The sequence below is a fragment of the Patiria miniata genome, unplaced genomic scaffold (assembly GCF_015706575.1).
Source record: "Patiria miniata isolate m_02_andy unplaced genomic scaffold, ASM1570657v1 HiC_scaffold_16, whole genome shotgun sequence".
NCBI classification, from domain to species: domain Eukaryota; kingdom Metazoa; phylum Echinodermata; class Asteroidea; order Valvatida; family Asterinidae; genus Patiria; species Patiria miniata.
Window position 1 is genome coordinate 2,918,919 of NW_024037054.1, and position 51,727 is coordinate 2,970,645.

At 39.8% G+C, this 51,727-nt stretch overlaps 3 protein-coding genes and 1 long non-coding RNA gene across 6 annotated transcripts; 3 read left to right on the forward strand and 1 right to left on the reverse strand.

The window, feature by feature from the left end:
• Positions 1 to 3,180: 3,180 nt before the first annotated feature.
• LOC119722670 lies at positions 3,181 to 21,172 on the reverse strand. Its single transcript, XM_038192912.1, has 12 exons — positions 21,067 to 21,172; positions 17,515 to 17,575; positions 16,540 to 16,595; positions 15,268 to 15,434; positions 13,786 to 14,097; positions 11,549 to 12,787; positions 10,376 to 10,531; positions 8,260 to 8,487; positions 6,706 to 6,863; positions 5,517 to 5,710; positions 5,061 to 5,174; positions 3,181 to 4,567 (listed from the first exon to the last, which is right to left on the reverse strand). Exons 1-12 carry the CDS (start codon positions 21,150 to 21,152, stop codon positions 3,787 to 3,789), a joined length of 3,552 nt encoding a protein of 1,183 aa, XP_038048840.1. The 5' UTR covers positions 21,153 to 21,172; the 3' UTR covers positions 3,181 to 3,786.
• Positions 21,173 to 21,200: 28 nt separating this feature from the next.
• Positions 21,201 to 32,554, forward strand: LOC119722669 (RWD domain-containing protein 3-like). 2 transcript variants are annotated; one of them, XM_038192910.1, is made up of 5 exons: positions 21,201 to 21,353; positions 28,597 to 28,920; positions 30,465 to 30,634; positions 31,576 to 31,697; positions 32,236 to 32,554. In XM_038192910.1, the coding sequence occupies exons 1-5, from the start codon at positions 21,278 to 21,280 to the stop codon at positions 32,390 to 32,392; spliced, it is 849 nt and encodes a 282-aa protein (XP_038048838.1). In that variant the 5' UTR covers positions 21,201 to 21,277; the 3' UTR covers positions 32,393 to 32,554. The 2 variants fall into 2 exon arrangements, with proteins under 2 accessions (XP_038048838.1, XP_038048839.1); XM_038192911.1 differs by having other exon boundaries at positions 32,239 to 32,512.
• Positions 21,965 to 26,397, forward strand: LOC119722672. Of its 2 annotated transcripts, none has more exons than XR_005270468.1 (4): positions 21,965 to 22,933; positions 25,182 to 25,356; positions 25,723 to 25,817; positions 26,200 to 26,397. It is a non-coding gene; the product is annotated as an uncharacterized LOC119722672 (long non-coding RNA). The 2 variants fall into 2 exon arrangements; XR_005270469.1 differs by lacking the exon at positions 21,965 to 22,933 and adding an exon at positions 24,703 to 24,964.
• Positions 32,555 to 40,548: 7,994 nt separating the features above from the next.
• LOC119722673 lies at positions 40,549 to 50,799 on the forward strand. Its single transcript, XM_038192913.1, has 6 exons — positions 40,549 to 40,732; positions 42,835 to 43,104; positions 45,534 to 45,673; positions 45,832 to 45,906; positions 47,723 to 47,844; positions 48,687 to 50,799. The coding sequence occupies exons 1-6, from the start codon at positions 40,630 to 40,632 to the stop codon at positions 48,883 to 48,885; spliced, it is 909 nt and encodes a 302-aa protein (XP_038048841.1). The 5' UTR covers positions 40,549 to 40,629; the 3' UTR covers positions 48,886 to 50,799.
• Positions 50,800 to 51,727: the final 928 nt, after the last annotated feature.

The window sequence follows — 51,727 nt, forward strand, 5'->3', positions numbered from 1 at the left end:
TCAAGAAAAATTCTATTTTTCCAACGCTGGTCGGACGACCAGTGTTGGAGAAAACTGGCTATTTTCAAAAAGTACTCCATATTTCTTATATTTAGTTATTCCACATTTTCTTTGCAAGTGATTACACACCTGTGAACGGGTACAAGCCAAATTGATACTCTGACCGTACAATTCCCCAAAGTCTATAAATTGCTCCATTTCATCTTAAGTGGGGTCAGGGAACCAGACTACAAGAACATAATTGGTTTTCTTGGTTTTTCCAGCATCTACAAGCCCAAAACGTGAAACAAGTCAGTTTAATAATATTTGCTAAAACATACTAATCATCCAAATCATCCATTTAGTTCTGAAAATTGCAGCAATGGCCAATGTTGTACATTCCCTTTAAAGGCACGTATTGGACCAACACATGAATGTTCAATGAAATCTAGCAAATGAATAACTTCTGCTTGTGGATAATCCACAATAAATCATGTAAACCACACACTGTCAATTTAAGTAGATTATTAATTACGGTCAAGAAAGTATCCGATTTTGAAATGAGTTTACCAGAAAAACTGACCTTTCCTGTAAAAAAAAATCACCAAAAATTCATTACATTTCTTAATTAAGTATTAAATATTTCATTCTTAGCATGGACATACAGTATACATCTTTACTGTTAATTATATTTAATAAATGTATCAAATACATTCACACACAGATTTGAGGGGGGGGGAATAGAAATTACTAGAACTTCGTGAATAACAAATAAAATCGGCAAGGCATGCAGGCTGCCTCACATCTCACACATACACTACAATTCAAGCACAAACATTAACAGTGATGTTATACAAATAATGAATGTTTATGAGTGCAATGGTAAGAATAATTTCACGAGGTGACAGATGAAATGTTCCATTCCACGAGATGAAGCCGAGTGGAATGGAACATTTCATCTGTCACCTCATGAAATTATTCTTTCCATTGCACGAATGTGAAACATTCATTATTTGTTTTATATAACACCTGAATAAATCCTCGTCATCTGGTTGGTTAACTTTTAAGAGCCAATTTATTCAGGTTAAAAACTGTAAAAAAAATTTAATTTGACAAGTTCATCATATTTAATCAATGCAAACTGTTAAACTGGTTGAGAGCCATCACATTCAATTTATCTCGATTTAAAACAGCGCCACCACCAGCAGCAGCGACACCATGCAATGGAAGTTCTATTCACAGTGCAATAGAACTTCCATTGCACTGTGCGCTGCGCGCTGCACGCGCGCCGTGCGTTGGGACGATTAATTGAATGACACGTGATCAACGATCCACCAATCAGATGACGGGGATTTATTCCGGTGTTGTATAAACTGTTATATCTTATACGACAGAAAAACACAATATTTTTAGACTGTACTGGCACTGTAACGAAAACCCACTGCAATCTGTTGCTTTCAACATCAGGGATAGTTGTCTCCCAAAATGCATGATTTTCAACATTGACATTAAATGCAAGTATACACACACATCAAGCAAACACACACCCAGGTATGCAAAACTCTACTTTGTCCATTGATAACTGCACACAGACAAAACAATGTAGCCAAAAGAACACATACAATTTAGCCAGTTGTACATGTACAACTGTATATTGGGGCAGAAACTCTATAAAAGTAAAATAATTTGAACACTACTTCATTATGCATGCAGGGTGACACCCCCCCCCCCCCCCAATGCAACCCTGAAACATTTGCCTTTTTTCAAAAACGTGCAGTGAATTTTTGGAGATCAAATATCTGAGAGTTTTTCTTAAATTCTCTCAGAAACTGAGAAAATTATGAAAACGACACATTGGGTTGCTGAGAAAATGCCAATTACGTGAACAAAGTTATTTTTCATCCTTTCCAATTTATGGTGCTTCAAACAGTGAAACATGTTACTGTAAGCCCACTGTGCAATCGATTCCATTTACTTCTGATGAAAAATTACTTGGATATTTTATTGTCTAAAAGTCTTGCTAACTTGAAAGAGTCACAATTCAAAATGCCACTTACATAAGTGTGAAAAGACTTAAAAGGTGTGTATATTGTTGCATAATACTTGACATGATGAAAGCATCTTAGACCGTGACACAGAAACATTTATTTCAATATGTCTTTCATTTGTGCAATTGCTTTCATATTTTGACATATTTATGATGCTGAAAAGGTTATGATCTTGTGAGAGTTTTGTGGGTGGAAATTAAGAAGATTTGAGTTGATTTTTCTTTTCTTTTTGCATGTTCTGAACTGTATTACAACCCTCCTATGGAAACATGCATTGTCAGCCTGCTTATTACTTGGGTCAATATTGGTCAAGACCCCCATTGGTTTGTACACAGTAGGCCAGGAGGTGAGGAAGAAAATTTTGACCATTGGTGACCTCTTAAGCAATTAAGTACCGTATGACTTTGCAAGCTTACATGTGCACGCAACTGGATTGGCTAAGACAATCCAAATTTTTGTGCAAGTCCGAACATCTTAAAATAACAAACTGCAAATTGGTAGGGTTCTAGAAGAATTGTTTTTATAGAAAAATCTTGTAAAGTTTGCTATGTGCTTCAAGTACTAAATAGCTTACTTTATGGTGAAGTACATTGGGGATACCAAGAAAATACCTAGCATAATATGATAAATTGTAAACAATACGAGACGGCATTTGAATGTAGTTTGTGCTGAAAATGTTCAAAATGGCAAGAATGGGCTAAGGGTAAAGGGTAAAGCAGGGCAGGTTAAAGGTGCTTGTTAGTTAGGGGTGTGAATTTACGGGTAGTGCAGGAACCGGGTACCCGATTGAAGACAAAAAAAGGTATCAGGGTATCTTTAAAAAAAAAACAATCCCAAAATTCAAATCTTGGAAGTTGCCGTTGAGATTGTTCATAAAGGTCCACACGATAATGTTACTGCATTGGTGCGTCAGTACAGCAAGATGCAAGTGTGTACAGTGAGCTTGATAGCTCGCATCACAAATGTGAAATACGTTTTGTTTTCCCACGTAGCCTGGTTTTGATTTCGAAAACTCCCCACAAATGACATTCAAACCTTTCTTTTTCATTGTTTGAGAAGTTACTAAGCAATATGAGAAGTTACTAAGTAATATGTAAAGATAGTTACGGGTACCCGATCCCGTAATCTGGAACCGGTTTCTGACATCAACGGTCGGGTACTCGGATATCCGGTTCCGATGCACAACCTTACTGTTAGTCAAGAGATTGCCGAAATCTAGTGTTCTAGATTGTTTACTTGTAAGCACATTACAAAGGTCTAGGTCAAAGGAAATTTCCACATACGTGTCTTTCAAATTTGAAGAAAATATTGAAAACCCTGCTTATTTATATCTGACACACGAGGTTTTTACCTTGCCCAATTTTAAAGCAGAAAATAAATTCATTGAACCATGAGCCGCCTATACTGAGACAAAGGTGCCATCATATGATAGAATGTCCATGAATTTCGAAGGTGAAAACTTTACATCTACCATACAAGAAGAGATCTCAAACAAACTGGAATTATGAGTAGCATTCCGATGACTTGATTTTTTAGGACAAACTTTTGTATCATGAAATTCCTTTGGATGCTGATAACACGAAAACCACAAATTTTCACAGTGTAGTTGTGTGAACCATTATATTCTGCCTTTTCATTATGTAGGCAACATGTTTAAGAGACCCACAGGGTGCATCCCAGATGAGAGGGCTGCTATAAGGGAGAGGACAGGAGAAGTATGCTCTAATGGACTGAAAGCCTACTTCATAATCGGATCAATTCATAATGGCTTGAATGCACTGTATTTCAGGCTAGCTTGCAACTTGCCGATCTCAGCGTCCAGGTCTCTGAGTCCACTCTGGAACTGTGCCTCGTACTCCGTGGTGATGGAAGACACTGTGGAATCTGAGATTACTGACGCTATCGCGGGTTTACTGGCGACATCCCAAGTTGCTCTGTACGAGTTTCCTTCTGTGCGGGGCTCTGGCATGGCTGGGTTAACGTCAATCACTGGTCTGGAGTCTTTTCCAAAAGCTGGCTCGGGGATATCTAGATCCAAATGGTACGGTGACATTCTGTTTTCAAATGTCATTTTGTCTCTGAATCTGTTTTCCCCGGCGTTTGTGGTATCTTGCCGAAGGGTGTCACTGATCAAATTCGGTGTCGTGGATCCTCGTGTTGGGGAAAAACTGGGCCTGTCCGGAGAAACTGAAACGTGAGCCCCGGAGGAATCATGTTTTGGAAAAGGTTTAATCCCCTCCACTTCAAAGCTTATCAAGTCACCGGGCAGTTCCTGCTGGTCTTTCCATAGCGTGTCGGTCCTGGCCCACTCACTGATGTCTTGGCCTCTCTGGTTGTGAGTGTGAGTGTCTAGGAACGTTACTCGCTGCTTGGGGCTCTTCGTGAGTGAGTTCCGAAAGCCCCTGGCGTGATTGTGAGACACGGAATTGGAGACTGACGGGTCATGAGACTTCTTGGCGGACTGGAGATGCTTCCTAGGGGTAGAGCCGGAGTGATACGATGAACTCTGGATATTTTCCTTGTTGGCTTTGTTTGGACTCCTAAAGGAAAAACAAGTCAATAACTACATGTAAATAAAATTTTCAATTTCCATTTGAACACAGAACAATGGGCTTCATGCACAAGTACCCCATCAACGGCCAGAAAAGGAGAGTTGAGGGTGACCTAGACTGGTTCCCGAACCATCCACTGCATATTTGGAATGTATCCAAAGTTATTGGAGGCGGGGATTAGTCTCGGAGACCATCGTAAGTTGAATTCGAACGTATTCGCGCTCCGACGACGACTGAAAGACGCAGTGGCTATAGCTGTTGCACATTCAGGAAGTTGTGCGCACTTCGCGGGCGAACCAGTACAGTACAGTACTCACACCCTGTGTGTCCCATCCACGGAGCTCTCAAAAGAGGTAAAAACATGCCCTCTGTTGTTGTCGCATGGAGCCCATAGATGCCCTTTATTACCATTCATGAGAACTCCAGTAGGAGAGACACAAGGTAGCCTCTCTCTGTTATGCTTGAGTAGACGGTTACCCACCTTTCCATAAGAAGTCGACTCATTCTCTGCAGGCCTATTCCTCCTGAGGTCTTGGGAGACGTGGGATCTTCACCCTGCTGACTCCTCAGCTTGCTGATCTGCTCCTGAAGACTCCTGGAGATTAGAAGAAGATGAAGACAAACGATTACAGTGAGAAGGGAGGTAAGGGACAATAATTTTGAGCAAGGCATTTTGAACTTTGATTTCAGTAATCGGTAGTTGGAAAGATTTACATGTATGAAGATTGTAAGGGCTCCGACAAAAAAGGCGCCCTTTTTCCTAGCAACGTCGTCCCATGGGCGGGACATTTCGCTGGTTGACGTGCACCGTTCCTTGTGTGTGACGCACGTACACTAAGTGATTTGTACTGTACACGCAGTGGCCGCGCTTTGCGCGGCAAATGAATTGCAGTCAGTAATTGCAGGCGGTTTAATGGATCAGTCTATTAACACTCACTGGTTGAAACTCTTCAGTCTTGCAATCTCGTTGTCCCTCTGCTCCAGGCTCAGTTGAAGTATCCGCGTCTCTTTGCTGGCGCCCTCAACCTGCAGTTCCAGATAGTCCACCTTGGACTGGAGCTCGCTGCGTGCCTCGCGCAGGTCCTGCAACTCGGCCAGGGTCTCCTGACGGGTTTTAAGCAAGTTGCTGTCCTGCAAAGAAAAGGGGAAACACAACACATTGACTGGCACATGATAAATTGAAATTCATAAATACCTAAGACAGTTTACCCATTCCTATTGGTCGAGAGCCCGTCACGTAGCCGGATTGAAATGGTTGATAAAGACTGGCTGGCTGGTCTTAAACATTTTTCCAGTGTCACATGAAATTTGGACTCCTATGAAATCCGGTACCAGTACCGTTTTATTGGTTGAACGTTCACAATCCTCACATAGGCATGCGCAATACTACAGATGAGCCAGTATTTCATAGTCCTAAATTCACACTACACTGGCACAGCTGCATTCTGCGCCACATCAATGAGCACCAATCTCCATATAAGGAGTTGTTTACCACTTCTCGAGACAGGGCCATACCATAATATAGCTAGAGGGGTGTTTCGAAAAACAAAATCGTTGGAAATTTATAACTGTTGACTTGTTTTGACTTTTGGACCTTAAAGTGGGAATAAGTATGTGCTTGGCCGGTATTAAACACTATGTTTAAGACCAGTTGGAGTCGGGATGCTGATAATTACCCTCTCCATCAGCATCCAGACTCCCCCCTGTCTTAAACATAGTGTTTACAACCGGCCAAGCACACATTTATTCCCTTATTAAAATTTGGATATCGATAAATCTGGCAACAGTATTAAAATGCTATGAGTGCCTGATTCAGTTCGCTGCAAGGTACCCCACAAATCAAGTGCATAGGCCACAAAATAAGAATTTCAGTCCCAATTTCTTGATCTATCAAAAATTGTGATAGCCATTGAGAAAGGACACTAGGAAGAAGTTGCGCCGTTGACCAGTAAATAAAGGTAAAAAGTTGGAACCCAAGCCTTTATGTCTTTTTTTTTACACTTTATGTATTTCTATCGTGCTTAACTTTGACAGGGGCACAGAATATACAACTTTGACAAGCTTGAATTTGAGTTCAAATCAAAGACTACGCTAAACTCCCCATTTTCTCTGGCCGTCTGTGGTACCTTATCATTCAATATCCTGAGCATGTTCTGATGTTGTTGCTCCTTCTCTTCTAAGCTTTGACTCATCTCCAGGTTGTTCTTCACCATCTGTTCTTTCTCCTGTCTCTCTTGACGAAGCTGCTTCTGAAGGTTGGAATTGAGAGCCTGAAGAGCCATGGCTGGATTTGAAAGGAGAAGACAAGTTGTTTTTATTCGCCTGAAATAGAAGTGATTTACAAATTATAGATGCCTTTTAAAGGTATAGTCCATCATTTGCAGCCATCCGAAAAGTAACTGGCGTAATTATTGTTGAAAAACAAACTTGGTTGAAAGATAGTAAGGGGACTAAACTCCCTGTGAAATTATTCTTTCTGGGAAGCTGTCATTTTGAAGTAATCAACGAAAGAAGGCATTTCCAACGGTGATTCTTAAGAAGCACCGTAGGAAAATTTAAATTAGTAGTTCGTTTTGTTATTCAGCGCAGCGCGCACAAGTATTGGAACGACGCACACGCGCGCGCGGTTGTTATAATTCGTCGGATCAAAATTCAAATTCAAAACATGATTCAGTAACTTTGGATTTGAAATTGAGATCTTAGAATGCTGTTTTTCTTGGAATGTACAGCTGAAGCTTAGCTGAAACTTCATCAGGTAAGTTGCTCAGTATCCTTCATTAGATTTTGAACTCTTTTGTTGCTTCAAACGAACAAAATGCACAAATTACAAATGATGGACTGTAGCTTTAAGGAAGAGATACATGTATAGGGCAATGTTTTTGGATTGCTTGAACGAGGAAAGCGTAAATAATTGTTTCATTGATTATTTCTCTCCCCGTGCTATTTTCAATTACTATGCCTCATACATATTCATGACAGAGAGCTGAATTCTCACTGGTCCATTCACCATCACGTGTCAGCTGCTATTTTTGCTGTTTACCAAGTGCACACAAGCATTCATGCGTAGGAATCGTGCAACTGTTGCACGGGTGTAGTGCGCATGCGCGATCATCGCCCTATCTGCGTGCAGCAGCTACACGAAAAGATGACTGCACATGTAACAATGTCAATCAGCGTTTTCACTATCTCAATGATGCCGAACTGGAGAATATTTTGGACAATAAAGATGCCTCCTATACTAAAAAAAAATTTCCACAATGCGGTAGAAACTGTTAGTGTATTGCAAAAGAATTAACTTAGTGTATTGCAAAAGAATTAACTTCTCTGAGGTGGAGCGATATTCTTCTGGTGAGCTGGACAAGTTTCTCCGAAGATTTTATGCTGAGGTTGCGTACTGCAACAGGAAAATTCGGCAACTGAATATGTAACTTGGTTTATTTCATGTGGATAGCCGATATTATCTCCCCCTTGGAAGTTGACAAACTTCCAATACCTCGAGCCTGTTTACAGGCGTACTATGGCAAGCCTGTTCACAGACGTACTATGGGGCTTAGGCCACGATCTGAAATTAGTTTTAAAGTTGAATTCTGTTAATTCTGGTCCGCAATCCAGGGAAACAGCAAATCGTACATGTACAAAACCTTTGTAGAAGAATAATCAATGGATTGTGCCTGACTTACCCTCTAGGCTCATAGACCCCTCGTCTTTCTTCTCAGCCATCTCTCTGCTCTGGAGCTGATGGTTGGCGATGCGTAGACGTCTGCGCAGCTGGCCGTTCTCTGACTGCAATGGTTGGAGGGCCAGCAGGACCTCGGTGTTCAGGTCCAGGAGCTGCTTCCGAGTGGTGTAAGGCAGCGTGTTGCACACTTCCTCTAGTTCATTCAGGAGCCTGGATACTTCAATGTCCTCTGTGTTTTTAACGGATGACAGCAAGTTCCATAAGGAATGTTACTTAATCCTTTCCTTACCATTGGCGACTTTTGTTGACAAGGAACTACCCCCCCCCCCCCCCCCCCCCCCCCCCCCCCCCCCCCCCCCCCCCCCCCCGCTGCTTTATAGGTGACTTTAGTTGACCAGAAAACCACACACAGAACACCCTCATACAACACAGATTTATACACTGCTTTTCAGCAAGCTGGCATATTGGTGTGTTTGGCCGCCCATACATCAACTACATTTGTATATAACAGCTAAAAGAGTGTTTTAGGATCGTTCCAATGGTGTAGTTTATTCATAGTGTTACCCTACCAAACGTTTAAGAAAAGTGCTTCAGAAGTATCCACGCACAATTTGAGTTATGAACTGTCATTTGGTTGTGTGGTGAAATGGCTTGCAGTTTGATAACTGGGACCAGATCAACAAACAGGCATAACTTTCTTATTTTTACAAATATGGTATTGATTTTTACACATAAAAGAGTAAAGCTCAAGGAACAAACATTACGCAACAATTTTGATTTTAATCACTCCTTGGCAGTAAATATCTGTGTAAAAAACAAAAGGTGAGTTTTCGACTTGTTGTCCATTTTTCATGCTCTAGTCATCTAGTGATTTCCGCATGACTGAGCAAACGATTTGGTTCTGGGAAGAGCCCAAGTCAATAAGCAATGTGGTAAGAAAAAGGTTACAGGAACATAGGATCATTTGCTCATTGTGCATATTTTTGTCATTGAAGCAACAGAATTGCTCAAAATCTTTACTAAGGTGCATACACGTAACTATCCCGTTGAAGTTTTACCTCAGTTGCTACTATATATATTGAGAAAAGCCAGAGAAAACACAGGCACAATTATTTGGATCTTGTAACTGGATTCAGTTGCTAATGCATAATGCAATGCAAAAGTGTGCATGCAGACACACTTTTTGCCACCAGCCTAGTGAGGTCAGTTGCATGGCTGGTTACAAATAGCCACACCCATCACAATGCACAGCGGGCAGTCAGGACCAAGAAGTTGTAAGGTGACATTTTCATCATCATTTGACAATAGACCTATTGCACATTGCTATTATAGTGCGTCCACGCATAAGTCAGTCATGAATCAACCACTGGTCAACCAATGGTCTTTTACTTACAATTTGTAACTTGGTCTTAGTTTTAGAATGAATGTCCCCTTTTTTTAAACAAACGACTATTTATATACTTAATGATAAATGAGATAATTTTTATCGACATGTCAAGGTAACGTACGCTTGATGCTTTCCAAGAATCTGGGAAGGCGTTTGAGCATGGACCTTATTCACAAGTCGGCCATATTGAATTGAGAGGCAAAATCTTCATTTTGAAACTTGCGAATAGAAATGAAAGTAATGAAATAAATTTAATTACACATTAATACCAGTGTGCTCTACTGAATAATTTATAATATGATTGAACATACCCTAATGTTTTAAGCCACATTTACAAAAAAATTAAAAGTGAGGCTTGGAACGCATAAATAGTCTGGCACTATCCCATTCAACAGTTTACAAGGCATATTTACACATATGTGATTCTGTCGCAACGACTTTGTTTCGCACGCGTGTGTGGGAAAAAAAGTTGATTTAAAAAAATCGCACAATAAGTCATGTAAATGTAAAAGCGCTCATTGATTTGTGCATGCGATATTATCACGCGACAAAATTGCGTATACAAATGTGTGTAAATAAAATTCAGGGAACACGATCAAAATGGCTTCCTTGTAATTAGACCCACACAGAGCTTCTTTTTCTTTTCAATTTCACCAAAACACCTGTTACATTTTGTGTGATGTTGTTCCTAAAAGTGGTCAAAACATACATGCATATATTTGAAACCCACCATGATCTGCTAGAACAGCTTGCAGTTCCCCCAGCAGGTACTTCAATGTCCTGATCTGCTGCAAGCAACTCTGCTTGAGGGTCTGGCCTCTGTGATCTACGGTCAACGGCTCAGAGCTCTGCGGTGGACTGGTGGGGACATGAGCGGCTGGCTTACCTAAGAGGCAGGTAGAAAGAGGTACAAGGCTGTGATAACCACAGAATTATGCACTCTTTGCACTAGTAGCAAAACAATTCTGTGCTAACCACGTACATGTACATTGATATAAGTAAAGAATCCTTAGTTACAGGATGTACGCATGTGCATATGGGTAAGCTCATAAATGTAGGGTCCAAAAGTGTGACATTTTTCTGTGTCCCTGTTTCACCTGACCTGCGTAATTTATAATACAAGTACCATTAAAATTGACTTCAATCTACTTGTTTATGAACTTGGCAGGTACTTTGCTTTTCATGTGTCCTGAATTTACAACATCTTATATCAGATGGAACAGGGGCATGAATGAAAACAATTTAATAACTATTTTTCTGGAACCACCAATGATATTTACTTCTGAAAGAGACATAAAAAAGTCGACCCACGATTAGTTATGGAATAACCGCTTTACACACTTCAAATTATTTGAGGCCCAAAATAATTCAGGTGTACCCAATATCTGTTGTGCATTAGAGATGCAAGAACAACCAATAATGACAGTTTTTTTAAGGGTTGCTGATGCCAAAAAGGGAACTTAAATTTCAACAATTTAACTTTTGAAGCACAGTACTTGACAGTGCATCTTTAAATATATGGAGTTCATATGAACTCCCAATATATTTTTCTGAGGGGTTAAGTTAATGCGATTTTGTAGAGTTCCTTCTTTTTTGAAAATTAAAATTACCCAAACTAATCAAACTTGTGGAATTGTATTATTTTACGAAAACATCCATGGGTTGACAACCACCGTTACTAACCGTAACAACAGGACTCAACCCATCAGGATGTAAGGATGGGTACAGTACCCCTAAACTGACAGTCTTTTACATTGGGTTGGCACACCTCCAGAATCAAAGTCAGAAATATGTGCGTGCAGTTTTCATATGGTGTTGGAATTTGCCAGAAGGGATATGGTTCCTAGTCTAGGGAGTTAGGGTTTTAATAAAAACAGAGAAAAAAGAATTGAGATCAACTTACCGACTTGAATGTACTTTTCTTGTTCTGGATCAGGAACGTTATAGCCGCCGTGATGAACAAAAGGTGTTGAAACATAATTTGATGTATCATCCTCAAAATCATTACGAAGAGGAGCTTTCTTAGGTGTAACGAAAGCCTCTTGTGGTGAAGATAAACTGTCAGGCACTTCTGCTTGCGACTTTTGAGTGTCTTTTGTAGGCTGCAAGTCAGTCATCTCTGTTGGATGCCTGTTTTTAAATGTTACACCACCATTAAAGGGTGGAGCAACTGAAGTAAAGGTAGGGGTGTTATCATCTCGCCGCATGCTTCTCGGAGTCTGCCGTGAGGGAGTTTGACGGAAATCAGACAGAAGTTGCCTCAGCGATGGTTGCTCCCTGTCCAATTGGGAACTTTGTTGGTTATGGTAATGCCGACCGGCGTATGGAGGGGGACCAGTGTCCGTGGTCATAGGCTGAATGTTCGCTTCTTTGGCTTCTTCACTGATATCTTTCGACGGAGCGTGCTGCCTGTTTTGGATCAACCCTTGCAGAACCTGTTCGGTTTTGCCAAGCGGGACGGATGACTTGTCGCTCTGGTTGAGGATGGTCAGCTGTTGTACCAAGTCTCTGAGCAAATCTTCACTGTCCGTCAGAGGCTGAGGAAGTGGCTGCCTCATCGGGTGTCGTGCAGGAACTACGCTGCCTGAAATGCCACGATGAGCATCCCTTTCTGGTTTAGTGGGTGCCTCGTCGTGTCCACTTTCACGTTCGTGTGAGGAAGGGCTTTTCGGCGCTCTTGCCAGGCCTTCGTACATAGTCTGTTTAGCGACGGACTCGTCATACCACTGCATCCAATCCTTGCCTGGTTCCGGCTTCTGCATGGACTCTACAGCAATGTCCCCAACGAAGCCTTCTGTTTTGTCAACTGGTGCGTTCCTCTCTCTTGGAGAATATGTCAAGCCTGTTGGCGACTTGTTTCTCAAGTTTGTGTCGTCGTGATCTCTCCTCGAAGTGACTGGGTGATTTCTGGGGCCAGAAAGCGGCTTGGCAAGGGTTGTTGGCTGAATACCCCGACTGGGACTTGGAGGTTTAGGGGTTTGATTCGGTGTGGCTGTGAGTCCTTGAGGCTTCTTGGGTGATTCTCGTTCTGCGGGTGTGGATGACATGAGATGGTCTTGGAATCCTGGAGCTGTTAGATGCTTAATGTTCCTTGTTATGGTTGGGGCTTTGTGAGCAGTGCTTGGTCCAGCAACAGGCTTGTCTTGATTAGAAATAAAAAAACCAAAGCCATTTCATTTTATGACAAGCTGCTTTTAACTGCATTGCATTTGTGCCCACCCAAATAACTGTTCTTATAATTCTACAGAAAAAAAATCCCTCGCATGTCAACTTTTAAAGTGCATCTTAAAAAGGACTTCAACTTTTGAATTTAACAACTCCAAACATTTTTGTCTGATCATGGCACTAGTGTGCATTTACAATATAAGGCAATTTTTCACCTGCGAGAGCCTTCCCCCCCCCCCCACCCAGCACAGCCTCAGCTCCCCCCCCCCCCCCCCCCAGCAGTAACCTCTCTTGATCCGCCCTTGTCACAAGTCGTCACAAGTCCCCAAAAGCCCATCACTAGTCATAACGTGTCAAGATATTCAAATGATCTATGGCAAAGGCATTGCATTGTTGACTGGACTTGTGAATCGACTTACGACTTACATGTGACTGGACTTGTGAATCAACTAATGATTTACTTGTGACTGGACTTGTGATGGACATATTATTTACTTGTGAAAAAAAAAGTTGAGGTGGAGTTGTGATGGACTTGACACCAACACTTATGCGACTCTGAAACTCAAATCTGTACAGCAATGCTTCAAGCATCCCGAGTCCTACATATCTCACACTGTGCTGGCAATGGCACATTCACTGTACTCAAACACAACAGCCAAATGCACAGTAAATTGTGGCTGGGTTCTACAATCCAAAATTCATCAAAAAAGGCACGAAAGTTTGAAGGATTTAGGGTGAGTGGAGACGGTAGTCGAGTCCAATACAAGTCCTCACAACTCCTCACAAGTCCTCACAAGACATCCAGTCCCAAGTCAAGTCAAGAGCCATTCATGTGAAAAACGCACTCCTCTTTTATTGTTCATCCCCTGTTGAATGTGATTAGGCTTGTAAATCTACTTGCGATTTACTTGTGACCACACTTGTGATGGACTTGTGATGGGTTAGGGATAATGATTGCCCTTGGATGACAGCTACCTCCTGAATCATCAGTTCCAGTTGGGATGACGTGAACGGTCGACGACACGGAACGTTTGGACTCCGACGCTTCGCGTCTTCCTTGTTTTGCTTCCGGAAGTACAGACACTGTTGAAGTAACAGCGTCTTTTCTCTTCGAGGTCTTAGAATGATGTTTCTTTGTCTGGGAGGCTCTGGTTGATTTCCGTTCTGGGACCGGATTCTTCTGGCTATTTTTGAGGGGCTTGGGGTCCGGTTTGCTGGGGTGACTTCGGTGAGGTTTGGCGTTGGTCTTGGACTTCTGTCCTTGGTGTCTGTATGTCGCAAGCCCAGCTGTTTGATGAAATAAATATTTGTATATTTATCTTTATTATCCCAACTAAGTGGTCAGAAATACCATTTTCACTCAAATCAGAACATAGTTTGGCATGTTTGCTTGTTTAGGGGTTATTGAATTTCATCAAGATAATTTACAAAGCTGTCAAAAACTTGAATGTAACTGTACGAGTTTCAATTTTATATTGGGTTTTCCACTTCGCCGACGTATTTTTACAAACAATGTATACTCAGTGTTGTCAGCAGGCTTGCGAGAAAAATCCAGTTTGAGTTTCAGTTTAAAAATTGATCCTTCAAATCTTATTTCCTGTTACCTTCAATGAAATATTATTATTGCCTCCTTAAATTGTTGGTAAACAGTGTTGTTTGATCACAAGTTTGTCATTGTGGTCGATATCAGGTTTGCCTATTAAGAATATGTCAAATTGGGACGTGACTGAGTCTAAGAATTTAAAAACTGACCTTCTTTCAGAAAGGCATAGCTCTGTATACCCCCCCCCCCCCCTTACACATGTACAGGATGTATAACTACAAATAAGTTGAAGATCATGTGAAACACCAATGTGTCCTCTTTCCAACGATAGCTTGATTGTGTGTCTGTGGCCACGGATGACTGAGCATTCATTGTTATTCTGTCAATGGTCAAAACCTGTAGTGTACTAAGCCAAGTTTTACCTGGCTAATTAAAGATTGCTGGCTGATTTGTTATGCGGCCTTGATAAGACTGCCGGTCAGCGATATGTACAAAGTCGTGCAGAGCTTTGTGTGGAAAGAGGTGGTGGCCACGTTGAAGGCATTGGGCCATGAGGTGTTAACAACAACAATGAGGGTGTTTAAGTCACTATGTCAAAATTAAATAAATGTTTTAAACAAAAGGATGTCTCCTTTCTTTAAATTAAGCCATTCCACATGTGCAGAATACAGTTACCCTTTTGCACAAACTTGGCCCAGTACTGGTTTTGACCCTCGACAAAATACTAACGAATGCCCAGTCATCCGTGGCAACAGACACACAATTAAGGCATCAAAGGAAAGAGGACACATTGGTGTTTTATATGATCTTTAACTTATTTCAAACTATTCATGAGAGTTTTTATAATTTACATTTACGGGTTTTCCTTTTTTTATACACCCTGTATAACAAGGCCAACCTTATAAGACACTCACTCTTGATGGAATGCCCGTGGTCGTTGGTGTCTAAGATGTTGGCCAGGAGTTTGGCGCACCGATTCAATCCTTGATTGACTTCCCCGGCGGTGCTCTCCGAGTCGGATGAGTACAGGGAGTAGCCTGAGCGGACGGACGGAGGATCGCTAGTTTTACCATCAACATACCTACAACGAAGAATTCTTAAGCTGAATTGTTACTGTTGGCAAAGCATCTTCACAGGCATTGGTGGATCCCAAACCAAATTTTCATGGGACCAAAAAAAATGGAAGGGGGATGACCAAACCATGAACAGAAAAACGGGGGTTGCTGGACCCCATTTGTTCCTGGTGCAAACAAATCTGAGTAGAAGGAGATGAGTAGAGAAGTAGTAGTGTAGAGAAGTAGACTAAAGCAGTGATTTCAAAATAGTCATATTATCCATATTATTTTTAGGCCAGTTAATACAAGTGCCTACAGCAAATTTGACGTCATGATAACTTGCTGTGAAATTGACACAAACTTGCTGGGGTTATGCCACATCACACAGATAATATAGGCCCTCATCCAACTACAGTATGCAGAAGTGTTGGAATCTCAACCTGTGAAGACAATATTAACCCTCCTGCTGTCTGAACAGTCACAGACAGTCAAAAATTCCATGCACTTCCCCTGCCATGCCTTTTAGTAAGGTCATATTTCAAGCAAGCATTCTGACTAGTCAAATTCAGTCTTTAAACATTTTAATAAGTTTCCATGCTGTTCCGGACAACTGAGAGCACTGTTACTGTGATGTCATTTTTAGGAAGACACTGTTCAGTTTGGGGGGTTTCTGTTCAATTTGTTAACCCAAACATTTGTTCATTGTAAACATTTGTGAGAAAGGTTTGCTCACCGGCTCACTGCCACGTACTGACACAACAACGAATCACCAAAGAAAAGAACACTTACAACAGCAAAATATTCAAAATTCTAGTAACTTTTGGTGTTGACATAGCTGTAACATTTGAGGTTTCTGCCTGAAATGACATCACACTTTTACTCATAAATATGGAAATTCGCATTAGCATAAAAAACCCCAAAAAGGCACAAAAATACCCTAGCAAAATGGCAAAACAAAAATTGAAAATCAGGTTACATGGGACACAAAGGTGCATAAATTACATTGCATGAACCCTTCAAAGAAAAAGCCAGGCCTAGGCAAGTGGCGGAACAGGACCTTACCTTTGAATTCTTTGAACAGGACCTTACCTTTGAATTACCTTAAAATTCCATCTTATATAAGGACCTTACCTTGTTAAAGAAGGCTTCACTGCTAATCCTCTTGATACTAATGAGGCCTGACTTGGCTGAAGACAAAAAGTAATCGGGCTCAATAAGCTGTTTATCATAGCACTGGAAGTTGAACAATATCATGGTTTAATTTGTTTGTTTTACCTTTCTAACATTTGTCCAAAAATCGCAAGGAGAAACCTGATTAGACACATATATAACGATTAAGTTAAACAAAGAAATTGATTGGAGTGGGGTTTGAACCTGCAACCTCCGGATTGCCGTTCCGGTGCTCTACCAACTGAGCTATCCAACCCCATGTTGGCCGTACCCCAGTTTGTCGATGTCTTTGGTCAAGGGGTGCTAGCCTGAAACCATAAACCTGTAAATACCATGTAGCCAAGGATCACGCCCAAAGTCAAGATGCTAGCCAAAACAAGTCTTTCTAAATTTCAACCAATTGCAGAAATTGTTTGGGTGGAAAAGGGTGTTTTTTTTCTGTTGACTGGTTGTTGAAGTTCATTTCTGAACCCCAACTCCCTAGGCATTTTTGCTAGGATGCAACCTCAATCCTGCAAATTCTCCAACTGCCTCCATGTAAAAATTGCATACAGCCTCAATCCTGCAAGATCCTCCGTTATTTCTTGAATGTGGTCCTTGGAGGAGTGACCACTGCCTCAATCCTGCAAAATCCTCCAGCAATCACTGTCAATATGTTGAGGCAGAGCCAGTGACATCCTGGAGCAGTGCGGAGGATTTTAAGTATGATCTAGGCCTAAATTTATGAACGGTTGAGCATAAACACAAGGTCCGGCCCAAGATCTCGACACAGTGCATCCTCCGAAATCAGCAACACATTTTTGCCATATAGCCTTAATCCTGCAAAATCCTCCATTTTGCAAAGAGGATTTGGGAGGATTTGGGAAGGCAAGGGTTTTATAATCGAGTTCATGCCTAATGTGCTTAAATTCAGAAAAACGAATGACGACATTTTACCTTGTTTTGGCCAACGGTCTTTTGTTTCTTAGAGCCCTTCATCATGACTTCATTCCTGTATCTGAGTAAGAATGAGAAAACTTAAGATTTATAAAAGCTTTTTGACATTTGCATTGCATTCCAGGTACCCACGACGACCAAACTATGCAATTTCCTTATAAACCTACAGAGCAGTCAACCTGACTAATTAATCATTTCACAACCTTTTATATAGAAACGACTAATTATCAGGAGATATCCGGGTACCACTCACAGAGTGACCTGTTGAGAATTTGGTAGCCTTCTTACGCCCCAAATTATGGCAGTCGTCCCAACTATTGTTGGGATAGTCCAAACAATAGTTGGTTTAAGCTCCATGGTTTAAATGTACAAAATGAAAGTGGAAAATGTACAAAAACATGTCAAATTTAGATTTTCACATTTAGGCTTAGTTTGTAGTTTATTTTTGCTTTAGAAGCATGACTCACCCTCTTTATAGGTTAATTAGAAAGTGCTGCTTTTTTCAGATGTTTTTCGTGAAATTTCCAGATTCGTTTGCACACGTTTGCGTATCAAAATTTCAACATGAAATTTCACGAAAAATAGACATGTATCTGAACAAGGCAGCACTAGCACTTTCTGATTAGCCTATAAAGAGGGCAAGTATGCGTCTATTTCTAAAGCAAAAATAAACTACAAACTATTAAAGCCTAAATTAAATGTCAAAATCAAAATTTGACAAAGTTCTACATGCTTTTGTACATAATTATGTTCATTGCTCTCTGTTCCAAGTGTGGCCTTTATTTACCACTGTTTACTCCACGGTACGGATGGAGGAGCAGAGGTAGGCCTAGTCCAGTAAATTGGCCACATTTATTGAGTGGTCGGGCACAACCCGACCACTCTTTGGATTTGTTGCGATTAATCTTTCTTTCTTTCTTTCTTTTTTTTCTGCACAGCACGTTTCCGCGGGTTTTCTCCTAAACGGTTTATGATATGAACTTGTAACTTTCAATATATATTGACCCTCGTCTCAAGTGGTGCATATTACTCTGATGTCATTATTACGTCATCGGGTGTCAAATTACAAGCGATTTTAGCTGAAAAAGTGACCAATTACGTTCATCTATAACTCTTGAACAAACTAATCAATGATGTTTGTATTCTGTAATCAGATAGACCATTAATTGATTAACATTTTTTGTTGTGTACGTGAACTCGCTTGACCTTTACTTCCGGGTCTACCGGAAGGTCAAAGTTAAGTGAATTCAAAATGGAGATGTTAGCCTGAAATCAAAACAAAGTAAAATTTCTTCCGAACGGTTAACGGTATGATCTCAAAACCTTGTGTAAACTTGTACCATGTTACGAAGATGTTATAAATTAAATTTTGTTACGGCATCATGACGTCATCAGGTATCAAATTACTAGCGATTTAAGGGCAAAATACTTTGCGTTATATCTTTTGAACTAAATAGAGTATCGTGTTCGTTTTTTTCGTGAGGTTGTAGACTACGCCATGAGAAACATTTTGTGTTCCCGGACACAAAACCGCTTGACCTCTACTTCCTTTGTTACCGGAAGTGCAATAAAAACCAAAAATAACTAGAAAATGGAAGCATTTTACTACAAACATATATATTATGAAAATGCCAGACACAAAAAAAAACACTGTGATGACGTCGTCATCCAAAAGGGCGCCCCTATAGCTGCACATAAAATAGTGTTTCTTAATTCCATCATTTGATCCATGTCATATATCTTAGCCCAAATAACGATACCATTACAATGTTCACCTTTGCTTCCAAATACTGTGACGTCATCAAACTGGAAGTTCGGTGTGATGAATACATACACTTATATTTTCCATATTTTCATACGTTATTTAACTTCACAATGAACATCTACTCCGAAATAAATAAGTATTCACTTCCTGTTATGACTAAGCCAGAAATAACTTGTATGTGTATGTAGAATGTTTACTGAAATTTATCACACCGTTAAAGATGTATTTTTAAACAAAATAATTGACTGTCCTGGAAAGGATTTAATTTCGTGATTCTTTGTTCTTACATGTACATACTAATATTTATAACTTAACTGGACAGTGTTTTATAAAGTAGTTGTCTACCCGACCACTCTGCGTTTGTAACAACAAACGCGAATCTCTAGTTTAGATTTATCATGTTTATGGGGCTAGTCTAGAATAGGCCTACTTGGAAATTTTCTTGGGAAAGAATTCCATACATGGGCATCACTAAGCCAAATTTAGCAGGGAAAATATTGAAGCATTTACTGAGACGAAGTGGCTATCGTTACGGCAGCCATTGTTTAGCGCCCTCTACGATACTTTTTTGATACGCACGCAGGTATAATTTATTTGTTTCCCCACGTTTTAGCGAGCAGTGCTACAGCTCAGTCGATAGTGGGTAGGATTTTGCACCCCGAGGTTGCGGGTTCGCATCTCAGTTTTGCCCTCGAATTTTTTTCCTTTTCTAACCTGAGAGGCTTTGGAGGATTTTTTTTTAAAAGGGAAATAAAGTCCGAATTTCATAACGTTCAAATTCACTTTTTTTCCTTCTAATTTTATATTTTCTTCTCATGTTTTTATAAAAGTTGCACTACCGTAACGATAGAAAATGGGAAATGCGTTACGGCTGCCGTAACGATAGCCACTGCGTTACTGAGAAGACACTGAATTTTTCAGACCAGTCTCATCAGTTAGTGCACAGGCTTACCCCACTAGTGTGGCCGTCGGTATGCTGCGCTGAACCAGCGCAGCATACCGACGGCCACACTAGTGGGGCTATGTTGTTGATGTACCCTAACGTGGCGCGGCCCCTAACGTGGCGCACTTTTATTTTTCGCCTGTAGCGCCTAGCTAGAGCAAAAGTTTTAACTGAAATTTCACAGAAAGTGAAATTTCATCAAGTTCTAAACACTCCCGTTCATAAATCGCGAGTTTATTTACCCGCTACAAAGTTAAAAGAAAAAAATATTTTGGCGTGATTTTCCGATTTTATTTTCAAGTGCAAAGTGAACCCTTTGAAAATGCCCCGAAAAATAAGAAAATAATTTTCTGACAAACATCTGGCTGGGTTTGTAAGTAAAGATAATAATGATTTATCAGAATTTATCAAGTTTACAGAAATTCTTAAATGTTAATTTGGAATTTTCTGAGATTTATTCAAGTGCGCCACGTTAGGGAACACTCCGCCAATTTGTGCCCAATTTCCGGACGCGACCGTTTTTGCATTTCGGATTAAATTTTATGAAACCGAAATTGTTCACAGAGGTTAAATAACAAGCGTTAATAAGGTAAAAGTACCAGTATTTCACTGCATGAATTTGAAGTTTATCAACAAAGAGGTTTGGCAACACTACACGAGGAAAGTTGGGTAAGCTTCGAAGTGCGCCACGTTAGAGTACACCACCATGCACAGGCATGACAGGACGTCACTTTTAAAGTTTTACAGAATTGTCACAATTGTACAGAACCTCTGAAGTGGCGTCTGAATACTACTTTCTTGAGCTTTGTCTAAACCTTGTATTTCGGTTTTTCGTGCAACCCACCGTAATCCATGTAAAAATCGTGAAGTTTTTATTTCGAGCAACCCGCCGTCAAGTCGACCGTTATTTTGGCAGTGTGTTTTTGGCATACTGCCCTCTACCGCCCATGTGTTTATTTATTGAAGTAGAGGGCGCTATCTTAACATTTTGAAACGACCGACGGCTGTTCACAGTGTATTAACGTTGCAGCGTGCGTGTTGAGATAAAAAGAGGGATGGCAGACGACGAAGTTCAGGCGCTGCAAGGAATCTTCTGTGGAGATGGGGAGTTTGAAATGTTACCACATTCAGGTAAATGCATGCACTTTTGTACTTCTTTACACGTTTATCATGTTTATGGTTATTGGTTCACTAAACAATATTCAATAAGTGGATAAATTAATTATACTCGATGTGCAGGACTCACTCATCAGTCACTGACACTTCTTCAGTGACGTGACACTGACAGTGAAAGTGACACTGGGGGGAGGGGGGGGGGTTGTCGGGGGGGGGGGGGTAGATTCCCATATTTTGCCGTCACTTGCACCTTGTGCACAAACAGTAATAAGTCCCCAGTGGGCACATGACGTTGTTTCAACGTTGAATGTTGGTTGAAATGACGTCACGACGTCGAAATACCGTAAAACAACGTTATTTCAACGTCACTTTTGCGACGTTGATTTTATGTTACAGTTTGACGTTGTTTCAACGTCGAATAAGTGTTGAAATTGCGTCGCGATATTATCAACCTAAATTCAATGTCTATCCAACGTCGGTTTTGTAACGTTGTTCCAAAGTCCATATTTCGACATTAATCCAACATTGAATGTTGGTTGAAATTGCGTCGCGATATTATCAACCTAAATTCAATGTCTAGCCAACGTCGGTTTTGTAACGTTGTTTCAACGTCCATATTTCGACCTTAATCCAACGTTAAATGTTGGTTGAAATTGCGTCGCGATATTATTAACCAAAACTCAATGTCTATTCAACGTCGGTTTGGTAACGTTGTTCCAACGTACATATTTCGACATTAATCTAACGTTGGATAAATGTTAAAATTGCGTCGCGATATTAACAACCTAAAATTAACGTCTCTCTGACGTCGGTTTGGTAACGTTGTTCCAACGTACAGATTTCGACATTAATCTGACGTCGAATAAAAGTTTAAATTGCGTCACGATATTGACAACCGAAATTCCATGTCTATTCAACGTCAGTTTGGTAACGTTGTTCCAACGTACAGATTTCAACATTAATCTGACGTTGAATATGCGTTTAAATTGCGTCACGATATTAACAATGTTAAATTCAATGTCTATCAATCGTCAGTTTTGTAATTGTTCCAACGTATTTTGACATTATTCTGATGTTGGATAAATGCTTAAAATTGCGTCGTGATAACGACCTAAATGTACCAACGTCGGTTTGGTAAACTTTGTTTAACATACGGATTTTAATTAGTCCAAAGTTGAAAAAATGTCGAAATTAAGTGCGTCGCAATCAAACATATTGCATTGCTTTGAAATTGAGTATCCTCGCGGTTACTTCAACGTCAGTCCTGCTGTATCAATTAACGTATAATTTTAACTATCAAAGTGCAAAATATTATGTCAAGAAATATAAACAAAATAGCCAACTTAATTGAACTTTGTGGCCTTTTTTATGAAAACATATTATTTGTCAGCACGCCAAAGCTGTGACGCTAGCCAATCACACGGCGCGTAATTTGTTCTACATTCCAAGGTTGTGACGCTGGCCAATCAGTTTTCATGTACTCTCTTTGAATCACGATATGGCGCGCAAGCATATGACCGTTACATATTTCGACATCATACTGCAGTTGTGTGGACGTGTAGCGTGCAGCCGACATCATTTTACTCAAATAACAGGTAAGAATTTTGCCATCAAAATTCGTAGTTATTGTTATGATGTTGCTTAGACATACCTGACGTTTATTCGAAGCACTTACTTATTAATTGCAACCAATTTCTCCCCAAAACGATAAACAAATATTGACACATCACTGGGGTCGGGGACACTGGCATGCATGGTCAGTGATGATACCGGCGTCCGGTGTCGTGCCAAAAACCGTCCGGTGCCAAATAGTGTCCGCTGAGCATGCGCAGTAGGCGCCAGACGCTATTTGGCATGTAATACATGCCAAATAGTGTCCGGTGCCAAATAGTGTCCGGGCGCCGTCGATCGAGCGAGAACAAGGGCGTGCGGTACGTCCTGCCGGACAGTATTAAGCTGGAAAAATCGGACAGTATTTTGCAAGGGGGAATCGGACAATATTTGGCAGGGCGGGGAATCGGACAGTATTTGTTGGCAGGAAAAATCGGACAATATTCAGTGGCGGGGGAATCAGACAATATTTGGCAGGGGGAATCGGACAGTATTTAGCAGGAGAAATCGGACATTTTTTTCGCAGGGAAATCGGACACTATTTGGCAGGGGGAATCGGACACTGTTTTAACAGGACAAATCGGACAGTATTTGGCAGGAAAAATTGGACAGTATTTGGCAGGGGGGAATCGGACAATATTTGGCAGGGGGAATCGGATAGTTTGGCAGGAAAAATCGGACAATATTTGGCAGGAAAAATCGGACAGTATTTGGTGGGAGAAACCGTAAAATATAACGTTGGTTATAATGCTACACACAGCACAGTACGTACTACACACACTTCACACGGCGTTAGGCCTACGTACGTACTGCATGCCAAACAGGTGAACTGACGCGAAAAAACACACAAACATTTTGCACAAATATAATGTTTAAACTATTAGGGAAACCAAGTCAAATAGTTAACAAGGAAAACGTTAAAACAGATTGTAAAAAGCAAATTCAGGTGAAAAGAGATATTTTCTATACGATGTATTGACAGCTCGACAAGGCAGGCAATAGGATGCACGCTAAGCGCGGACACTATTTGGCAAGCGTCCGTAAACAATGTGACATCATAGACGCATGACCAATCAGATCGCATTATGCTAATTAGCGGACACTATTTGGCACCGGACGGTTTTTGGCACGACACCGGTACGTATGGGAACCAGGTCGACCGCATGCATCCCGGCACTCGGAACAGTGTATTGCTGAGCTGTACTAAAACGGGTTCAATGGGAAAGTAGTGAGAGAAATCCTGAGAAATAATCCTCCATTGGCGTTTTGAACTGTACAGTATAATGGACGTGTGACTTAAACTTTCCGAGACGATATTGTTACCATGAATAAATGTGGCTCAATTACTGGATTTCCTTTGTATTGAAAAGTTGTTTCTGAGGAAATAGAAATTGCATTTTTTTTCACTTGGTAGACCTTATGGACATGAAATGCATGATGATGAAATGTACTTAAGCCTACCTGGTTAAAAAAAATAATAACCAGGAAAAATATAATTCGATTTTCTGCACTGTAGAGTTTCAGTTTTCATGTAATTTTCAGGCTAAAAAGTAAAAATGGATCGTCCAAAAGTGATTGTAGAATGGAATGCAGTATATTTTCTCGAGGTCAATTACTGCCATACTGGATTTCTTCGTACAGCTACACAGCGGTGATAGGTCGTGGGTCATGTACATTATACCGTTTTACTTCCCCTGATTATTAAACCAGGTGGGTTATCTTCCATAGGGAATAGGCCTATCAAGTAGGGGATAAACACTCCCGATTTCGATTTCACATGTTGCTATCACCACCCCGGTGCTCTTGTACATGTACAAGTCACAAAACGGAGGAAGTTGCTGGGTAGTTCCTTGATCCTTTGTGTAAAACTAAAAGTTGCTGTGACAATAGTGAGAATGCATAACACAAATTTCTGTATCAAAACTTTAGGTAAATGCAAGCATGGATAATTATACCGCTGTTTGTAGCCTGTGCTGTGAATGGTGCAATAACAAAATGGACTCACGGTGCAGGGAGTGAGTAATTACGTAAATGTATTGGCCTAAGTAATCAATCATTGCATAGGCAGGTGGTATTTCTACATAAACTTGTTTTTGTTTTGTGTAGATACTAGACATGGTTTGCATATTTTTGGGGGAGTATGCAGAGTCTAAGTTTGGCAGGTAGGACAGGTAGGGTAGTTAATCTCACTTTTTCAGCTTCTGAAGAAAAAAATCCTTTTCAAAATTCCAGAAGAGTTTACAAGACCTCACAGATGACGAAACCCCACTCAGCAATGATTCATACAGGAATTGAGGAGGAGCCAAAGTCAGCATGGATTGTCGAACCAGTATGGAGGAGTTATGTATGACTTTCGAAGATGCTTCAGTTTGAAATCTTTCGGACAGTACTCGCAGTGCCGTAGCTGGTATGTATATGCCGACAAAAAAAAATTCAGGGCTAAGTTTTATGGCAAAAACCGATTATTTTATTCTTAAGTCAATAACACTTGCAGAGATGTAGCTCTGATTGCAGTCATCGCACATAAAAAAAGTGGTATTCAAATCCATTTCTACTTGTGCGAACAACAGACACAATGGCCAGTTCATTCAAAACGTTAACAAAACGCAAAAATGAAAACAGATTTGTGGCTATATCTTAATTGAGTGTTGGCAGAAGTTTCGTCACAGTGCATTGTATAATAACTTGTGTTTGTTTACACTCTTCCGTTATCTTTTTTCCTGATGGGTCTTTGCTTTTGTCTCTGAGCGTTGTTTTTTTTCTCATCCAACAGGTGCATGACCAAGTGATTGAAGACAGTTCAACAATGATGGGCAGAGTGGAACTGAAAAAAAGCAGATGAGGAGACGGACCTTTTCAGTTTCGCAGGTAATTTAATTTTCTTCGCCAGATTTAATTTATTTTGACCAATTATTGATCTTGGTTAAAATCTCATTGTGTGGTACTTGGTTGTATGGTTGATAATTGCTGAAATGTCAGGAAATACAAGTGGTAGTTTTTATAAGTGCAAGTTTAATAAAAGGAATCATTCTGTTGATTTTTTGTACACAATGTCAGCACATAAAATGATGACCAAACGTGTTGTCGCTTTGTTGAAACTAATATGGTTTATGTATGTATTTCTCTTTGTTTGTGTTTGTAACATTTTCGTTTTTGAGGGTGATTTGGTTGTGTCAATGAATAAAGAGATGGTTGGGGAGGAAGCTTGCAATTCTAAAATATTACACTATCTTTTATTTGTCTTTTCTAGCGAGGTCTAGTAACTTCGTAATCGGGCAAGGTGATGGATGTTGCTGCTTGTTGAGTTTTTCATCTCCTGTCAAGTTTGCGCCTGAAAGAAGAGGTGATGGAGGGACACACTGAGGGCCCATGCACCTTCACATTCAGTCGTACCTTTGGACTGTGTTAAATATTTCAATATTGGAACAGTTGATTAATAGTAATTGTTCAAATACAGTAAGTTGCTCTGGAGTGGCTGGTATCTTTCCGTAAGTGTAACAGGTAAAGGCTCTTTAAGTGATGGAAATTCAACCTCTGCCGCATCTTGTACTTTTCATCTTGAAACTTCCACGTTCGAGAAGTGGGGGACTGTTATAATAATTATATACAGTACATGTATTGTGCATTATTTAGTTATTACTGTTGATTCTTGGTTGACCTGTTCAAATGTTCAATTGAATCATTTAGATTAATTTTGTATGAATGATGCTGTTTGTTTTATTATTTTCTATTTGATAGTTTCTAATGCTCTTGCCCAAGTCTGCCGCATAACCTCTTGCAATATTTCACAAGAAAATTCATAGATATGATAGAATAGTGCTGCAGGTAAATTTGGAAAACTAATATGAATTGTATGCAAATGAAAAAAAAAAGTGAATTTAGACGTTTAAAAATTGTACCTGTATGCTTGTTAATTCGTGTTATATTTCCGATGTAAATGCACTGGGCAGTGCTGCATTTCTTTGAAAAAAGAATCAAATTCATTATCATGTATCTTTTTAGAGACTAGTACCCTCGTTTAGGCTATAATGCTGTTGGAACAAGTCAATCTAATTCTGAATTTTACTATGTATGGATTAATTACTACTTTGTTGAAACCTAAAAGGTGTTGTATAAGCTGATAAGGTTGGAAGTTAATTAATAAATACACACATTTTTTTATGGAAAAAATTAAAGTGATTGATAAAGAATTTCATTTAAATTTAAAGTTATTCAATTTCGACATGGATTTAACAACACTCCTCAGCTTGCAAATTTATTTAACATAGAACGATTGGAAAAATGCCAACATCCACCATTATCAGTACATTCTGGCTTTAAATCTTAACACAAACCTTAAAATATTTTGATTCAAGAATTGCATTTATTTAACTGTGATATTTCTAAGAATAGGATGTCATTTAATGTTGATTATTTATACGTTGATTGAACATCATGTCAGTGCTATTTTAATGTAGAGATGTCGACGTTAAATCAATGTTGAAATGTCTACGTTAACTCAACGTTGTGATCTTAACGTTGTTTCAATGTCGACATTTCCACGTCGCTTCAATTTGCAAATTCAATCATTAATCAACGCTGAATCAACGTAGAATCTCCGACATTAAATCAACGTTGACATATCTACGTTGATTCAACGTCATGCTTTCCACGTTGGTTTAACGTCAGCATAATAACGTCAGATCAACTTGCAAATTCAATCATTAATCAACGTTGAATCAACGTAGAATGTCCGACATTAAATCAACGTTGAAATATTTACGTTGATTCAACGTTGTGCTTTCCACGTTGGTTTAACGTCAGCAAAACAACGTCAGATCAACTTGCAAATTCAATCATTAATCAACGTTGAATCAACGTAGAATTTTCAACATAAAATCAACGTTGAAATGTTGACGTTGATTCAACGTCGGCATTTCAACGTCAGAAAAACTTTCAAATTCAATCATTATTCAACGTTAGTTCAACGTCGGAAACTGACGTTGTTTCAACGTTATTTCAACGTATTTTGCCCACTGGGTCTGGTCTGAACATTTCCAAGTGTTTTCTTACTCTTAGTAAATACTTCAATATTTTCCCTGCTAAATTTAAATTTGACTTTTAATTTTATTTAGGACACATTATCACTTTGTGATGGCTGAGACCATGGAGCTATAGCTCCATGCTGAGACTGAGATTGGTCACTGAAGGGAAAAATATAGTGATGGCCAGATATATGGGAATCTTTCCGTCGGGGTTTTTTCTTTAAGTTTCTAAAAGTAATAATGTCATAAAACTCGTATTTTATTTCTTGATGATAAATGTAAATAAGTAGTAGAAGTAAGCTTGAATGCAGCATCTATTTTTTAGTCTAATTCTACTCTTTTTTCACTGTCATTTAATAATATTAAAAGTAGCCTTGGTTGGCACGGACATGTGGGAATTTGTGAAATCATCATGTAGCCTCACAAGCGCGGCATGGGTTTCGAACCTGGATCCCCGCTCATTTCTGATAGACATTGTGTTTTTACAATGCCGTAACGATAGTATTTGAAAATCGTGTTACAGCTGTTGTTACGATAGCCACTACGAAATGTTTTTGTTTGTTTTTACGTTTTTTAACAGATTTTTCTGAAATGGCATATTAAACCTTTTTTCTTTTTTACAGATGGTGAATGCCGTTTTTCCATTTGTGTAACATGTCAGCCACAGGGAAACACAGCAATGGACCAATCAGCAGACTCCTTGAAGATTTCTTTGCAGTGCTACCTTCCAATTGGCTACCCACATGAACCTCCAGCCATCTCATTAGCATGTGACAGCCTGACAAAACATTCAGCCAATCAGCTGCAAGAGGAACTTCATGCATATGCAAATTCCCTGGTCGGTCAGCCAATGATCATGGAGCTTATATACTGGCTGCAAGAACATGAAATCAAGTCCACAACTAAAACTGCATTGGCTAAACATCAGGAAACAATTTCAGGAAAAGGTAGTACCAGGGTGACCGTTTTAGCCAAATTTCGGCTACATTTGACAATTTTTTGGAAAAAAAAAAACAAGTTTGACAGAAAATTTAGCAGAACAATTTTTTTTAGCAGATTTCTAGCAGAATTCTGTACAATTGTTGATCTGACAGAAAAATATAGCACATTGAGAAAAATATAGCTGATTAGTTTTAAAAAGCTTCAATTTGAGGTTCCCTGATGTGTATTTGGACACAGTAAAGAACTTTAGACCATTGCAAGCCAGGTTACAAACTTGCAAAAAAAGAATACATTTTTTTTTTTTTTTTTTTTTTTTTAAGGAAATTTTATGTTTTTTGTTTTTGTTTAAGGAAATTTTATAACAGCTGCAATGCCATGTAATAATAAGTGATTTAGCAGATCTTTGTTAAATCTTTTTGAAGTGCATCTAGCAGAATTTTGCCATTACCTTACGGTCACCCTGGGCAGTACATACAACTTGTGCATAGCTGTGTTGGGAAAAGTTGAGTGGATGTTTAGTGTATTCATTGTTATTGAATTAACATAACAAAGAACACTGTCCTTGCAAGATGGCCGCTATCAAAAGGTCTTAGAAACACAAACCCAATCTGAGTCCGATTTTGGTTTTGTTGCAAAAACAAAAGAAAGCAAAATTTAATCAGAAACTATAGATATTTGACAAGAGTTTAGTTAATTTAAATTGAATAACCAATATGAATGAAGACCCCTGTTTTCAAACATTTGGTTGGTGATACCACAAACTGAAATTGTTACAATTTTTCTTTGGTAAACATTTTGTGCAACTTTCCACTCCACTTAAAGGGAAAATACAACATTTGCAAACATCAAAAAATAAAACTACCAAATCATTTGGAAATACCTTGCTGGACTGTTAGTGAATGACAGTGTAAAGCATCCTGTAAAATCATGGCACCTGGTATACTGTCATTTTCAAGAAAAGTGGTATTTTTGTATCAATTTCCAACGCTGATCGGCCGATCAGCGTTGGAAACAACTGGCTTTTTTTTCAAATACTGGCCCCAATTGACCATCGCACTTGTTTGCAATCGATTACAAACCTATGAACGGGTACGAGCCAGCTAGACTGGTTCCCTGACCTTACAATTCCCCAATGTAAACTGCTCTGTTTCTTCTTATATGGAGTCAGGGAACCAGACTACAGGAAAATGATCGTTTTTCTTAGTTTTTATAGCATTTTCGAACCCAAAACCTCAAAAAAGTCAGTGTAACTATATTTGCTATATATTTCCAACCCCCCAATTCCATCCATTTCTGAAAATTACAGCAAAAGCAAATGATGTATATTCCCTTTAAATGTGTGAAAACAATTTGACATCCCTTTTTTGGTTAATTTGATTGAAAAGTGCACTTCTTTAAAAATTTGAAATTGTCCATGCCTTTCCGGACAACTGAGGGCCCTGTTGCTGTGATGTCATCCCTTCCCCTTTTGGGTTTTTTGGGGGCAGCGTGACTGGAGACAAAACCTTCTTACTCATTTTTCCTTTTTGTCATTTTATCTTCATTACAGACAGCAGCACACCGCATGTTGCCATCCTTCACATTGATCACATGCGATCTCGAGTCCGTTACATCAAAACCCTGGTCAGCTGGGCATCAGAGCTCTCTCTGATTGGTCGACTCCTGTTTCTGCATCAACTCATCCTGGTCATGCTCATAGGCAGTGAGGACTGTGTCAAGGTAAAGTTGGAATTTCAAATTAAATCGCGTCGGTGCAGCAAGGTCATAACTAGAATACCTCTCATCTGGAATAACTCCAATTTTAAACTTTGGCGGCACCATGTGGAGGTTTTATTGATGTGAAACATGCAGAATATATTATATCCTGCATTTTTGATATCAATTAAACATTTACATAGTGCCACAAGAGTTAAAAATTGAAATTTAGCCACCCACCATGCTTCAAAAGTTGCCGCCATGCTTCAAGAGTTGCCGCAATGCTTTAAAACAAAATTTAATCTTTAAAAAGACAAATACATATAAGTGGGACTACCCTTACCCTCCAGGGTATATTTTGGCCAGAAACTCTGCCAAAAGCAGTAACATACAACACTTCTCAAAATGAAAAGCCTACCCGTTGAAGCAATCCATCAGGTCAAAAGTCTCAAGGCCAAACTATCTCAGAGTCCCTGGTCACTGATGGTAAAAAGGCAAAAAAAATGATGCTGAGCCAGTATTGTACTTAACTGTAAGAAATGGCGTAAAGCTGTTATCTGTACATAAATTACATGTTCATCTGCAAAGAGCGCCCCCTAGCATAAAGAAATGTATGTCTGCAAATAGCGCCCCTAGCATATATCGCCCCCCCACCCTCCACTTTTTGATGGACTGAGCACCAACCTTTAATTTTGGAGAACACTGTTCCATGTCCCTGAACCTGTCCTGACAAGATCATGCATAATTGATTGACATGGCTTTGACTCTGAAAAAGGCCTGCTTTCACATTCAAACATTTTGTTGTAACTGGAAAAAGTTTGACCAGTCATGATAATAGGCTTCTTAGTTTTAGCATCTTGAATTATTTACAACGACACCTCTAGCTACATGTATGGTTATTCAGACATTGCAGTACTGTTTTTTTTCCAAGTAGTGATACAATATTGATGTTTAATTCCTTTCAGGATTTTCTGGTAAGACTGCGGACACAAAAGGTTGACATTGATTCCAATGGAAGAAGCTGCAAAGAACGGATGATGACAGTGCTGATGCAGGGATCGCATCCTAGACCCTCAGATATAACAAGGTTTGGCCCCTCCTCTTTATTCAGCCCCCCCCCCCTTTATTATTGACAAAAGGTCTGGCCCCTCCCCCTTATTCAGATCCTGATATGTCCAGCTCCTCTATATTCAGGCCCCTCCCCCTCTGTATATCTAACAAAAGGTCTGGCCCCTCCCCAATATTGAGACGCTGATTTGTCTAGCCCTCTATATTCAGGCACCTCCCCCTCTGTAAATATGATAAGAGTTCTGGCCCCTCCCCCATATTCAGATGCTGATTGGTCTAGCCCCTCCTTTATATTTAGGCCCCTCCCCCCTCTGTATGTATGGCAAAATGTCTTGCCCCTCCCTTATATTCAGATACTCGTTAAACAACAGGTCTTGCCCCACTGTATTCAGATGCTCATTTAAAATAGGTCTGGTCCTTCTATATTCGAACACGCATTAAGCAAAAGGTCTGGCCCCTCCTCTCTATATTCAGACACTCCTTTGACATAGGTCTGGCACCTCCCACACCTTGTAATTCATGCTGAATTTAAGAACTTCTATGGTTTATATTTCCAGCAGGTTGGGTGATTTCCAAGTCCACGAGTGTTCAACCTCAACAGAGCTGGAAGAAGTCTTTATAGGAGCGGGTTTACTAGATGTCTACAAGAATGCAGTCTTGCCGAAGTTTCCTCATCTTCACAGATCATCTGGAAAAAGCGTCAGCAACAGATGATAAAGAATAATTTACACATTTAATTTATTTGTAAATAAAACTGGATTTGAATATTTATGCGTAAAATAATGATGTGCCTGCAATTGTATCTATACCTTTATTTTCTTTGTGCCCCAAAAGTATATCAACGAACATGAAATAAAAGTTCTCCTGAGATTTGAATTTCACTTGTTTGTATGTTTATCCTTCCATGGAGTTATTTGCAAGGGTGGAGTTACATTGGGAGACAAATGAAAGCTTTGAATAATTTTTCCAAGAGATTCCAAATATGAGGAGTTTTTCTGGTAGGGAAGTGGGGGACATCCATTATTGAACTGGCTATAGGACCTGCCAGCACTTGTGTTAATTGTACTTTTCAGAACAAAATATTTGATTGGCTATACAAGGTCTGGTTTCCTGTCCTTTTTGCATCTGATCACATAGAGTTTTGCTGGTCTTAAAGGGATGCTGCTAGCCTATAGTTATCTTTGTACCATACTGTGTCTTCTGACTGACTCACTGTCGGTTAAGTCTCGCCTTGGCCCAGAATTGTGAAAATTAAGGAATACCCCGTTATTGTGTAGGCCGTATATGCTGCCCCCCCCCCCCCCCATCCCCAGCATACCGGTGGATAGAAAATGGGATTGTGGTAATAAAGCTTCTATTTAAATGAACTTTATTTATGTGTTGCTGTGCCAATTTAAATTGATCCCTACACCAACCCGGTGGACTCCATAAAGAATTTTGGATCAATTGGATCCATAAGTTACGCAGGAAACAGCCGTTCGGCATTTTGCACCGTCCGCTTGAACTAGCGCCCTCAACGTGCGTTTGTTATCAATTTGGTAGTGGAGGAGTAGCAAAAAGTTGACGACACGATTGCCGTTAGTGTTGCAGGGATTTCTCCAGGTAAATTCCTTTTTTCGTCCTTTCATTTCCTTGCCATGTACACTGTAATATTTGACGTTATACTATGTTAAATTTTATATTGCTCATACTGGCGTAATGTGATTTTTTTTATTGCAAAAATGGAAGGAAAGCCCTCTGTAGTCTGTGATGCTGAAGTAATGAGTCAACTGAATGGAAAATTCCTCCATGGACCATGACCACGAGTCCATGGTCTACTCCTAGAACTATGAGGCTCCACGTAGTGGAGCCTCATAGGTTCAGAAGCCCGCAAAATTGTTGTCAGCACAAAACACTAATTAAGTACAAAAACGTCCATCCCAAGCAGGCCGTTTTCCACAGAACCGCTGCACAGTTTGCCCCTAAACTCCATACAATACCTCATGACATACTCACGTTATGTGCACCCAACAAACATCGGTGGATTCTGTCTGTTTTTCGGCAAAAATGATGAAAAATATGCCCTTTCTGCACTGAGCCAACCTAACACTTGAAACGAGCACGCGTGCAGAATGATCGCAGTTATTTTCGGTTCGATCGCTCGGAGCGCGCCGCGGGGGGTATGGTGTAGGAGCGGAACGATAGTATGCACATGCGTACAAGTGCAAGTACGTACCCCCCGCGGCGCGCTCCGAGCGATCGAACCGAAAATAACTGCGATCATTCTGCACGCGTGCTCGTTTCAAGTGTTAGGTTGGCTCAGTGCGGAAAGGGCATATTTTTCATCATTTTTGCCGAAAAACAGACAGAATCCACCGATGTTTGTTGGGTGCACATAACGTGAGTATGTCATGAGGTATTGTATGGAGTTTAGGGGCAAACTGTGCAGCGGTTCTGTGGAAAACGGCCTGCTTGGGATGGACGTTTTTGTACTTAATTAGTGTTTTGTGCTGACAACAATTTTGCGGGCTTCTGAACCTATGAGGCTCCACTACGTGGAGCCTCATAGTTCTAGGAGTATCCATGGTCAACTCAAACTGAAAGTTGCAACGGAACACGATATACTCACGTACAAACTATTGTAAAGGCGTGGCACTTACCCAGTATTTCTAATGTTCCCTAACGTGGTGCGTTGTGTGGGAGGGTCTCTAGCACATTTAAAAACAAAAGCTTGGACGTCAAAAAAAATGCACATAAATTATAAAATGTAAAAAAAATCGAAGTGGCTATCGTTACGGCAGCCGTTGTTTAGCGCCCTCTACGATACTTTTTTGATAGGCACGCAGGGATATAATTATTCGTTTCCCCACGTTTTAGTGAGCAGTGTGACAGCTCAGTCGATAAAGGGTAGGATTTTGCACCGCGAGGTTGCGGGTTCGCATCTCAGTTACGAAGCCTAATGATCGACTTGAAACAGACCACACGCAAAAAAATGTGAAAGATCTTGACGATTTCGGTGGCTTGTCCGTAAAAAAACGCCAGTTCCAACGGCTGTCGTCCATTTTATTTTGCTAATTATGTAAATGTATGCATCACGTGATGACATCGAAATAATCTGCGCGCGCGATGTATGTGGGTACCACACCGCTTTCAGGCGCCACAAGTGAGTTCAATTTTCGTCTGGTGCGTTGTCGCGGAAAGCAAGACAACGAGAATGCTCTCCACGACAATGCACCAGACGAAAATTGAACTCACTAGCAGCGCCTGAAAGCGGTGTGGTACCCACATACATCGCGCGCGCAGATTTTTTTCGATGTCATCACGTGATGCATACATTTACATAATTAGCAAAATAAAATGGACGACAGCCGTTGGAACTGGCGTTTTTTTTTACGGACAAGCCACCGAAATCGTCAAGATTTTTCACATTTTTTGTTTGTGTGGTCTGTTTCAAGTCGATCATTAGGCTTCGTAAATGACTACTGAATGTATGAGGTATGTAAATGAACTCTGGGGTGGGATATTAGAGGTGAAAATGAACAATTTTTGAGAGGCCATTTTTTTAGGGTCTCTTGCTACCACATTCTAACGAACAGGTTATGCCTCCAGCGTTACATGTGAATGAATATGGAGCATGTCAGCTGGAGTTACTCAAGCTAGTTTTGCACTCGAATTTTTTTCCTTTTCTAACCTGAGGCTTTGGAGGATTTTTTTTAAAAGGGAAATAAAGTCCGAATTTCATAACGTTCAAATTCACTTTTTTATGCCCCGCGGCGAAGCCGAAGGGGCATACTGTTTCCGCCTTGTCCTTCCGTGGGTGGGTGGGTGGGTGGGTGGGTGTGTGGGTGGGTGTGTGGGTGGGTGTGTGGGTGTGTGTGTCCGGACAAATCTTGTCAGCGCGATAACTTGAGAAATACTTTACATATGAACTTCAAATTTGGTTTGTGGATTGTCCTTGGTAATCCTAAGAAGCCTTTTGCATTTGGGGCCGAAAGGTCAAGGGTCAAGGTCACAGTGGCTGAAACAATAGAAATTTTGTCAGCGCGATAACTTGAGAAATACTTTACATATGAACTTCAAATTTGGTTTGTGGATTGTCCTTGGCAATTCTAAGAAGCCTTTTGCATTTGGGGCCAAAAGGTCAAGGGTCAAGGTCACAGTGGCTGAAACAATAGAAATTTTGTCAGCGCGATAACTTGAGAAATACTTTACATATGAACTTCAAATTTGGTTTGTGGATTGTCCTTGGTAATCCTAAGAAACCTTTTGCATTTGGGGCCGAAAGGTCAAGGGTCAAGGTCACAGTGGCTGAAACAATAGAAATTTTGTCAGCGCGATAACTTGAGAAATACTTTACATATGAACTTCAAATTTGGTTTGTGGATTGTCCTTGGCAATTCTTAGAAGCCTTTTGCATTTGGGGCCAAAAGGTCAAGGGTCAAGGTCACAGTGGCTGAAACAATAGAAATTTTGTCAGCGCGATAACTTGAGAAATACTTTACATATGAATTTCAAATTTGGTTTGTGGATTGTCCTTGGCAATCCTAAGAAGCCTATCGCATTGGGGGTCAAAAGGTCAAGGGTCAAGGTCACAGTGGCTAAAACAATAGAAATCTTTTATTTATTCTGAGATCATAGGGATTAGGGATTAATTCATATAAAACCTACAGAAGACACTAATGCTGTCAATGAACGTTCCATTTGACCAAGGTACATGTAAGTTGATGTTAGAGTGGTGTTATGTCATGGAAACAGTCACGGTTGCGGGGCATTTGTGTTTGTAAACACACCTGACTTGTTTCCTTCTAATTTTATATTTTCTTCTCATGTTTTTATGAGTTGCAGTACTACCATAACGATAGAAAATGGGAAATGCGTTACGTCTGCCGTAACGATAGCCACTGCGAAAAAAAATATTAAGAAAAATGTGTATGAAATTATATTTCAGCTGTTTGCATATTTACTCCATTAAATACAGTTTTATGTTTTACAGGCTAGGTTTTTGAATGAGTTTGTTGAATTTTTGCATTTTTGATTGATTTATTTTGATTTCATTTATTGTAAAACGACTTTTTTAATTGGTAGCCCGAGCTTGAGTAAGTCCAGCTGACATGCTCATGCATGTCAGCTGGAGTACATGTGAATGCTATTCATGAGCATGTCAGCTGGAGTACATGTGAACGAATATGAGCATGTCAGCTGGAGTTAATCAAGCTATGGTAGCCTGAAGTTTGTCGATAATCATGCACGATTTTTCTGTTTAGGTATAGTTTTTATCTTATCTATTTAGTATGTGCATACTTTAGAAAATTGTTAATTGATTCTTGTAGAAGACAATACAGAAATGTGGAAAGTATGTCCCAAAGTCCAAATCATTATGTAGAATTGTTGGGCATTCTGGCAAAATGAGACAGAACGGGGCAGAGGGTTTGTGGGTATTACTATTAGGAAAGAGAATAAAATTCAGAAAGATTCCCATATCTGGTCATCAATAATTTTCCCTTCAGTGATCTGGCAGCCATCAGAAAGTGATAATATGTCCTAAAAAGTCAAACTTAGCAGCGAAAATATTGAAGTATTTACTGAGAAAACACTTAAAGGGACACTGGGTCCTGGAACAGCCCAATTGGGCTACAAAACTCGCTTTGAACGAGATGATGCTAATCGGAAATAACTTTTAAAGTAGGATAGAAACATCCACACAACTATCCTTTCAAAACTGGGCGTTTTTGTGTTATTCCTGTATTATGCGTGTGAGAATGAATTTCGGGGTCCACTTTTGCGACCCCATAGACTCGAGCTGTTTGCATGCTAGTTGTGGTTTCATTCGTAAAGTGTTCGCCTTTTGCGGACATTGAAGAAACCACTTTTTTTGCATTGGTGATTGGTCACTGCTGTTCCGGAGACGCACAACGTGTATATGGTACACTGAAAACGACACGAAAAACGTATTAGTACTCCGTCGTGTCCGATGTAAACAAGCGGGGTTTTTCGTCTTTTCTCAGGAACGGTAAGACATTAGGTTGGTTTCCTTTCAACCAGATGTTTGAAATAGGATAAGTAAACAATCCAAAACATGAAATTTTCGGGGATTTCAGGACCTAGTGCCCCTTTACAAATGTTAAGACCAGTCTCATAGGATTTGTGCACAGGCCAACAAGTGATGGCCAGATATGGGAATCTTTCCCAAAATTCTCCTTACATTAATTACAATTTACTGTTTGTTGTACTTGTTGTAATCTGACATTCTGTTGACAAGTTGTGGCTGTTTAAAATTCATACTATTCAAGCAAAATCAACCTGTCAAAACAGTGAAATGTTTAGAAAAAGGCCTTTAAATTTTTGAGATGTGCATTTGTGAAAATTAAAGATGCCAATTGTTTTTCTTTCAAATATGTGTAGCAGACATACAAAGTATACAAATATTATTAAGTCTTAAAAAAATCGAAGAAAAAATTACCCCATTTGTTTTTTTTTCATTTTTCTCCACAACGACGTGTGCCTAGTTCTGTCTCATTTTGCAAAAAAACTCTCACATATTTCTGTATTAAAACCAGTCCAGACTTTAAACAATAATTGCCCAAAGCAACCTCCCAGTAAATCAGCTGATTTACAGAATGCAGTGCAGTTGCAAATTTGACGGAAGTAGGCCTATAACCTCGTCCTAGGGATGGCCAATATTTTCCCGAGTGCACATGTCACACGGCACGTCAACCTTGTACTTCCGTCTACACCCAGGCAATCAAGTTTACCTCGTCCTAGGAATGGCCATTTATTTATCGAGTGCACGTGTTCCACGACACATCTACCTTGCACTTCCGTGTACACCCAGGCAATCAAGTTTACCTCGTCCTAGAAATGGCCATTTATTTATCGAGTGCACGTGTCCCACGGCACGTCTACGTTGCACTTCTACACCCAGGCAATCAAGTTTCAACTGCTTCCTGTGCTGTGAATCCTTCCGTAGTATAGGAACAGGAACCATGAGCAGGATTCCGAAAAATTGACACTTGCTTCCTTGTTCACTTCCAAGGACAAGGATGACCTTACCCTGTTGATTTACTTGTAGAATTGAGATCATACCAAGTCCGTGGTGCAGGACTAATGCCTCTTTGCTCACCCTTTTAGCTAGCCCGGGTCGGACGCCCTCTTCATTGTATTCGACTGACGTAGTGCGGTAAGGGAGTCCACCTGGGCTAGTCATTTAGCCAACAATGTGTTTTATTTAAATTATCCCCATCAAAGTGTGTCTCAAATACTGGACTTCCTCCGTATTATGAGCTCAGCCACACAACAATGCTTACTAAATTTCCTGAAAAGTTGTGTTTGCTGAATTTGAAATCTATCCTGGTTTTTTTTTTTCATTTATGGATGCTGCTTAATACATGTTTAATAATCAGGGATTATTTTTTTTTGTTAAATATTTATGGATGCTACTTAATACGTGATTAATAGTCAGGGAATATTGAATGTCATACCTCTAGATATCTAGTCCTGAAATTTTCAGGGGAAAATTTGAGTTAGGTTAATTGCAGTCATTCTCCTACTAAATAGATGTGTGTTCAAATTTGTTAGAAAAAAAACATAAGTATCTAGAGTTTTTGTTTGATTCAGTCTTTTGGTTTGTTTTTTTTCCAGTTGGACAAAATTCCACCGAATTATAATTTATACCTCAATGATTAATTAAATAATGAAAGGTTTGCGGCAACACCATGTGCGAATAATCTCGCAACTAAGAGAATGGTTCTGAAAAGAACCAGAGTTTATACCTCTGGTTCTTTTCAGAACCATTCTCTTAGTTGAGAAATTATTCGCACATGGTGTTTCCGCAAACCTTTCATTATTCAGTATCTCCACCATGCAAAGCCTCAAATCTTACAAACCTCAGTGAAAAAACTTCAAAAAGTTCAAATACCACAAATGAAACATGTTTATCATTTTGAAGCTTACTACACTGTATCTGTATTTTTCATTGAAAGATGTTTATTTCTAGCAATATTCTACAGTTCAGCTGTTAGTTTTATCTGAAAGATTAATTAATAATTACAAAAAAAAAATCATTTGTCTGAGTATGTCAAACGTCTGGGGGGTTTTCTGAGCCGATTTGTACTACACCAAAAATGTTGGATTAATAATTTTTTTTTTTTAGTTATTGTAGAAACTAAACAACACGCTTTATCAGAATTAAAATCCACTTTGTGATTATATATTTTATTATGTACATTGTTGAATTGTCGAAAATGTACGTCTGACACCATTGAACTTCCCAGTTAATACATTCAAGAGGTTTGAACTTAAAGGGAATATACAACATTTGCAAACATCGAAAAACAAAACTACCAAGTTTTTACGAAATACCTTACTAGGATGTTGGTAAATGACAGTCTTAAGCATCCTGTAAAATTATGGCACCTGGTGTGAAGTCATTTTCAAGAAAATGGTATTTTTGTGTACATTTCCAACGGTGGTCGGCCGACCACCGTTGAAAAAACCTAACTATTTTTCAACTACTGCTCCAAATTTACCAATTTTTTTGTCCAAATTTTGTTTGCTATTGGTTACATGTTCATGAACGGGTGCAGGCCAGCTAAACTGTTTCCCTTATCTTAAAAATTTCCGGCATCTATAAATTGATCCATTTTATCTTTAGTGGAGTCAGGGAACCAGACTACTTGAACATTTTTGTTTTTCTTGGTTTTTCCAGCATTTTTGAACACAAAACTTCAAACATGTCAGTGTAACAATATTCGATCTATTATACCAACCCCTCAAATACTTCATTTCTGAAAATTACAGCAAAAGCCAATGATGTACATTCCCTTTTAAACACAGAGTTGAATGTTGGTGCATGTGTGGTAAATTTCAGCTGGTTCATTTTACTTTCTTTGCAGTAAAAGGCAGATAAGAAACCGTCTTTCAACTTAAGAGGTTTGTTTTAAGAAAGTGAGAGGAGAGGATTTCTAGGATCCAAGATGAAGGCGGGCGTGGCCATCTGTCTGGGCATTGCAGCTTTCTTATTGATTGGAGTCATCGTCCTGATTGTGGTCTCACTCAAGACGCTACAATCAGATGAGAGTAAGTTGTCCAGTTTCACCTCTTACATACCTGAATCCATCAAAATCCACACCCATGTTTCGGTGGATTTCGGCGGATTCAGGATACCTCCATATTGAACAAACGGGGGGGATTTTGATGGATTCAGGATACCTTCATACTGAGCAGTTGGGGGACTTTGATGGATTCAGGATTTCAACAGATTTACTCCTGCCTCACTGGTGGATTCTGATGGACTCACTGGCCACCGAAATTTTTTTGCACGGCAAAATTGACTGATTTTGGTGGATTCAGGATACTTTCTAGTAGATATACCCAAGTGGTTAGGTTTGAAGGGTTCATGACATGAATTTTACTTGGAGCATATTTGTTGCAAATATCCATTCCCCTGAAATATATAAAAAAAACTATGAGACATCCCTTTTAGTAAAAAATGTTTTTGCAAAGTTCACTTTTTAAACATTTGAAATGTTTTCATGCTTTTCCCGACAACTGAGAGTGCTGTTGCTGTGATGTCACTGTAGAAACACACTCATCAGAGACGGCCCCCCAAAAAAGTCTCCGGTTTCTGGTATGCGCGCGCGTCACCGTAGCCATGCGCGTCGGCAAAATGAAAAAGGTTTTTTTTCAATGAAAGATGATGTCTCAAAACCGCCAAACTCACTAGTTTGACTGGAATCCTGCTGCTGCACAATTTTAACGTGTTTTTAGATTGGGTTATGGTCGAGAATAAGCTTTATGTGGCCTCTCTGGACTCCCATATATTTGCACTAAGTTTAGTCGGGCACCATTTGCAGTCATCAGCCATTGTCAGCCGACATTTGAAGCAAAAAAATCAGGTAAAAAAAAAAAAAAAAAGCCGCGTCGCCGCACCACTTTTTGGGCAAGCTCCATGCCAGAAACCGGAGACTTTTTTGGGGGGGCCTAAGGTTATTCTCTTCAAATTGTAAAATCAAAATTATTCTTATAAATTGAAAACATTAGTGCTTAAAATGTTCACATTGTTTTACTGACATATACATGTACTGAAACAGCTGAAAGCAGAAAAATAACCACAGCAAACCCCTAAAATTCTAGTAACTTTTTTATGCTGAGGCAGATGTGACACTTAAGTTGTTGCCTTGATTGACGTCACAGTTTTGCTCATGAATATGGAAATTTTAATTTGCATAAAAACAAAAAAAAACAGTATGAAGATTATATGTAAAGTATAATGGAACACAAAGGTACATTTCAAGGATTACATGTAACAAAAAAATCCATTACATAGGCCCTTTAAGTTGGGATTAAAACTTATAGTTGTTTAACCACAGGTTCTAGCAAAAAGCACCATTTCACTGTTCAAAAATACTTGGCCTTGCCCATTCACCGGACCTAAAAGTCTCAGTTTAGGACATGATTTACACTAAGCAATATCGATATTACTTGATTATTGCGATACTATTTTGATATCAATATCGCCAATAGCAATTTTTTTAATCATATCGAAATATCGAGAATAAAATTGAAATTGAGGAATGATATCGAAAATATCGAAAAATGCGTAAGAATAATCATCAAAATAAATCTCCTGTTTGTGCTTTTACTTTGTGTTTAACGTTTGCTCTATAATGACATAAAACTCGGTGGCAACTTGTGCTTGTGACTCCACATAAAAGCATCGCGGATGCCAAGCTCTTTGCGCTCTGCGTTCGCTGGAATTCACGGTCTCCCCAATGTAAAACCTCAAAAGAAACCGCCCGTTCTGGACAAACTCTCAGTGTTGAGATTTGTGTGTGTTTATCTGTAAACGATCTTACATGTAGTGAGAACACCAAATAATGCTTGGAAGGGACCTTTAGTAATCCCTATATTATATGCTACAATTGGCCAGATTTTACTTTTAACAAATGAGGCCCCATAGCATGCTAAATTTCTTTCTTTGGTACAAACAATAGAAATATCACTTTGAAGCAAGCTATTAATTCCATGTACCACTTGCGCGCGTGGGATAACTAATAATGGTTTAATCAGTGAATATAAACAATGAACCATAACACAATGTACAGTTGTTAGTACAGTTAAAATGGTTCAAATAAAAAGTTGAAACCAATTGTCTTGACCCAATTCATCTTCCCCCACAGTGGCTGTCATGTACAACACGATCTCGCGAGAGCTGTATCAAGACGTCAAGCAAGAAGGCCTACACAACGGTCCTCCAGGATTCGAATTCATCACCTTCCCCTCAGTCTACCGCACCATCCAGTATCCATACTTAAGCTGTCTGAACAAAGACGGTGTGATCATCACACTGGACATTGCCTTCCAGTATCAGATCCAGGCCAGGGATCTGCGCAATATTGTGCTGCAGTTCCGAGACCATGACAACTTTGAGAAAGTCCTCACAAGCACAGGTATGTCCCATAATTGTGCAGACCACATGTGCCAGTCTTACAATAGGTTCTGCGGGGACAAACAACCTCGGGATATTTCATGTCCCCACAACTCACTACAAATTTTCCTAAATGGAATAGAAGTGAACAGAAAGCTTCCCTATGACACTGTTTTTGTCAGTGCCATATTGGCAATTCCAGTTTTAGGTCAAAAAAAATAATATTTCTGTTTCCGGTTTCCCTACCTACCCTATTCAGAGAGCCCCTACCCTAATTTTTTTATGGGAAAAATGAGAAAAAAACACCCCAAACCATTAATTTCTACCTTTTACCCTTGACTACACGCAGACGCCTCCATATGATCGTACACAAAAAAAGTTGGCCCCCCCAAAAAAAAATTCCCTACCTACCTACCCTATTTTCAAATGACATGTAATCGGAAGCAGAACTATTTTTTTTCTTGGCCTTATGTAGTGTCCTTGACAGAGCGCAGTGAATAAACCTGAAATGTATTTTTCGAATGGTCAATGACATTACATACTAAGAGTTTTGGATCATTTCTCTGAATCAGTAATTAGATATGATTAATTGGCTCCGTCACGGACATTACACTTCCTTTCATAAAGCTGGAATTGCTCATATGGCTTTTTCGTACATTCGACAACAAAACGAGAAAACAGGTTTTTTGGACACAAGTGTTGTCAGCTTTCCACTTTTCTGTGTGGATATTTTCTATCAGACTAAGCGTTCCTTCAGCCCCCAAAATTCTGCTTCCGATTACATGGCATTTGAAAATAGGGAAGGAAGGGAGGACTTTTGGGGGGGGGAGCACATTTTTTTTTTTTTTGATCACATGTAGGTCTGCGTGTAGTCAAGGGTAAAGGTAGTAATTGATGGTTTGGGGTTTTTCCCCCTTTTTTTTTACAATTAGGGTAGGGTCTGTCAAAACAGGGTAGGTAGGGTTACTGGAAGCAGAACGGCCTTATTCATGCTTTACACAGTTCTTTGCAGTTTTCTGAATCAATGATTGAAAACCAGTTGTGAGGACGGGCTTGTCTGGAGTCCGCATAACAATTTTTTGATGTTTTGTTTTTTAAACAAGGTCCGAACTGGACAGGGGCAATATAAGCTATAGATTTTAAAGATGTACAAGTGTCTTTTTTATTGTAGAACATTCCCCTGTACTGCTATAAATTTAATAAGTACTGGGCCAAAACTAAAAGCCTCAAAAGTTTAGCCCTTTCTTGTCGTGGAATATGAAGTCCTTTCTTCTGTAGTCAAATACTGTACAAGACTGCTGTATAAAATACAAAACAGACAAAAAAACCCGTCTCCAATGGATTTTTGTTCCATTCCATTTTTCTTGTTTGGCTTTTGCCCAGTGCCTTCCAGTCTGCCTGGAACACGTCAGATTTGGGAGTGCACGTGTACATGTTGTGTTAATTTTAGTCCCATTCCGGTATTGCACCAGAAAGGCAATCCGGAGGTCTCAGACTCAAACCCTGCTCCATTCAATTTCTTCGTTTAACTTCTAAAAATTGTGAAGTTAAGTCATTTAACCAGTTTGCGCCAGATGACGTGTATACGCGCAAAGGTTTTGCGGCATTCGGAACGGATGATAAACACGCAGGGAGCGAGGCCGGAAATATCTATCAGTGACCCGCTCGCAGCGAGCGAGGCCAGAAATATGAGTGTGCTGCCCGAGGGTGATGGCTTCAACCCGCCTGGCATGAGGTCGAGTGAAAAGTAATCCCGCGCCTCGTTCCGTTCTTGTCCAAAAAAAACCCGGCGTGAACTGGTTAAACTATCTGTAGAAATTGGTACCTCATCACAAAGTTCTGTAGCCTGTGGAAATAAAATCAAGTAAAACAGACATCAATCCATCTTGAGAATTTTGGATTGAGGGTTAAAGGGAAAATACAACATTTGCAAACATCAAAAAATAAAACTACCAAATCATTTTGAAATACCTTGCTGGACTGTTAGTGAATGACATTGTAAAGCATCCTGTAAAATCATGGCACCTGGTATACTGTCATTTTCAAGAAATGTGGTATTTTTGTATCAATTTCCAACGCTGATCGGCCGATCAGCGTTGGAAAAAACTGGTTTTTTTTTCAAATACTGGCCCCAATTGACCATCGCACTTGTTTGCTATCGATTACAAACCTATGAACGGGTACAAGCCAGCTAGACTGGTTGCCTGACCTTACAATTCCCCAATGTATGTAAACTGCTCTGTTTCTTCTTATATGGAGTCAGGGAACCAGACTACAGGAAAATGATTGTTTTTCTTGGTTTTTATAGCATTTTCGAACCCAAAACCTCAAAAAAGTCAGTGTAACTATATTTGCTATATACCCCCCAATTCCATCCATTTCTGAAAATTACAGCAAAAGCAAATGATGTATATTCCCTTTAATTTCTGTTATGTCTGCTTTCTACTCAAGGTGAATCGGCCATCCATGAAGCGTGCAGTAAGTACAACACTACTGAGTTCCAGGCAGCACGGCAGGATTTCCAAGCCTCGGTCCGAGAGGCTCTGAGTGCGCGCTATCAGTACCTGAGCACCAACATAGACGATTTACAGGTTTGGAAAAAATTGATGGCTCAGTTTTCTTAAAGACAAACTCTAAAAATGAGGGGGGATTGTAGATGAATAATTCATTGATGAGCATCTTGACACCTTTGAGTTGTATTTTTTGGTTCTAAGCAGTTGTCACTATATTATTATTTTTTTTACACTAGGTGAATAACATTGCCCGTCCAGCAGCTTATGAGCAGGCTGTAAGAAGCAAGGAAGCTGCACGAGAAAACATACAGGTATTCAAAATGTCTTCCTAGATGGGGAGATGTAAGAACAATTGTGACCCGCTCCAGGAAACGGTGATATAAGTTGTAAAAAATAAAATTCAAGTTATTTGCACGACTGGAAAGCCCACAATGTAAGCTTTCATTTGGTATATGACACAGCTGTATAGCCCTTCTCGATGTGGAGATATAACGAATTTGCATATTAATTAGTTCCATGGAGTTCAAATTACACAACTGAGAAAACAGGCTTTGAAATAGCTGGCTCTGTTGTAGATTTGGGCATGAAAAGCTCACTTTTAATCTCTTAGCAACCAACATGTTCCTGCTTTACTATCACTTTTAAACTGTGGATATTGATTCTACAATGATGATTTTGAATGATTTTTGGGAAAAAGAGACGTTTTGAAACCAGATTACTATATTTTGGCTTATTTGCATATTGATTAAAATCATAGTTTTTGGATGTAAAATAAAGAGAACAATGCACACAAAATAAGGTTATTTTTTCCCCTTTTTTCATCGAAATCAACTTTTCTGTGAATGAATCCTAAACTTTAGGTATCAAAGATGTCATTTAAGACATCAAATTTTGATGAAAAATGTCACCCCCTTAACGTTCAGCAGGCCATTACACGTAAAGGCATAGCGCGACTTATATCACCTTTTCCTGGAGCGGGGCACAATACTGTGAGCTCGCACATATTAGCTGACTATTGGTTCATGCCGTACACCAGTAGTTTCATGTGTTTGTGCCATTTCACCCTCGACCCATGCATAAATAGAAAATGGCAACTTGTTAGCTTGGAATACCCAGCTCTAAGGCTCAAGACATCATAAGTTAGGCCAAAAAAAAAAAGTGTCCGGTTTCTGGTATGGAGCTTGTCCAAAAAGTGGTGCGGCGACGCGGCTTTTTTTTTTTTTACCTGACTTTTTTGCTTCAAATTTGCTTCAAATGTCGGCTGATGACTGCAAATGGTGCCCGACTAAACTTAGTGCAAATATATGGGAGTCCAGAGAGGCCACATAAAGCTTATTCTCGATCATAACCCCATCTAAAAACACGTTGAAATTGCGCAGCAGCAGAATTCCAGTCAAACCAGTGAGTTTGGCGGTTTTGAGACATCATCTTTCATTGAAAAAAAACCTTTTTCATTTTGCCGACGCGCATGGCTACGGCGACATGCGCGCATACCAGAAACCGGAGACTTTTTTTTTTTGGCCTTAACTTTAATACCTACATCTTAATTCTCTATCTGTACTGAATCTGCAAAGTGGTATATCTGGTAGTTTGGGGTATGTTTTGGAGCAAAATCTTTTGGAAAATGTGAAAACCTAGCACCTAAGTCATTCAAGTCGTACCAGCTCTAATGGCAAATCTTCCATGTCATGAGCCTAGAGCTGGGTATTCCAAGCTAGTAGTTGGTGGAGTTGTGTTGTTGAATGATGGACATGATTGAAGGGTCTCATGAAGGGTGCCCTTGTCTCTTGGACTTTTTCCTCGACTTCCTCTGGTAAACAGTGAACTTCTTTGTTGACGAGTCTGTTACTCTAACTCAGCGTAGAGTTTTGTTTGGATCTAAAATAAAACAGGAGGTGGTGTCTGAAAATTTGGCATGATGTGTATTGTACATACATGTACAATGTATGTACATGTGTAACAGCAGCGCAGCCCAAATTTTGGACAAACATTTTTGTTTAGCCTAATTTCTGACTTTTTCCTCCCCAAAGGCAAGTTTCATCCTTGATATTATTTAAATCGTACTATAAAAAACAGGAATTTGTCATTTGGACAGTTAATTTAGACATTTTTTTTTTTTTTTTACAGGTTGCAGAGAGTGAACGTCCTCGACTGGTGACCCAGGCTGAGACGGTTCTGAAAGAGGCTGAGACATCGGCTATCATCACCACCAATAGGGCCGAGTCTGATGCAAGGATCGCTCTCAATAGGTAGGTCCTATCAAGCCCACCAATAGGGCCGAGTCTGATGCAAGGATCGCTCTCAATAGGTAGGTCCTATCAAGCCCACCAATAGGGCCAAGTCTGATGCAAGGATCGCTCTCAATAGGTAGGTCCTATCAAGCCCACCAATAGGGCCAAGTCTGATGCAAGGATCGCTCTCAATAGGTAGGTCCTATCAAGCCCACCAATAGGGCCGAGTCTGATGCAAGGATCGCTCTCAATAGGTAGGTCCTATCAAGCCCACCAATAGGGCCGAGTCTGATGCAAGGATCGCTCTCAATAGGTAGGTCCTATCAAGCCCACCAATAGGGCCAAGTCTGATGCAAGGATCGCTCTCAATAGGTAGGTCCTATCAAGCCCACCAATAGGGCAGAGTCTGATGCAAGGATCGCTCTCAATAGGTAGGTCCTATCAAGCCCACCAATAGGGCCAAGTCTGATGCAAGGATCGCTCTCAATATGTAGGTCCTATCAAGCCCACCAATAGGGTCGAGTCTGATGCAAGGATCGTGTGGTCCAATTTTTATGTTTTTGGTATCAAAAGATGGGCAAGGCTCGAGGCTAAAAAGTCATAACAGCTCGGGTTGCAAGATTCCGCCCCCCCCCCCCCCCCCCGGCCCTTTTAGGGTTAACAGCCAAGCACTTTATAGGTTGCCATGGAAAGTTGGTATTGAAGTCGCTGTTTGATGGGGAGCCAGTGTAGTTGCTTCAGAATGGGTGTAATATGGGATGAAGACTGTGAATGGGAGATGAGACGTGCAGCTGTATTCTGCACCTTTTGCAAAAATTCTTTGCTCAAAGCTATAGTTATTGTGTGACTTTATTCCACAGAGCCGAGGCGGAAGCTAAAGCCATCTACAATCAGTACGAGACGGAGGCCCAGACCTATCTACAGATCATGCAGGAACAGAATCTCAGCACTGCTGGCTTCCTGGCCTACATGGGCGTACGGACCATCGGGCTAGCCAAGAACCCTGTGTACGCTGGGGTGGACGCACCGGCGAAGACGTCATACATCGCAAATCCGTAGATTTGACAGTTTTCACGCGTGGGATGTGTTACACGTCGTTATGCGAGGCGCTCTGGCAAAATGAGATGGAATTAGCCAGTTGTGAGTTAAATTTGAGTAACATCTGGTACCCTTACTTGCTTGAATGCTTGGCACATTTAAATTTCCAATTCCCCAGACCAAAGAGACTGTTGCCGTATCACGTGATTCGGGGCAAGTCTTGTGCTAGCAACCCCTAGCTCCGGAATGGTCTGGTGTCTTTGTGCCATTCTCACCCATTGTGAACACTGTATTGATGCTATTGATATCATGTGATTGGCAACAGTGTCTTTGGTCCGGAGAATTCAAATTTAAAATGTGCCAAGCATTATGAGCAAGTCAGTGTACCAGACGCTATTCAGATTCAACTCGCAAAGGGTCTAGGTTATTCGCAAATCGCTTATTGGGCACAGGCTGTAGTGGAGGAAAAAAAGTCTAAAAATAAAACAAATCAATGGGGGTGATATTTTTCATTTTCAGATTTATTGATTTTTGTAATCTTTGATATGTATACTATGCACAGTTTCAAGAAATAGTTTTAAAAAATGTGGAAATAAAAATGTTTTTAAGGATTGGCATTTTTCATTTTCATGACTAAAAAACGTGAATCTTAATGAATGGCCTTACCTTGGTATTTTACTCTTTTAACTTTTCGATAAATGCGAACTTTAAACAGCCATAACTTGTTAACAGAATCTCGGATTGAAGTGCAGCATACAGTATGGTAAGGAGAATTTTATTCTCTTCCCTGATTATTAGGTTATACCCACAAACCCTCATTTTGACCTCGGCCCACTTCTGTCTCATTTTGCCAGAACTTGTCTCATTTTGCGTAGCACTCCATAAAATTGGCCCCACGTAATTTTGTGTTAAGTTGATGGTACTAAAACAAGTTGCAAAAGTCTCACAAGTTGAAGATTTGTTGGTTTAGTCCCATGAAATCCTGATACATGTGCAACACTCTCAGCAAATATTCAAGGGCCAAATTTGTTAAAAGTCTTATTGGGAACTTTTGCATTATATGTTTTTTTTTGTGCTGACGAATTTCATACAAATGAAAAACCTCATAATGCTGAGGGATCCTGAACTCTTTTTTAACTTGACCACAGCAAGTTGTTTGTACTTCTGAACTAAACAAAGGCAATAGTGAACAACCGTTTTCACACTACAGCCTCTCAACCCGGGTTGAACTCAACCCTGGGTGAACCCAATGTCACCCTGGGTTGAGTTTTATTTTTCAATAAAATTTATTTCACACTTGCAAATCAAGCTTATTTCACTCGGTTACTTCTGTTTTGAAACCTGGCGAGAGTTTCAACCTGGATTGAAAATCTCAACCCTGGTCTGGAGCAGGGTTGAGTTCAACCCGGGGTGAAATCAATCTTTGGGTTGACGCAGGGTTGGTGCAGGGTTGAAAATTTTCAAGTGTGAAACGCAGCATGTTGTCAACCCCGCGTCAACCCCGAGATTTTCTAGTGTGAAGAGGTCTATTATTATGAAGTCTGTGGCCTTAGAATGAAATGTTCGAAATGTGTATATATACATGTAACCGTTTCTTTTTATATATATATTTGTACTGATATTTTGATAGAAGTATTTAGATTATTTGTATTAATGATGTGCTCTTCACTAATTTTGTGTAATTTCTAAGAACTGTTAAGAATGACACCCACAGCATTATGTCATACATATTGAGCTTTCTGTGAGTACTAAACGATTATTTTACATATGAATCACTGCATTGTAAAAATTCCATAAATTTCATGACTTAGATCTTCTGCATATTATGTATTGATTGTTTGAAATTCACTCCCTCCCACAGAAGAAAAGGAAATGAGTTGCAATATATCTTTTCCTTTCGCAACTTTGGGTCTTACATTTGCAAGTTGTTTTGTTTTTTGCACTGATTTGCAGAATGTCTGGGCATAGCATGTCATCAAAAGGGATGTAGTAGATATACCCATCTCACCCAGATCATATTTTCTTGCTTTTTTTCCTTTTTTTTTCAAGCTCTGGCAGGGGCTTCTATGTGTCACTTCGTGGTCTGTCTGTCTGGCTGTCTGTCCCCCGGAAATTGACCAAAATAAGGCCCCTACGTTTCCCATAAAATATAACTACCAAATTTCAATTTTCAAAAAAAGCAAACCAAATCAATGAAATAGTTAACAAAAATTGTTTGTAACAATTCAGAAAGATGTTTATGAAAAGTGTGTAAATGGAGGCAAAATAATGTGCAGTTATGTTAAAGTCACGTGGTATATAATATGGGAAACTTAAGGGGCTTGGGACAAGCTAGCGCAGCGTGAGTTTTGCATGGGACGGCGGCCCAAGCTTGTACATACAATCTCTGGTTAATGTTACCGTCCATTGCAAGGGGAAATCATTCATGCCGACGTGGATGGAAGGAGCCCGGCGTCGTATCTTTAAGCTCTGGCAGGGATCGTTTTGATAGATTTCATGCAAGACTTTCATGCAAGACTTTCATGCCAGATGGCCAGAGTTTATTGTGCAATCGCACTTGTGTTAGTTAAGCTCCATCCGATCATGGGCCACATTAGGTGACAGATGCAGATTTGTTGGAATACTCCATTCAGTGAAGTTCAGTGGGCGATAACAGTTTTTGATGTACATATCAATATTTAGAGTGAAATATGTTTGTCCAATTTTGTGCAGTCATTTAACATAAGGATACTATCATGATCAAGTAATTTTAGATTAACACGACTTTTTGTATAATTTATAATCAAACAGATACGTGTACAATTTTGAGGAACAATGCACATTAATTTGAAGTAAAAAAGTTATTTTTTTTTATTAATGGAAT

What these genes read in the sequence shown, in the direction of transcription:
- LOC119722669 (XM_038192910.1), top strand. Translation starts at nt 21,278, where the DNA reads ATGGCAGACGACGAAGTTCAGGCGCTGCAAGGAATCTTCTGTGGAGAT. An exon ending in GGAAACAATTTCAGGAAAAG is followed by an intron (nt 28,921 to 30,464) that starts GTAGTACCAGGG and finishes TCTTCATTACAG; the next exon opens with ACAGCAGCACACCGCATGTT. An exon ending in GCAGTGAGGACTGTGTCAAG is followed by an intron (nt 30,635 to 31,575) that starts GTAAAGTTGGAA and finishes AATTCCTTTCAG; the next exon opens with GATTTTCTGGTAAGACTGCG.
- LOC119722670 (XM_038192912.1), bottom strand. Translation starts at nt 21,152, where the DNA reads ATGCCAAAAACACACTGCCAAAATAACGGTCGACTTGACGGCGGGTTG. An exon ending in CGATTTTTACATGGATTACG is followed by an intron (nt 17,576 to 21,066) that starts GTGGGTTGCACG and finishes ATTCTTACTCAG; the next exon opens with ATACAGGAATGAAGTCATGA. An exon ending in AGAAAAGTACATTCAAGTCG is followed by an intron (nt 10,532 to 11,548) that starts GTAAGTTGATCT and finishes CCTGCCTCTTAG; the next exon opens with GTAAGCCAGCCGCTCATGTC.
- LOC119722673 (XM_038192913.1), top strand. Translation starts at nt 40,630, where the DNA reads ATGAAGGCGGGCGTGGCCATCTGTCTGGGCATTGCAGCTTTCTTATTG. An exon ending in GAAAGTCCTCACAAGCACAG is followed by an intron (nt 43,105 to 45,533) that starts GTATGTCCCATA and finishes TTTCTACTCAAG; the next exon opens with GTGAATCGGCCATCCATGAA. An exon ending in GCAAGGATCGCTCTCAATAG is followed by an intron (nt 47,845 to 48,686) that starts GTAGGTCCTATC and finishes TTTATTCCACAG; the next exon opens with AGCCGAGGCGGAAGCTAAAG.